The 72,089-nt window shown below is 45.0% G+C and overlaps 1 protein-coding gene and 2 non-coding genes across 3 annotated transcripts; 1 reads left to right on the forward strand and 2 right to left on the reverse strand.

Moving 5' to 3' along the window:
- Positions 1-14,999: 14,999 nt before the first annotated feature.
- TRNAR-ACG (transfer RNA arginine (anticodon ACG)) lies at positions 15,000-15,072 on the reverse strand. Its single transcript has one exon. It is a non-coding gene; the product is annotated as a tRNA-Arg (tRNA).
- A 222-nt stretch (positions 15,073-15,294) lies between these two features.
- LOC127297064 (ras-related protein RABH1b) lies at positions 15,295-18,022 on the reverse strand. Its single transcript, XM_051327315.2, has 6 exons — positions 17,628-18,022; positions 17,456-17,526; positions 16,611-16,699; positions 16,229-16,340; positions 16,037-16,127; positions 15,295-15,900 (listed from the first exon to the last, which is right to left on the reverse strand). The coding sequence occupies exons 1-6, from the start codon at positions 17,745-17,747 to the stop codon at positions 15,736-15,738; spliced, it is 648 nt and encodes a 215-aa protein (XP_051183275.1). The 5' UTR covers positions 17,748-18,022; the 3' UTR covers positions 15,295-15,735.
- On the forward strand, positions 15,451-15,522 carry TRNAD-GUC (transfer RNA aspartic acid (anticodon GUC)). The gene has a single exon. It is a non-coding gene; the product is annotated as a tRNA-Asp (tRNA).
- Positions 18,023-72,089: the final 54,067 nt, after the last annotated feature.

A 72,089-nucleotide genomic window follows, 5' to 3' on the forward strand; every position in this document is an offset into this window, starting at 1 on the left:
CGATCTTTGGCAAAAGACATATTTTCCATTAGTCCCACAATATTGTTCCCCTTGTGAAGACTTTGCAAAGTTCTCATGTTGACATGGGCCAAGCGGCGATGCCACAACCAACCCACATCCGCCTTTCCGAATAGGCACATCGCACTTGAAGTGGTGGTCCCCGAAAAGTCCACCACATACAAGTTATGTTCGCGATACCCAACGAAAGCGACTTTTAGAGTCTTGCTCCACAAGAGGACCACAACATCATTATCAATAAAGATGGCGAAACCCATCTTGCCAAGGGCGGAAACGGAAAGTAAGTTGTAACCAAGGGTTTTGACAAGCATGACATTCACAAGAGTAATGTTGTGTGCAACCACAACCTTGCCAAAACCCAATACCTCAGATGTAGAATTATCGCCAAAGGATACGGTGATATTGTTTATGGTAGGCCTCAACTCCTTGACGAGGTTCTTGCCGCCGGTCATATGACTTGTACATCCACTATCAAGTACCCATTATGAACCTCCGGCGGCATAGTCCTACATGAGATCAATTCTTGGATTTAGGTACCCATTTCGCAATGGGTCCTCTTTTGTTAGCAACAAGGGTCTTTGGGACCCAAATAGACCAAGCAACATAACCATCATATGGGCCAACATATTTAGCATAAACATCACCATAATAATCTTCAAATAAAACATAGTGAGGGTTAGCAATTCCCGCATCATCATCATTTATGGTTTTGCCCTTGGGGGCTTCACCATTAGTGATGGCTTTCTTCTTTTCTTGTGCAGGCTTGGCCTTTTGCTTGTTTGCCTTCTTTGCCTTGGCATTGTAACCAAGGCCCTCCTTCCCATTGTTTGATCTTTGCTTACTCAAGAGATCATCCAAGGAAAGTTTACTTTGGGGAGAGGAGGCCTTAGCAAGTTCATCCTTCAACCTAGCATTTTCCTCAATAATATTTGCATGATCACATGAAGGAGTAGAGGTGCTAGGTATGTCATATGAAGTGAGCCTAATTTGAAGTTGCTCATAAGACTCGGAGAGGAGAGAGTATTCACTCTTCAAAGCTTTGTGTGCCTTGTCTAGATCATCTAGATCTCTCACAAGTTTCTCATGATCAACACCAAATTTGGCCTTTTCCTTTGAAAGCACTTTAGGCTTAGCTCTAGCAAGATCTCTAGCTTTAGTGAGTTTGTTGATTTTATCTTGAGGATCTCCAAGATTATCTAACCTCTCTTCAAGAGAAGCTATGGTTTCTTGACTTTCCTCAAGAGCATTTCTAAGAGCATGTAGTTCAAGAGCGTCTTCTCTCTTTATTTGGCATTTTTTCTCAAGAGTACCATTTAGTTGGGCCATACGAACCATGAGATTTGAAACATGCTTTTTAGTATTACCTTGTAGGTTAAGCATGAAATCATCAAACTCAAGCATTTCTTGTTTCACTTTTAGATTAGCAAGATCAACTCCTAGATCATTTGAAATGTTAGGCGTACGTAGAGGGGTTAGGAGATGATACCTCGGAGGATTTAGCCATGAGGCAACTTTCTTCCTCCACATGAATGACCTCATTGGGGGATTCACTTGGTGATGAAGAGTTAGTGGAGAGGGAGGCAAGAGCTACCAATCCATTAGAGGTGGCATCTTCTTCATCATCAACATCATCATCTCCGGAGGTATATTCTTCTTGAGTTGATAGCACGATAGATGTGTCCAAGGAAGACCTTGCCATGAAGCAATGTGCATTCTTGATATGAGGACTTTCATTGGGGGATTCAAAGAGTGATGAAGAGGGAATGTTGGTGGTGACAATGGCGGCCACTTCCTTTGAGCTTTCTTCATATTCATCATCACTAGAGCTTTCCACTTCATTGGAAGAATATTCTTCCCTAGTCACTAGCACAACTTTTGAGGGCCTCTTGCCCTTCTTGGTCTTGTTGTTGTAGAACTTCTTCTTGGGGGCTTTTGAATATTTGCCCTTTGAATCTTTGCTCTTGTCCTTGGGAATGAGCCTTCCACCATGATTCTCCCTATTCTCATAGGGGCACTCGGCAATGAAATGACGCTTGTCATTACAATTGTAGCACGATCTTGTCCTTGGGCCCGAACTTGTGGGCCCTCTTGAGTTGTTTCTCTTGATGTTGTCTTCCTTGGCCTTGGATGGGTCAACCCAAAAAGAGTTAGCATGGAATGCCATGTGGTCATGGTAGTGGTGTTCCAAGTCTTCCGGATAGGACATACTCCAAGATGCCCTATAAGATTCTTGAGGAAACACTTCTTCAACGGAGTTGACCGCCAAGGCAAGGTTGGACCCTTTTGTCATCCCAAGAGCTCGATTGCGAGAATCATGAGAGTTTTCCTCAAGCACCTTGAGAGCTTGCATCTCGTGCATGACTTGTTGAGAAGTGAGAGAGGAATAGCATTCTCTCCCGACAAGAGTCTTGACATCAATGGGTACAAACGGCATCATGCATTCAATGTACTTCTCCTTGATCCAAGAGTCATTGATGTGGGTGGCACCAATAAGCCGGAAGGCATCGGCAACGGTGAGAAGTCTTCGATACATGACTTCATGATCTTCATCCGGTAGCCTCATGAAACCTTCGGCTTGATTCTTAAGAGCATTATACTTGTTCCTCCTCGTGCTCTCACTTCCAATGCAACTAGCGGCCAAACCATCCCAAGCTTCCTTGGCGGTGGTGTAGTTCCGAACACGATGCAAGTCCTTTGTCCCCACACTAGTTTGAATCATGTGCAAGGCGGTGTTGTTGAGTTGACTATCAACCGCTTCTCTTCTAGTCAACTTGTCGGGGTTGTATGGCTTGAAGCCTTCCAAGATGATTCTCCAAGGTTCATTGGAGGCACTGCAAACATGAGAGCGAAACTCAAATTGCCAAGTATCGAAATTATCAATGGAAAACTTAGGTGGGTCGCCCCGAATGTTCATATGAGGATGGGGAACCGGTATATCGGGAGATAGGAAAGGTGGAGCCACTCGATTGTAGCTCTCACCTCCACTAGTTGAGTTATCACCATCCACGGGTTTGGTAGATGAGGGTAATACCGAAGCACCTCCCTCTTCTAACACACTGATACGTCTCCGACGTATCGATAATTTCTTATGTTCCATGCCACATTATTAATGTTATCTACATGTTTTATGCACACTTTATGTCATATTCGTGCATTTTCTGGAACTAACCTATTAACAAGATGCCGAAGTGCCAGTTCCTGTTTTCTGCTGTTTTTGGTTTCAAAAATCCTAGTAACGAAATATTCTCGGAATCGGACGAAATCAACGCCCAAGTTCCTATTTTCATCGAAAGCATCCAGAACACCCGGGAAGGACCAGAGGGGGGGCACTGGGCCCCCAGATGATAGGGTGGCGCGGCCCACCCCCTGGCCGCGCCGCCCTATGGTGTCGTCGCCCCTTCGACCCTCCTGCGCCGCCTCTTCGCCTATATAAAGCCCCTGGATCGAAAACCCTGAGACGTTCGACGAAAACCACAGAAACCTTCCAGAGCCGCCGCCATCGCGAGGCCAAGATCTGGGGGACAGGAGTCTCTGTTCCGGCACGCTGCCGGAGCGGGGAAGTGCCCCCGGAAGGCTTCTCCATCGACACCGCTGCCATCTCCACCGCCATCTTCATCACCGCTGCTGCTCCCATGAGGAGGGAGTAGTTCTCCATCGAGGCTCGGGGCTGTACCGGTAGCTATGTGGTTCATCTCTCTCCTATGTACCTCAATACAATAATCTCATGAGCTGCTTTACATGATTGAGATTCATATGAGTTTGTATCACAATTTATCTATGTGCTACTCTAGCAAAGTTATTAAAGTAGTTCTATTCCTCCTGCACGTGTGTAAAGGTGACAGTGTGTGCACCGTGTTAGTACTTGGTTTATGCTATGATCATGATCTCTCGTAGATTGCGAAGTTAACTATTGCTATGATAGTATTGATGTGATCTATGCCTCCTACATATGCATGAAGGTGACAGTGTGCATGCTATGTTAGTACTTGGTTTAGTCTTTTGATCTATCTTACACTATAAGGTTACTTAAATATGAACATAATTGTGGAGCTTGTTAACTCCGGCATTGAGGGTTCGTGTAATCCTACGCAATGAGTTCATCATCCAACAAAAGTGTAGAGTATGCATTTATCTGTTCTGTTATGTGATCAATGTTGAGAGTGTCCACTAGTGAAAGTGTAATCCCTAGGCCTTGTTCCTAAATACTGCTGCGTTACTACTGCTTGTTTACTGTTTCACTGTGTTACTACTGCTGCAATACTACCACCATCAACTACACGCCAGCAAGCTATTTTCTGGCACCGTTGCTACTGCTCATATATATTCATACCACCTGTATTTCACTATCTCTTCGCCGAACTAGTGCACCTATTAGGTGTGTTGGGGACACAAGAGACTTCTTGCTTTGTGGTTGCAGGGTTGCATGAGAGGGATATCTTTGACCTCTTCCTCCCTGAGTTCGATAAACCTTGGGTGATCCACTTAAGGGAAAACTTGCTGCTGTTCTACAAACCTCTGCTCTTGGAGGCCCAACACTGTCTACAGGAAAAGGAGGGGGAAGTAGACATCACACACCCGTGTCCTTTACCTCTACTACGGGAGCCCTAGGAAGGACCGGAGTCAAAAGCTCGGAAATCATCTTTCTCATGCTTTCCATTTGAGCTTCCATGGAGGACCTCAACGAATTGATGTCATCCATGGAGACCATCTTAGCGGCCTCTTCCGTAGGCCCATCGTCCGGCATACTCTTAGGCGGTTAAGCCCGAAATAAGAGCCGAGGCTCTGATACCAATTGAAAGGATCGTATGCCGCACCTAGAGGGGGGGGGGGGTGAATAGGTGCTAACCAATTTTTAGTTCTTTTTCAATTTAGGCTTGACACAAAGGTAAATTCTCTAGATATGCAACTAAGTGAATTTACCTATATGACAAGATAAGCAACTAAGCAAGATATAGCTGCACAATATAAGAGATAGAATAGGATAGAGGTAACCGAGAGTGGAGCACGCGATGACACGGAGATGATTCCCGTAGTTCCCTTCCTTTGCAAGAAGGTACGTCTACGTTTGGAGGAGTGTGGTTGCTACGAAAGCCAAACCAACAGCCACGAAGGCTTCACTCAGATCTCCTGTGAGCAACGCCACGAAGGCCTACCCCACTTTCACTAAGGGATTTCCTCGAGGCGGAAACCGGGCCTTTACAAGGTTCTTGGGGCACACATCCACAACTGAATTGGAGGCTCCCAAATCTGTAACAATACAACAATCAACAACAACACATCAACACAAATCAACTAGGGAACCAAATAGGAACACTAGCATGAGATCCCTCAAAAAAATGAGGGGGAAATGAAAAACACTTCGGTGAGGATGTAGATCGGTGTCTTCTCCTTCGAATCTCCAAAGATCAAGAGCTTTGGTTGGGGGAGGAAGGAGATCTTGCAAATCTTGTGTTCTTGAGGTGGCTCTGATACGTCTCCGACGTATCGATAATTTCTTATGTTCCATGCCACATTATTGATGATATCTACATGTTTTATGCACACTTTATGTCATATTCGTGCATTTTCTGGAACTAACCTATTAACAAGATGCCGAAGTGCCAGTTCCTGTTTTCTGCTGTTCTTGGTTTCAGAAATCCTAGTAATGAAATATTCTCGGAATCGGACGAAATCAACGCCCATGTTCCTATTTTGCCCGGAAGCATCCAGAACACCCGAGAGCCGCCAGAGGGAAGCCCTGGGGGCCCCACACTACACCCTGGCGCGGCCAGAGGGGGGCCGCGCCGCCCTATGGTGTGGTGGCCCCAGGCCCCCTCCAAGGCTGCCCTTCCGCCTATTTAAAGCCTCCGTCGCGAAAACCCTATCACGTTGGACGAAACCCACAGAAACCTTCCAGAGCCGCCGCCATCGCGAAGCCAAGATCTGGGGGACAGGAGTCTCTGTTCCGGCACGCCGCCGGGACGGGGAAGTGCCCCCGGAAGGCTTCTCCATCGACACCGCTGCCATCTCCATCGCCATCTTCATCACCGCTGCTGCTCCCATGAGGAGGGAGTAGTTCTCCATCGAGGCTCGGGGCTGTACCGGTAGCTATGTGGTTAATCTCTCTCCTATGTACTTCAATACAATGATCTCATGAGCTGCTTTACATGATTGAGATTCATATGAGCTTTGTATCGCTACTAGTTGTGTGCTACTCATGTGATGTTATTAAAGTAGTCTATTCCTCCTGCATGGTGTAAAGGTGACTAGTGTGTGCACCATGTGGTTCTTGTCGTAGGCTATGATCATGATCTCTTGTAGATTGTGGAGTTAATTATCATTATGATAGTATTGATGTGATCTATTCCTCCTTCATAGTGTAATGTGGACAGTGCGTGCACTATGTTATTTCTTGGTTTATTTTGCAATGATCTATTATGCTCTAAGGTTATTTAAATATGAACATTATTGTGGAGCTTGTTAACTCCGGCATTGAGGGTTCATGTAATCCTACGCAATGTGTTCATCATCCAACAAAAGAGTGTATGTAGCACATATGAGAAAGAGTTATTTATTATGCGATCAATGTTGAGAGTGTCCACTAGTGAAAGTATGATCCCTAGGCCTTGTTCCTAAATACTGCTATCGCTGCTTGTTTACTGTTTTATCGCTACATTACCGTGCAATACTACCACCATCAACTACACGCCAGCAAGCTATTTTCTGGCACCGTTGCTACTGCCCATACTTATTCATACCACCTGTATTTCACTATCTCTTCGCCGAACTAGTGCACCTATTAGGTGTGTTGGGGACACAAGAGACTTCTTGCTTTGTGGTTGCAGGGTTGCATGAGAGGGATATCTTTGACCTCTTCCTCCCTGAGTTCGATAAACCTTGGGTGATCCACTTAAGGGAAAACTTGCTGCTGTCCTACAAACCTCTGCTCTTGGAGGCCCAACACTGTCTACAGGAAAAGGAGGGGGGTAGACATCAAGCTATTTTCTGGCGCCGTTGCCGGGGAGGAAAGGTAAAAGGTACTCACACTCCGGATCTCGGCTACTAAGCTATTTTCCGGCACCATTGTAAGTACTCGAAGCTATTTCCTTTAGATCCTGCAATTGCATCTTTTTGTTTCTTGTTTACACTAGTTTGGCATAATGGACAAGAATGAGCTTCTTATGCTATTTCCTGATTTAAAACATGGATTGTTTGATGCGAAAATTAAAAAACCTATGGAATCTTATTTGCATGCTGGTAGTAATATTAGTATGAACGCTTTGAACACCATTGTTGATAATGATATAGAAAGTTCTAAGCTTGGGGAAGCTGGTTTTCATGATCTTTTTAGTCCCCCAAGCATTGAGGAGAAAATTTTCTTTGATGACACTTTGCCTCCTATTTATGATGATTATAATGATAGTAGTCTTTTGTTGCCACCTGTTATGGCCACCTGTTATGGAGGATAAATTTGATTATGATTACAATATGCCTCCTATATTTGATAGCTACTTTGTTGAATTTGCTCCCACTACAACTAATAAAATTGATTATGCCTATGTGGAGAGTAATAATTTTATGCATAAGACTCATGATAAGAATGCTTTATGTGATAGTTATATTGTTGAGTTTGCTCATGATGCTACTGAAAGTTATTATGAGAGAGGAAAATATGGTTGTAGAAATTTTCATGTTACTAAAACACCTCTCTATGTGCTGAAATTTTTCAAGCTACACTTGTTTTATCTTCCTATGCTTGTTACTTTTCTCTTCATGAACTTGTTTATTTACAAGATTCCTATGCATAGGAAGCATGTTAGACTTAAATGTGTTTTTAATTTGCCTCTTGATGCTCTCTTTTGCTTCAAATACTATTTCTTGCGAGTGCATCATTAAAACTGCTGAGCCCATCTTAATGGCTATAAAGAAAGAACTTCTTGGGAGATAACCCATGTGTTATTTTGCTACAGTACTTTGTTTTATATTTGTGTCTTGGAAGTTGTTTACTACTGTAGCAACCTCTCCTTATCTTAGTTTTGCGTTTTGTTGTGCCAAGTGAAGCCTCTAATCGAAGGTTGATACTAGATTTGGATTTCTGCGCAGAAACAGATTTCTATCTGTCACAAATCTGGGCTGTTTTCTCTGTAGGTAACTCAGAAAAATTTGCCAATTTACGTGCGTGTTCCTCAGATATGTACGCAACTTTCATTAGTTTTGAGTTTTCTGATCTGAGCAACGGAAGTATTTATTAAAAATTCTTCTTTACGGACTGTTCTGTTTTGACAGATTCTGCCTTTTATTTCGCATTGCTTCTTTCGCTGTGTTGGGTGGATTTCTTTGTTCCATTACCTTCCAGTAGCTTTGAGCAATGTCCAGAAGTGTTAAGAATGATTGTGTCACCTCTGAACATGTGAGTTTTTGATTATGTACTAACCCCTCTAATGAAGTTTATGAGAAGTTTGGTGTGAAGGAAGTTTTCAAGGGTCAAGAGAGGTGGATGATATACTATGATCAAGAAGAGTGAAAGCTCTAAGCTTGGGGATGCCCCGGTGGTTCACCCCTGCATATATCAAGAAGACTCAAGCGTCTAAGCTTGGGGATGCCCAAGGCATCCCCTTCTTCATCGACAACATTATCAGGTTCCTTCTCTTGAAACTATATTTTTATTCGGTCACATCTTATGTGCTTTGCTTGGAGCGTCTGTATGTTTCTTATTTTTGTTTGTGTTTGAATAAATTGGATTACATCATGCTTGTGTGGGAGAGAGACATGCTCCGCTGTTGCATATGAACACATGTGTTCTTAGCTTTTAATATTCATGGCGAAGTTTCTTCTTCGTTAAATTGTTATATGGTTGGAATTGGAAAATGATACATGTAGTAATTGCTATAAATGTCTTGGGTAATGTGATACTTGGCAATTGTTGTGCTCATGTTTAAGCTCTTGCATCATATGCTTTGCACCCATTAATGAAGAAATACATAGAGCATGCTAAAATTTGGTTTGCATATTTGGTCTCTCTAAAGTCTAGATAATTTCTAGTATTGAGTTTGAACAACAAGGAAGACGGTGTAGAGTCTTATAATGTTTTCAATATGTCTTTTATGTGAGTTTTGCTGCACCGGTTCATCCTTGTGTTTGTTTCAAATAGCCTTGCTAGCCTAAACCTTGTATCGAGAGGGAATACTTCTCATGCATCCCAAATACTTGAGCCAACCACTATGCCATTTGTGTCCACCATACCTACCTACTACATGGTATTTTCCGCCATTCCAAAGTAAATTGCTTGAGTGCTACCTTTAAAATTCCATCATTCACCTTTGCAATATATAGCTCATGGGACAAATAGCTTAAAAACTATTGTGGTATTGAATATGTACTTATGCACTTTATCTCTTATTAAGTTGCTTGTTGTGCGATAACCATGTTCACTGGGGACGCCATCAACTACTCTTTGTTGAATTTCATGTGAGTTGCTATGCATGTTCGTCTTGTCTGAAGTAAGGGAGATCTACCACCTTATGGTTAAGCATGCATATCGTTAGAGAAGAACATTGGGCCGCTAACTAAAGCCATGATCCATGGTGGAAGTTTCAGTTCTGGACATATATCCTCAATCTCATATGAGAAAATTATTAATTGTTGTTACATGCTTATGCATAAAAGAAGAGTTCATTATCTGTTGTCTATGTTGTCCCGGTATGGATGTCTAAGTTGAGAATAATCAATAGCGAGAAATCCAATGCGAGCTTTCTCCTTAGACCTTTGTACAGGCGGCATAGAGGTACCCCTTTGTGACACTTGGTTAAAACATGTGCATTGTGATGATCCGGTAGTCCAAGCTAATTAGGACAAGGTGCGGGCACTATTAGTATACTATGCATGAGGCTTGCAACTTGTAAGATATAATTTACATGATACATATGCTTTATTACTACCGTTGACAAAATTGTTTCATGTTTTCAAAATCAAAGCTCTAGCACAAATATAGCAATCGATGCTTTTCCTCTATGGAGGACCATTCTTTTACTTTCATTGTTGAGTCAGTTCACCTATTTCTCTCCACCTCAAGAAGCAAACACTTGTGTGAACTGTGCATTGATTCCTACATACTTGCATATTGCACTTATTATATTACTCTATGTTGACAATATCCATGAGATATACATGTTATAAGTTGAAAGCAACCGCTGAAACTTAATCTTCCTTTGTGTTGCTTCAATACCTTTACTTTGAATTATTGCTTTATGAGTTAACTCTTATGCAAGACTTATTGATGCTTGTCTTGAAGTACTATTCATGAAAAGTCTTTGTTATATGATTCACTTGTTTACTCATGTCATATACATTGTTTTGATCGCGGCATTTACTACATATGCTTTACAAATAGTATGATCAAGGTTATGATGGCATGTCACTCCAGAAATTATCTTTGTTATCGTTTTACCTGCTCGGGACGAGCAGAACTAAGCTTGGGGATGCTGATACGTCTCCGACGTATCGATAATTTCTTATGTTCCATGCCACATTATTGATGATATCTACATGTTTTATGCACACTTTATGTCATATTCGTGCATTTTCTGGAACTAACCTATTAACAAGATGCCGAAGTGCCAGTTGCTGTTTTCTGCTGTTTTTGGTTTCAGAAATCCTAGTAACGAAATATTCTCGGAATCGGACGAAATCAACGCCCAGGTTCCTATTTTGCCCGGAAGCATCCAGAACACCCGAGAGCCGCCAGAGGGAAGCCCTGGGGGCCCCACACTACACCCTGGCGCGGCCAGAGGGGGGGCCGCGCCGCCCTATGGTGTGGTGGCCCCAGGCCCCCTCCAAGGCTGCCCTTCCACCTATTTAAAGCCTCCGTCGCGAAAACCCTATCACGTTGGACGAAACCCACAGAAACCTTCCAGAGCCGCCGCCATTGCGAAGCCAAGATCTGGGGGACAGGAGTCTCTGTTCCGGCACGCCGCCGGGACGGGGAAGTGCCCCCGGAAGGCTTCTCCATCGACACCGCTGCCATCTCCATCGCCATCTTCATCACCGCTGCTGCTCCCATGAGGAGGGAGTAGTTCTCCATCGAGGCTCGGGGCTGTACCGGTAGCTATGTGGTTAATCTCTCTCCTATGTACTTCAATACAATGATCTCATGAGCTGCTTTACATGATTGAGATTCATATGAGCTTTGTATCGCTACTAGTTGTGTGCTACTCATGTGATGTTATTAAAGTAGTCTATTCCTCCTGCATGGTGTAAAGGTGACTAGTGTGTGCACCATGTGGTTCTTGTCGTAGGCTATGATCATGATCTCTTGTAGATTGTGGAGTTAATTATCATTATGATAGTATTGATGTGATCTATTCCTCCTTCATAGTGTAATGTGGACAGTGCGTGCACTATGTTAGTTCTTGGTTTATTTTGCAATGATCTATTATGCTCTAAGGTTATTTAAATATGAACATTATTGTGGAGCTTGTTAACTCCGGCATTGAGGGTTCGTGTAATCCTACGCAATGTGTTCATCATCCAACAAAAGAGTGTATGTAGCACATATGAGAAAGAGTTATTTATTATGCGATCAATGTTGAGAGTGTCCACTAGTGAAAGTATGATCCCTAGGCCTTGTTCCTAAATACTGCTATCGCTGCTTGTTTACTGTTTTACTGCGTTACTACTGCTGCAATACTACCACCATCAACTACACGCCAGCAAGCTATTTTCTGGCACCGTTGCTATTGCCCATACTTATTCATACCACCTGTATTTCACTATCTCTTCGCCGAACTAGTGCACCTATTAGGTGTGTTGGGGACACAAGAGACTTCTTGCTTTGTGGTTGCAGGGTTGCATGAGAGGGATATCTTTGACCTCTTCCTCCCTGAGTTCGATAAACCTTGGGTGATCCACTTAAGGGAAAACTTGCAGCTGTCCTACAAACCTCTGCTCTTGGAGGCCCAACACTGTCTACAGGAAAAGGAGGGGGGGTAGACATCAGGCTCTAATGGAGGTGAAGCTTGGCAGATTTCTTGTGCAATGATTGAGCAAAGGAGGAAGGAAGAAGAAGAGGGGTATAAATACCCCTCCCAAAATCCAGCCGTTGAGCCTTCCGGGGGGCCGGATAATCCGGCCTAAGTAAGGGCCGGATAATCCGCCCCCCCCCCCCCCCCCGGATAATCCGGCCTCAAGCACAAAACCGCGACAATGTCCGGCCAAATGTCCGGCCTCACATCAGACTTGCTTTTCTTCAGGTCCTTAGCCATTTTTCGAGGGGCCGGATATTTCCGAAATGTCCGGCCCGGATAATCCGGCCTTGGGACAAAACCGGGACAATATCCGGGCAAATGTCCGGCCCCTAACCAGAAGCATACTGAGCCGCAGATCCTCAAGTCCTTAGCCGAAAAACTGGGGGCCGGATATTTTGGAAATATCCGGCCCGGATTATCCGGCCTCATGACCTTTTTGCTGCATCTTTTTGACAGAGCTGACCACATCCAATCACACATAAAAATGTATCTATATAATCCCTGAACCACTTAAACAACCATTAGTGTATCACATACATTGACATCAAACACACAAAACATAATATGAGAGATGTTCTTTCACTTGTCACTTGATCTTCTTCTTGCAACCTTAAAGTCAACGTATGGTTCAAACATTGTCTATGGACAAACCCTACAAATATAATAACTTAATATAAACATTAGTCCATATGGATTATCATTAATTACCAAAACCATACATGAGGCTCCATACACTTTCACACACGGATACAATTCAAGATCCTACACCAACCTTAACATAACTAGGTTGCACACAGTTGTACCATAAAAAAAGGGCAAAACACATGCATCAAGTGTAGCTCATATAACGCCTAGGATGCTCAAGGTCCAATCTGAATATTTAGTTATCATCCATGTGGGATAAAAATATTCCCCATCATATTCGCTTACCGTATAAGTACCTTGATAAATAGGTCTCAATTTTCCAGGGGGTGTAGAGACGTCACGAACGTAGCAAATGGGTACATCGACAGATGACCCACACAAGCGAAGATTTTTTATCATTAAAAACCATGTCATTCCTACTTAACCAAAAACAACAATACTACAACAAGTAGTCCCACCCTAATAAGGGCCCCTTCGATTTATAAGATTTTTGTAGGCTTTGGATTCTATAAGTAATTTTCCTACACAAGTTGTTTGATTTGTAGGAACATATCCTATTGAAATGTTGCAGCGCAAATCCTACAGAAAAAATATTAGTTTATATCTCATGTTTTTTCTACAATCAAACACATTTCATATTTCCATATGATTCAAGTATGCATGATATTTCAATCCTATGTTTTCCTATTTCTACACTTTTCCTATCATATGAATCAAATGAGCCCTAAAAACTCTAAATCCGTGACCAATTGCACGTAACTAGTTGCAAAAAATATTTGCAACACCATGTGCTGAATACAAATCAGAAGTATTTTCCATACCCTTGAAGAATCGAACAAAAAAATCGTCCCGTTGTGACAAATTGATCATTGCCAACCGCCCTAATAGAGCACTTCCTGCCATAAGCCTAGGACCAATTAAATCCAGTTTGAACGTCATATTTTGTGGAGCGGTATCCTAAACGGTGAGAATTGTATGTCTCTTGTGACGGACAATGTCATATAATACTATATATTGTTTATGGAGTGTGTTATTCTCTAGCCACTTGTTCTCCCAAAATTTATTTCTGGAGACATACTTAGTACTAAATGATATGCGCCGGAAGAAATGTTTTCTCGTCATTAGACATGACCAAAGATGTAGTCGCCGATTTCCGAAGAACATGTGACCGTGCCTTAGATTGACTCCTTTTTTTTTTTTTTGCTTTACATGTCAACATATCACACTACATCAATTTTGACAAATATGCGAAAGTTTAGACAGAAATAATCCAGTTTGAATTTTCAAAACCAGATCGAACCCATTTTGTCAAACGTTCTAGCGTAAGCTTAGGGGTGGTCCCCTCTAGAGTTGTGGCGATAGCCTTACACATGGTACCCGGGTAGGGTTAGGCTTGTACCGCCAAGGTGACCTAGACGAACGTTTGGCGTACCATAAAGGGTTAGATCGGACTTTTTTTTTTCAAAAAAAAAAATGTTTAGTTCATGCTAAAGTTTTGCAACGGGGTTAGATTTATCAAAATCGCGGCACATTTGGCTCTCCCTGTAGAAGTAAAATCCATTTGTACGTTGTGCGAGGTCAGGCTGAGCTGAGCACCCTTCTACTCCACCGGCGTTGTTGTGTACTCTGCATCGTGTACCTCCGCTGAGGTGGTCATGACATCTCTTGTTCATGTCTGGAACGCGCGAGCAGACAGGCGTACTACCGTTGATTCTGATTGACGTGATGCATGATCCATCATGTTCATGCATACGTGTGCCGGTGGCGAATGGCGACCCCGAATCGTTCAAGCAGGTCCTCTGCCGATCCATCGTCAACATGCTCGAACGACGTGCTGGGGTTGCCGCATCGTGGGTAGGACGGGATGGGACGGGGCCGACGATCGATGTCTGCAGAGCCGAGCTCTGTGCACAATCCTCGAGCACGCATGCGGCAGGGAAATGACCGGCGGGGTTCGTCACGCCGCCGCTGTCCGTGAAACACATCCCGCGCTCCATTGGCTGCCATTTTCTCCTCCCCGGTCATGTCATCTGGACAATTTCGCGACGCTGTCCGTCGTTGAAAGGTAATCAATCTATCACATCAGTGTTCCCCCCGCTCCGGTAAACCAGCGAGCTGGACAAGCTCTCGAGACCAATGCTCCATCGGTACGGCTACTCGTACTGTGGCGCAAGCAATGTCTCCTACTCTGGAACCTCTGAAGTGGACAGACCGCTGTGTTTTTTGGCAGTTCACAGCATGCTCGGCAGCTTCCCATTTTTGTAAAAAAAAGTACAGTAATAAGGAATTCAATCGAAAGATTAAAAAAAAAAAAAAGCAATTTCGGATAAAAATCGACTCCGCTGGGGATCGAACCCAGAATCTCTGGTTTCGTAGACCAGCGCCTTATCCATTGGGCCACGGAGTCGTTGTTGTATTTTGTCGGGCATTGGAACAATCGAACGTATATCTTGCCACCAAACGCTTTTAACATAAAAGTAATATTTTGCTGAACATGGATTAACCAAAGCATAAAGTGAGAAACTGGTTAATAAAAATAGCCATGTCAAGCTATCCATTTGATAATATTGTCCTTGGAATACATTGATGATGGGTGGTGTTTCTTTCTCTTCTGAAGGGACCGAAGGAGTACCAAGGTAACTGTAGAGTCTGAATTTCAATGCAGAAACATGGCACTAACGGAAGCATCCATGGCTGAAAGCACCCAAAGGTTAGCACCCTTGCATTTTGCAGAACCTCGTGACTCAAACGATTATACAACGTATCCAAAAGTAGCAACAACCAAGTCGTTGTAGTATAGTGGTAAGTATTCCCGCCTGTCACGCGGGTGACCCGGGTTCGATCCTCGGCAACGGCGAATTTTTTTTCTCATTCGTCACAAAATTTTGCATCTCTGTTTTGAAAATAAATAAATACAATGTTGTAGTAGTACCCTACATACCATGACATCTCCCCTGGAACCAAAAAAACCCCGCGAAAGTTATCCCCAAAATTACTCAGTACTAGTATATGCTGCTGCAATCCTGGATTCCTGGTCAAGTCAACCGCTTCCCTGAAGAACACGGAGGTCTCAGCAAGCACATCCGCCTGCTTTCTGCTCCTGCTGCCCCGCAGCCGCGCGAGAACCTGCTGGTCCGGAGGCAGGCCTGAGGTTGATGTCCACCATGTCTTCCTGCTTCGCCGACGACAGAGCTTCCATTCCGGGCAGGGACGTGGCGATTGTGCGGAACAGCGCCTGCAGGGTCCAGATTTTCCGCGGCAGCAGTGTTCAGTCAGATGTTCTGAACAGACAATTGACGATGCAGAATGTTTCTGCTTGTCCAGGTGATAGCACATTTATTTATTTCACAGAAGGAAAAAGAAGTTGGGACCTTGACGTTGAAGCCGGCCTTGGCGCTGGTCTCGATGAACATGACGCCGTGCTCCTTCGCCTTGGCTTCCCCTTCGTCTGTGGACACTTGCCTGGAGACATTCAGGTTAGCTCGTGCAGTTGTTTTTATTTCTAACTTGAATGAACTGACGCTATTGCTATTGCTATCACAAGTTCAGAGCAAATGACATACCTCTGGTCAACGAGGTCTGTTTTATTCCCCACGAGGATGATGAGCACGTCGCCACCTCTTTCCGTGTTTACATCATCGATCCACTTCGATGTATGCAGAAATGATTGCTTGTCTGCAAATCAAGGATGGATGAGTTCGTGGATGCACGAAGATGATACAGGCTGGTTTATTTTCTTAGTATTAGTACTCGTCAGATTAAGTTCTGTGGTTGAAGTTATCACTGAAACAAAATACCCTCAGCTGAAGTAGTGCAAACTCTGAACATTGTCTGTTTACTGTATTCTATTTCCTCTAAGTTGGGATATATATAATAAAAGTATTAGAGTACTAAGAGGCATAGTGAGTCAGTCATATATAAATTTTGTGATGAAAGGTAACTTACCAGTTACATCATAAACTATCACCGCTACAGAAGAGTCTCTAATGTAGCTTGGAATCAGACTCCTGAACCTCTCCTGTCCAGCTGTGTCCCTGCACACAATCAACTTTTCAAAATTCCAGCCCATTTTCTGGAAAACAATTGACTACATAGATTTGCCAGGAAAAGTACTTATGTATAACATAATTACTCTTATTTTTTTTACAAAACAGAATTTGAAAAGGTAGTGATCAGAAAAATATTCTGGAGATCATGCTAATGTTCAAAACAGTACTGACCTAGCTGATGTTTTGGCTCTTGGGTGTATATAAGAACTTTATTTTGAAATGCATCTTTGATATATTTTGAAATGTTCAAAAATTTCAAACAAAAAATTCTCAAGTACATTTTCACATGCTGCATGCACACAAAGTATTTTCATGAAAAATCGACTTGTTCTTTGAGCTGTGTAAAAAAGACAAAATTTGGAGCTAAAAGTAAAGCTTTTTGTGAGACATGTTTTGTCTTTTCATATCGACCACAGAAAATATCGGATTTTCGCAAAACTGTATGAACACACATAGGTCGTCGAGGTGTATACGCGATTTTTTTTGTTGGAATATTTAACATTTAAAAATATGTTTTCTTTAGGTGGAGGGATATGCACCTGCAAAAGAATTGAATTTCCGCTGATGTATTAATTGTAACACAGTGCATGGCATAACTCACGAAACTCAGAAAATAACTAGCTGGATATGTGCAACTGTGCACCAACTGAATTCCACGGGCAAGACAGGACTGCTCATCGATCGCACAAGAAAAGTTTGGCAAAAACAGGGGAGGCTGGCGCAAGGAAAGATTCGGGATACCATAGCTGCAGGCGAACGGTGCGGTCCTCGAGGTACATCGTCTTGGAGAGGAAATCGATCCCGATGGTCGCCTGCACCCATGCACCCACAGGCCAGCACCACAAGCAGATCGTCAGAAACTCAGAATTGGCCGAGCAAATTAAGCAGGGCAACCAAATCACAAACCAGTTACCTGGTATGTAGCGTCGAACTTGTCGTACATGAAGCGGGTGATGATGGCGGTCTTGCCCACCGACTGGTCGCCGAGGAAGACCAGCTTGTACTTGGCCAGCGCCGAGATCGACGGCGCCATGACGAGCTTCTGATCGGGTACGAGATCGAATTCGATCGACTTGGTGCTGCTGATCGAGTTGATGAGCTGGGAGTAGTTCTGTTTGGAGATCAAGGAAGGGGAAAAAGGAGGAGGAAGATTGCTTTGAACGGAGAAGGAGAGAGGCGACTTTTGGCGTTTCCAAAGCCTTGCTTGCTGTATAACGTGGAGTTGGTCCACAAACAATCGAGAAGAAGAAGAAGCTGTTCAACTTTCAACCCGGCCGGGCTGGGGAGGAGTCCCGTGCGTTGACGGGCCACCCATGCAAATACCACTACTGCTTGAAAGCTTCCTATTTTATTTTTTTCTTCGCGACCAAGTACCTTAGCAAGATTTTTCTTGTTCGGAACTCGTAAATCGATTCGACAGTGAATGCCAGTTGTGTTTTTCCTGCCATAATTCGAGTAAATTAGTAGTGCGTTGCAAAAGGAGCGACCTAACAAAACGTTAAAATCTGGAGTGGATCGCGAAAAAAAAAACTCTACAAAACGTTTCTAGTTTTGTTGGTTCATTCATTCATCCTTCATTCATTTACCACATGTTGTCACCAATTGCCGTCGTGGTAATGGACTTCTTCTTCTTCTTGACCAAAAAAATGACGCATGTCTTTTCTCTATTCTTAAACGGAAATTGCGCGTGACACGAGACTGCTGGTCCAAATGGCAAGCTTAACTTTACTGCCAATAGTTCTACGGAGTAGAACATTCGGTACGGGTTCACACTGAAAAATACGAGAGATCTGGTCTATTCACTTGTGATCCAACGATTGTCAGTCGGTCCACTATTTACAACATCCAGCCCAATGATAATTAGCATAGCAAGTGGATGAAAATATCGATGCAGTGATGCAAGCTAAATATACCCCATCCGTTCCAATGAATAAACTTTTCTAAAGTCACGTCAAGTAAAGTAAAAATATATCAACAAATATGATATTCTAAATATATCATATGAAAATATAATTAATGATGTATCTAATAATAATAATTTTGTATTTTTCATATTAATGAGTTTATGTAAAAACTTGGTTGAACTTTAATTGTTTTGATCTTTTGAAAAATAATATATAAGCCTTTATTCATTGGAACAGAGGTAGTAGGTATATTACGTAAACATGTTTATGATTTCTATGGAACTAGTAAGTTTGCACTGAATGCTCGTGCATTCCTATGGCCTCTTAAATTTTTAACAAGTATAAAATTTGCACTTTACATTATCTAGTCATGGGCCAGGAACATCTCTATGTCCATCGCGCCTCCCCCATGCATCACCTCTGCTATTTTCTATTCGAGCGTCACTACCACGAGCACCTAACAATGTTCTTCCTCCTCTCACAGTCTCACTTCACACCTCTCTCACCCCCATGCTTCGCCGACTCTATTATCACACCTATCAACAAACATGCTCCACAATCTCCAGATTGGATTTTTAGGCCACCGTCAACATTTATGATCAACTAATTGCTAGTCAATGAACACCAAAGATTAAAAGACGAGGACATGTTTCATGGGTCATGAGTGAAACTCTATTTTCCAGGTTTTCCATTATGAGCGTGGACGAGGTGGAATGTCTCGATCTGCGTGCTAATCCCTCTCTCTCCCCTGTGCTAACCTCTCTCTCTCCCGTGTCTCCCTCACTGCGGTGCTCTCTCCCAGGTCAACGCCGGCCAGGCACGCGGCGGCGGAGAAAGGCGGTGGCGGCCGGCCAGAGGCGAGTAGAGGTGGCCGCCGAGCGGAGCAAGGCGAGGCCGTGGCTGTAGGGATTCGTTGCATAGAAAACAAAAAATTTCCTACCGCGAGAACGCAATCCAAGCCAAGATGCAATCTAGAAGATGGGAGCAACGAGGGGATGAACGAAACTCACCCTTGAAGATTTCCAAAGCCTACAAGATGAGGCTCTTGTTGCTGCGGTAGACGATCACTTGCCGCTTTCAAAAGCGCGTAGAAGATCTTGACGGTGCCACAATCGGGCAGCACCTCCGTACTCGGTCACACGTTCGGTGTTGATGAAGATGACGTCCTTCTCCCCGTTCCAGCGGGCAGCGGAAGTAGTAGCTCCTCCTTGAATCCGGCAGCACGACGGCGTGGTGGCGATGGCGATGGAGATCTCCGGCGGAGTTTCGCTAAGCGTTGCGGGAGAGGTGGAGGAGTGGGGCGGCTAGGGTTTGGGGAGAGGGGGTGGCCGGCCTCCAAGGGGTGCGGCCAAGGTGGTGGCTTTGGTGTGGCCGGCCCCCTCCCCTTGGCCCCTCTTTATATAGGTGGAACCCCCAAGTGTTGGACTACAAGTCTTCGAATAAGACCCCAACCCAAAACCTTCCATGTGTAGGGAAACCTACCCAAGGTGGGATTCCCACCTCAAGTGGGACTCCCACCCTTCCATGAGGGGGGTGGTCGGCCACCCTTGGTGGAGTCCACCTGGGACTCCACCCCTCTAGGGTTGGCCGGCCATGGGAGGTGGAGTCCCTTCGGGACTCCGCCTTCCAAAGTGATTTCTTCCGGACTTTTCTAGAACCTTCTAGAACCTTCCATAAATGCACCGGATCATTTTCAAACTGATAAAATGACTTCCTATATATGAATCTTATTCTCCGGACCATTCCGGAACTCATCGTGATGTCTGGGATCCCATCCGAGACTTCGAACAATACTTCGAACTCCATTCCATATTCAAGTTCTACTAATACAACATCAAACCTTAAGTGTGTCACCCTACGATTCGTGAACTATGTAGACATGGTTGAGAACTCTCTCCGACCAATAACCAATAGCGAGATCTGGAGATCCATAATGGCTCCCACATATTCAACGATGACTTAGTGATCGAATGAACCATTCACATACGATACCAATTCCCTTTGTCACGCGATATTTTACTTGTCCGAGGTTTGATCATCGGTATCTCTCTATACCTTGTTCAACCTCGTCTCCTGACAAGTACTCTTTACTCGTACCGTGGTATGTAGTCTCTTATGAACTTATTCATATGCTTGCAAGCTAATTAGACGACATTCCACCGAGAGGGCCCAGAGTATATCTATCCGTCATCGGGATGGACAAATCCCACTGTTGATCCATATGCCTCAACTCATACTTTCTGGATACTTAATCCCACCTTTATAACCACCCATTTACGCAGTGGCGTTTGATGTAATCAAAGTACCTTTCTGGTATAAGTGATTTACATGATCTCATGGTCGAAAGGACTAGGTAACTATGTATCGAAAGCTTATAGCAAATAACTTAATGACGTGATCTTATGCTACGCTTAATTGGGTGTGTCCATTACATCATTCATATAATGATATAACCTTGTTATTAATAACATCCAATGTTCATGATTATGAAACTAATCATCTATTAATCAACAAGCTAGTTAAGAGGCTTTACTAGGGACTCATTGTTGTTTACATAACACACATGTATCAATGTTTCGGTTAATACAATTATAGCATGGTATATAAACATTTATCATAAACATAAAGATATATAATAACCACTTTTATTATTGCCTCTTGGGCATATCTCCAACAGTCTCCCACTTGCACTAGAGTCAATAATCTAGATTACATTGTAAGGTACCTAACACCCATGGCATTCTGGTGTTGGTCATGCTTTGTGACATAGGCATCCCAAATGGGCCTGCCGAAGATAGTACCCGGGGTTTACTGAAGGCCCAATACCCGAAGAATAAGAAGATTCGGGAGCTCAAGATATATTAAGGAAAGTTAGAGTTGTAATAGGAAGTGTTATTTGTAATTTGGCGGGATGAGTTAGAAACCGTCCCGGACTCTGTAACTTGTACAAAACGAAACCCTCGGCTCCGCCTCCTATATAAAGGGGGAGTCGAGGGACGAAGAGATCATCGAATCATTGTTACAAACCCTAGTTCTCATAATCGTCGAGTACTTTTCGGCTGAAACCTTCGAGATCTACTTGCCCTCTACTTCCAACTAAACCCTAGCCTACAATCCATAGGCATTGACAAGTTGATACCTTGTCAATTGGCGCCGTCTGTGGGAACTAGAGGCGTAAGGATCTGATCTCGATGGCACGTCCAAGATCTTCGATATCGTCAACCGCAAGCAACGCAATGGATCGAGGTAAACAGATCGCTGCTGATCCTGTCGATTTTGTTCCTCACCCACCCTCCCGTTTGGATGCATATGCGTATCTGGCGGAGCCCATGGAGATGACGTTCGGAAGGTTTCACTTTCGCGTCGAGAAGGAAGGATCGTATCGTGTCGAAATTCCGATTTCGACGGGATCGTCGGCGGTCGATTCTGATTTTTCAAGCTATACATCGTCAACCGAGTCAGGAGAAGAAGAAACTTCGTCGACACGTTACGTCAGCACCAGAGCAAGAGAGAAACTCGCCAAGATCTTCAACGACATGTCGTTTGAGTCATCTGCGGACTCATATATAAGCGATGGCTCAAGTAATGTCGACAGTTACGACTTCATCGACAAATCTATCACAGTGGGCAAGGTCTTCATCAATCTCAACGATGATGTCACCAAACCCAACATAGATCTGCGTACAAAGTATCATCAGATTTATGCCATTGAAGATCAAGAGGAAACATCTGAGGCTTTCGACGATCTGGGAAATCCATACGTCGATCCCTCCAATCTGCGACAAGGCCTGGGCAATAAATACGTCGGGCCGCAGCCGCGAGACAGAGTTCAGCTTTCGCAAGCAGCATGGGATAGAGCCGCGAGAGCTATGAACGGTTCAGAACCAATGGCCACCACAGCCACACCAGAGGAATTGCAAGCATATCAATATAGGCTCGCACGAGCTGCAAGAGAATTGGAAAAACAGACAGCTGAGTTAAACAGAAGAAAGGAGGCAGCTTCTGCTTCTAGCAGGAGAAGGGCAGATCTAAGTCGACAATCTAGAACTTCGGGTGATAGCCACAGGGAGGCGCGGAACAGAGCAAGATCAAGGTTGCAACATATACCCGAAGCAGAAAGAGAGCACTTGGTCCAAAACCTCGACATGTCCTTCATGTCGATAGATACAAGAGGAAACATCATCCCTAAGACACCAGAGGCTGGGTATATGGCGACACATGCTTTTATCCTCGCATCTAAACCACCTCCAGGTGATCCAAGGGAGACACTATACAATATGGCGGTAGCAGGAGTTGGAGCTATGGGGACAGCATTTGTATCAACGCCTCCCGAAGGAGCGGCGAGGCAAAATAGTCCACGACCTGCAGCAGCAACAGCGGCAGCACCTGAAGGACCAAGTGGAGCAAGAGACACAGCAGCACAAGCAAGGGTCGACAGAGCGCGGCAAAGCAGACGAGATCATCGGCAATCTCCGGAGCTTAATGACGAAGATATGTGCGGCTTGCCATGCTTCACGAGGAGAGTCCGAAAAACTCGAGTCCCCTCAGGATTCAAGTTACCCGACAACTTCAAGAAGTTCGACGGCCTTCAAGATCCAGAGGATTGGCTAGTTGATTATCTCGAGACAGTGAAGCTCACAGGAGGAACCAGGGCAACAGCTATGCAAAGCATCCAGGTGCATTTGAGTGGAGCCGCACGATCTTGGATAAAGAAACTCACTCCAGGATCTATCGACAGCTGGGAAAATTTCGAGGACGTGTTCGTCAAGAACTTCAGGTCCACGTGCAAAAAACCTGCGTCGTTAGAGGAGTTGAGAGCATGTCGACAAAAGCCAGATGAGCCAATGAGAAAGTACATCCAAAGGTGGAATATCATCAAAAACTCGGCAGAAAATATATCTGACGAGAGAGCAATAGATGCGTTTGTCGCAGGAATCAGGCGTGGAGATTTTGTCGAGGACTTAGGAAGGACCAATCCAAAGACAGTATCTGCGTTAATGGAGATAGCAAACAGATGGGCAGGTGGAGAAGACGCTGTCCACAACAAACGGCACAGGTCGCCAGAGGAGGACCGTGGTCGAAACTATCAACCGAGGCGACGATTTCCTCGGCAGTACCCGAACTATGACGCTCCAGGGCAAATTTCGGCGAGGTTTCGGGCAAACACGGGAGGAAACAACGAGAGATGATTATCGGAGAAGCGGTGAACGGTGAGGTGATAACGGGGATGATTCTCGCAACAACGAGGCAAAATAGCGGGCCTAGGTTCCCAAGGCCTTTCGTGTCCCCTGAAGAGATGATGAATGGGCCGTGTCAAATGCACTTTTTCCTCGACGACAACGGTAAAAGACGGTCGGGGCACCTGCGAGAAAGACTGTCGAAATTTTCAGTGCAATGCTAAGGTATGCAGAGAACGCTAATGCGCGGGCAACACGAGAGAAATCCCCGAGAACCCGTAAGCGAGATTCACTTGCCGCCTCCTCCCGCGATTACAGGACGACAATCGGCATCAGCTCGAGAATAGCGGCAGCACCTCCACCACCACCTTATGTTGATCCTAACTCCAACGGAGCGGTGTCGATGATTCGGAAGGGAAGGCCGTCCAATAGAGCTCGAAAGTAATCTCACGACAGGTGTTTATGGCAGAAAAAATGCCTCCACCAACAGTTGAGTATCTTAATTGGTCAGGACAAGATATTGGCTTCACCATAGCAGATCATCCGCAGCAAGTTCCTCGACCAGGGCAGTCAGCACTTATTCTGCTAGCAGTTATCGCAGGATTTGATGTCTCTCGAGTATTCATAGACGGCGGCAGCAGCCTAAACCTTATGTATGCAGATACATTGAGGAAGATGAACATATCCTTAGCAAACTTGAAGCCAACAGACACAAGGTTCCACGGCATCACACCGGAGAAACCAAGTTATCCATTGGGGAAGATCAATCTCGACGTTCAGTTTGGGACCCGAGAAAATTATAGAATCGAGAGGCTGGAATTTGAAGTCGTGGATTTTCCGTCGCAATACCACGCTCTGTTGGGACGACCAGCATATGCTAGATTTATGGCGGTGCCACACTATACATACCTGTTGTGGAGGTTGCCTGGACCAAAGGGACCAATCACAGTCAAAGGAAGCTTTGCCTTAGCCGATAAGTGTGATAAGGATTTTCATCGGCTATCAGAAACTTTCGGGATGCAAGCTGAGTATTTGGCGTCAAAAAGCATGACTGATTACGACGTACTGCCAGACGTTGGAAGGCCAAATAAAGAATCAACTTTTAATACCGAGAAAAATTCTAAGGAGGTGCAGATTCACCCGACAGACCCGAAAAAGACGACATCTATCACAAACGACATGGATATCGCATAGGAAAGCGCGCTCGTCGAGTTCCTCCGTGAGAACTGGAAAATCTTTGCATGGTGTCCAGCTGACATGCCAGGAGTACCCAGGGAACTTGCCGAGCACCACCTAAACTTGGATCCATTAGCGAGACCAATCAAACAACCTCTGCGGCGTTTTTCGGAACCAAACCGCAAAGCTATGCTATCAGAAGTAAATCGACTTAAGGAAGCTGGTTTTATCAAAGAGATATCTACAGAAGCCACATGGGTAGCTAACCCAGTGATGGTGCCGAAGAAACACACGACAGTCCTTCGCATGTGCGTCGACTTTACGTGTCTCAATAAACATTGTCCAAAGGATCACTTTCCCCTCCCGAGGATCGATCAAATTATCGACTCCACGGCTGGATGTGAACGTCTTTCCTTCCTGGACGCATATTCTGGTTATAACCAGATCAGATTGAAAGAAGAAGATGAGGCCAAAACAGCGTTCATAACACCTTACGGCGTATTTTGTTACAGAACAATGCCTTTCGGTTTAAAAAACGCGGGAGCAACATATCAGAGGATGATGCAGAAGTGTTTGGCGACACAGATCGGGAAAAACGTGCAAGTATACATCGACGATGTCGTCATAACGTCAAAAGAGGGGGCAACACTGATCGAGGATCTCAAGGAAACCTTCGACAACCTCAACAAATTCTGCCTCAAGCTGAACCCGACGAAGTGTTCCTTTGGCGTCCCAGCAGGAGAACTTCTGGGATTTCTAGTCTCAGCAAGAGGGATTGAAGCAAATCCTGACAAAATAAAAGCTATCATAACAATGAGGAACCCAACAAAGTTGAAAGAAATACAGCAGCTAACTGGGCGAGTCGCAGCTTTGAGCAGATTCGTCGCCAGGTTGGGAGAAAAAGCGTTACCATTTTACGCTCTAATAAAGCAAGGAGATAAATTTCAGTGGAACGAAGAGGCCGTGAGCCTTCGAGGATTTGAAGCGCACAATCTCGACACCACCAATTCTGGTGGCGCCGAAGGAAAAGGAACCTCTCTGCTGTATATTGCAGCCACGCCCCAAGTGGTGAGCACGGTGCTAGTTGTCGAAAGAGAAGAAGAAGGAAAACTCCACGGAGTACGAGAGGCGATATACTTCGTCAGCGAAGTTTTATCGCCATCAAAACAAAGGTACCCTCAGTACCAAAAGCTAGCATATGGAGTGCTCACAACAGCACGAAAATTGCGACACTATTTTTCGGCACATCCGATCATAGTGGTCAATGAAGCTCCCTTGTCAAATATACTAAACAATCCAGAAGCTACGGGTCGTGTCTCCCTTTGGGGAATAGAACTTTCCCCTCGGGACATCACGTATGAAAAAAGAAAAGCAATCAAGTCGCAAGTTCTGCCGCACTTCATCGCAGAGTGGATGGAGTTGCAAAACACAGGACCTCCAGACTTGTCGAGAACCTGGACCATGAACTTTGATGGGTCCAAAAGACTAGAAGGAGCTGGCGCAGGAGTAGTACTCATATCACCTGAAGGCGACAAGTTGAAGTACATCCTTCGGATGACGTTCCCTAACGCATCTAACAATGAAGCAGAATATGAAGCTCTCATACACGGGATGAAGATGGCGAAAGCTTGTGGTGCAACTCGATTAAAAATCTTTGGCGACTCACAATTGGTGGCTCAGCAAGTCATGAACCAATGTGACGCAGTCAATGATAGCATGATGGCATACAAGGAGGTGTACAACGAGCTCGAAAAGTTGTTTGATGGATGCGAAGTAAATCATATTAGCAGATTGAGCAACGACGAAGCTGACGTTCTTGCAAACATCGGGTCGCAATGCCTTGCAGTTCCGCCAGGTGTATTTTGGGAAGAGATAACAGAGAGATCTACAAAATCGACAAAATCAAAAAAGAAGGAGAAGAAACCCTCGGGGGCTACCAAGGAAGATCAAGAGGAAGAAGAAGATCAGGACCTGGTCATGGTGATACAGATACCATGGATGCAGACGTACATATCATACATCCTCAGGAAAGAAATACCCGAGGATCCAGTTGAGGCAAGGCGAGTAATTCGACGCTCCAAAGCTTTCACGGTGATCAAAGGAGAATTGTACAAGCGAAGTATTTCAGGCGTCCTGCAAAGGTGTGTCACACCCGAAGAAGGAAGAATAATTCTGAAGGATATACACGAAGGAATATGTGGCCACCACGCAAGTAGTCGAGCTATTGCAGCCAAGGTTTTTCGGGCAGGATTCTACTGGTTGACAGCAATCGAGGACGCCAAGGAAATAGTAAGAACTTGTGACGCGTGTCAAAGGTTTGCCGCAAAACCTCACTCTCCAGCAGCAGAATTAACACCAATACCATTGTCATGGCCCTTTGCCCAATGGGGACTCGATATGGTAGGCAAGTTACACAAATCCTGGCCAGGAGGAAAGGAGTACATGCTAGTAGCTGTCGACAAATTTACAAAGTGGATAGAAGCGAAGCCGATAAATTCACCAGACGGAGCATCTGCAGTAAAATTCATAAAAGGCCTCGTCTTCAGATTTGGAGTGCCCCACAGCATCGTCACAGACAATGGCAGTAACTTCACATCCCACGAGTTTAAAGATTATTGCAAAGAAGTGGGTATCAAGTTACACTTTGCGTCAGTTGCGCACCCGCAGACCAACGGCCAAGTCGAGAAAGCTAATGGAATCATCTGCAACGGCATTAAGAAACGCTTATTAGCGCCACTGGAGAAAGCTCGACACACCTGGCCAGAGGAGCTGCCCAGTGTATTATGGAGCATACGAACAACACCAAACACAGCAACACAGGAAACTCCGTTCTTCTTGGTTCATGGAGCAGAAGCAGTATTACCAATCGAGATAGAGCACGACTCTCCACGAGTCGTAGAATATGACGAAGAGGTGTCGAGAAAAGCACTAGAAGATGACGTCGATGCACTTGATGAAGCTAGAGATGAAGTACTGTCTCGGGTAACAAAATACCAACAGGACTTGAAGAATTATCACAGTCGACGTTTGCGGCCAAGATCCTTTCAGGTGGGAGACCTAGTTCTTCGGCTCACGCAAAAAAGTCATGAAAAACTCGAGTCACCATGGCTAGGCCCCTACATTGTCACGGAAGTAATCGGAGGAGGAGCATACAGGATAAAGGACAAGAAGACAGGGGTGGAGGAGCAAAACCCCTGGAACGTGGCGCAACTCAGGCGGTTCTATGCCTAGAGTTGAAATATAGTCCTTGTAAAACTTCAATGTACTGAAACGCCCGCGAGTTTTCAGACGCACTCTTTTCCTTTTTCGGGGCACCGAGTGGGACCGGGAAAGGTTTTTAATGAGGCGGGCTCGCGGTGCTGCAATATAATAAAGATAGTGTCAATATAACTTTTCTTTATCGACATGCTCAAAGTCTCTGACCCGACGAATTTCAATATAGTTCCTCGAAAAAGAAAAGCCTTGCCTTGGTATTAAAATACCTCGTGAGTCAATAAAAATACAAAATAGTACTCAACAAAGAAGCTCGGGGGCTGATATTCGCCATAAATACATATTAAATAAATGCCTTGGTTCAAAACCTCGCAATATACAAATACAGTAAATAGCCACCGAAACACTCGGGGGCTAGACAAATATAGAAATATGATGATTGTTTCACAATATAATCACAATCATGGGTTACAAAGAAGAGTTATCTACCAAAGAAAAATAATTAGTCATGATTCAATATGTCATCAAGGGTAATTCTGTTTTCTTCAGGAGCAGCGCCAAGAAAATCAACATAATGACCATCTGCAAAAAAGTCGGCATCCATCCGAAGAAGGTCTTCAATAATTTCTTCGGCTATAGGCGAAACCTTCGTGTTAATTCGGTCGACACCAACTCTTCGGCGCTTTACCTTCTCATGAACTTTCGTAACAACCTGGGTCAGGTCAAGATTTGAGTGGCAGATCTGAAGCATGATAAGAGCAAATCTGGCGCCAGCTACCAGTTGAGCTCTGACAAAATCATGGATCCGGTGGGCATCCTTGAATTTCTCCATTAACTCGGGAAGAGTTTTTGGTTGAACGTTCCGAGGAAACATGGAATTATAAACCATAGACAGGGTCCTGGTACAGAAGTCAAGGAAGTCGCGAGTTTGAGAGGTGCGATCCTGAAATCTGACAATCTGGCGGGTCCTCTCTGGAGTAGCCCAAAACAGAGAACCATGGTCAAGGGAAAGGTTAACAAGGAGGTTCGTCCTAGTATTTACCCTCTCTTCTTCGGCAACAGCATCAATAAAGGAACCTATTAAAACAACGAAGCAGAAAACTTTAAGAGATGTAGCATGAAGACGAAAGATATCGGAGGATGAAACAAGCATACCCGACATATCCGCACTGGCTTCATTCATTAACTCGAGCATGAAATTTTCTCGAGTAGTCGCCTTTTCAGCCTCGGAAGCAGCGATTTCCTTAGCAGCCACGGCCTCGCGAGCTTGCTGAAGTGCAATTTTTTCGGCTTCAGATGACTTACGGGACTTTTCCATCATCACAAGTGTTTGCTTCTTTGCATACTGAAGTTGCTGCCGAAGTTCATCCAATTCTTGCGGCAAGGAATCCTCGACAGGTGTAGTATCAGCAAGAATTTTCCTTGAGCGAGAAGAAGAAGGCGAAACATTGGAAGGAGCGGAAGATGGAGTATAGTTATCAAATACCAACTGAAAATTAATAAAATAAGACAACATCAATCAACAAGCAAGGATAGAGTTTTCATTAATCTTTCGGAATAATTACAAAGGCCTTACAGTGGAGCTAATGAAGTACGTGTCGCCAAATAACTACCTTGGCGACAAGGGCAAAAGAAACAGAGAAAGAAAAACAAAGAGGCATGCAACTAGACCTCCGGCCTTGATGAGCTAGGAGTCGAAGCTGGTTTGATCCCGAGATAGGCCAAGATTTTCTTCGTGTTGGGCTTGGCTGCCTTAATCAGCGACCTCCATCTTGATTGCTCTATTTGGTCGGTGTCGCCAACTTTCATCCAATCAACAGTTTGTTGGCTGTCAGCAACCAGGGCAACAGTGCTTTCGACAGCAATCTTCATATTTTCCTGACGCATCTTCAGTCCAAGGTCCTCTGATGAATTGAAGCTCTTGGCCAGGGCAAGGAAAGTCGGGGGCTCCTCTTTCTTCGGGAAGAAGTTGGGGAACAGCGTCGACAATCCTGCATTAGCATTTGCCACGCCTTCACGAATTTCGGACCCATGAAGCTCCAGATAAGAAAGTGCATCAAGGAGAGGGTCATTCACGGGATTCTCCAGATCAAAATCTTGGTTTGTTTGGTCTGCCGCAGGAAACAAAAACGTTGGTCAACAACAAGAAACAGCGGTTCTCATAAAAATAGAAGGGATCAATGGTATTACTATGAGTGCGTCGACTTTGTGATTTCAGGCGCTTGAGGATCCCTTGTTCACGAGCAGCTTGCGCAGCTTTATGCTCGTCCAAAGCAGATTCAGCATCCTCAAGTCTTTTCTGCAGTTCCTCGACACTAGCAGCTTTTGCTTTGGCTTCATCAGCCTCGGCTTTGGTTTCGCTAGCAACAAGCTCGGCCTTCTTGCGAGCCGCCTCACTTTGCTCCAGTTTTTGAGCAAGTGCGTCGGCACGTTTGTTGGCCTCTGCAAGTTTCTCTGTCGAGATATAAAAAAAGAGGGGAAGAAAGATCAAAAATCGCGACAAACAACAGGAGCGAAAAGTTAGAAAGAACGACAAGTATAAAAGTTGTTACCTTCGGTTCTGCTGGCATATTCACGGTACCCAATGAATTGGGATCCGATGCGAATAAGATCTTTGATCATGGGCTGTCAAACAAGAACAAAGCAAGAGAAACATCGGCATGAAAAAAGAGTGAAGGCGTGAAAAAGCAAAATAGAGGAAATATAGATATCGACAAACTTACATCATCCAAGAGCAAAGTAGAAGAACCGCCCAATTGAGGGGCAGGCTCAACAATCGTTTCAATCCTTGTCCTTTTTGGTGAAGGAGCAAGGGGGCTTGCAGGCGGAGTTGTGGTGACGACGTTTCGTTGAGGAGGCGAGGATTCTTCTCCTTCAACTAGCGTGTCTGAGGCAAGTACAGTATGTGACGTGCTTGTCCGAGGAGCCACGTCAACAGTTGGTACTTCTTCCTCGTCATCACTGTTGATCAAAAATCGACAGCATAAAAAGCAAGACAAGATAAGCATTTCGAGTACAGAAATAAGGAGAGATAAAGATGACTTACGAGCTGACGAGGGATTCAATATAAGGATCATAAGCTGCCTTCGGATGAGAAGGAACAACTTTTTCAGCCTTAGAAGTGCCTGAATCCTCGGCGTCATTCCTTTTCCTTTTGTTCCTTGGGGAAACAACAGGAGGAAGGGATTGCGTCGACTCGCTGGCTTCAGATTCAACTTCTTTTTCATGGGAAGCCGCAGATTTGTGAGAACCTGCGACTTCACTTTCAGGAAGAGAAGAACCTTGGTTGTCTTCGGCAACGATAGCTTGTTCTTCGACTTCTCCATCCTCAGGAAGAGGAGGAAGGGAAGCCATAGTAGGATGGTTCTGCAGGAAAATAGCGACAAAAGAAAAATTAGAGAGATATCAATATAATGAGATGCAGGGAAAGTTCGGAACAAGGCAAAAATTCGAGAAGACAAAATACCTCAAGGAGAGGATTGGCGGAGCTGTATGGTTCCACGCGGCAAGAGGAGGGAATAGGATCCTTCTTGTTCAAGCGGGAAATTCTTCGAATCAGCTTCTCCAAGTCCTTTGCAGAAAGATCATTGGAGAGCCTATTGGCGTCATTTTCACCAGCATAAGTCCAAAGGGGATTTTTGCGAGCCTGAAGAGGCTGCACTCTAATCCTAAGAAAGTAGGCAGTGATTTGAGCACCAGACAGCTCTTTGCCTCGAGTATTTTGAAGCTGATGAATACGAGACATAAGTGCTTCTGTCGCCTTTTTCTCTTCTTCGGACGCTTCAGCATCCCAGGAGCGGCGGCGCTGAATTTTGGCACTTCCGTCGAAAGGGACTATGTTGTGCTCAATAGAATTGGCACTTTCTTCGTGTATGTAGAGCCACCTTTTGCGCCACCCTTGGACAGAATCAGGAAATTTGACGTCGAAGTAATCAACGTTAGTTCGGACACAGATAACAACGCCGCCTATGTTATAGGTGGCATTGTGGGAGCCATTGCGGCGGAGGCAGAAAATGCGTTTCCACAGAGCCCAGTTAGGAGGGATTCCAAGGAAGCATTCGCACAGCGTGATAAAAATGGAAATATGAAGGATGGAATTGGGGGTCAACTGGTGCAGTTGAATCCCATAAACAAAAAGAAGGCCGCGGAGGAAGTCGTGAATTGGGGCAGAAAGGCCGCGGATGAGGTGATCAACGAAACTAACCCGGTACTCCATTGGAGGGTTTGGGTAGCTTTCTTCGCTGGGAAAGCGGATGGCGTCCTCTTTCTTCATCAGGCCAAGCCTCTTCAGCATGTTGACGTCTTGGTTGGAGATTTTAGATCTCTCCCACTCAAGATCTTCAGCGGCCATCTTGGACTCTGGAGTACTGTGGCGAGTGAGTCGCGTGCGCGGTGGCATCAACGGCACTGGAACAGCAACGTTCGTGCGTGCGGAAGATCAAAGAGAGTTGGGCGTAGTGGAAGTTTTTGCAAAGAGGAACAGATGTGCGGCGCAAGCGAAGGAGTGAACGGAGGTTGAAGAAAGGTTTATATAGGAATCGGGCGAAGCAATGCACCGTTGGATGAAGAAATCGTGTGGTGAAAAAAGATCTTGTAGATAAAGGGTAAAAAGGTATTTTTACTGAGATGGAATAGAACAGGCGTTACAGTACGTGCGCCAGGAAAAGCGGAGGACGTGTGTCCCCCACTTGCACGACGTGTCAACGTGGTGGAAACAATGGACCCACAAGGCAGAAAAATCACGACTATTAACAGAGATGAAGTAAATTTGACTAAGGGAAGCATGCCGACAAGAAAAATAAAAGCAGATTGGCGACAGGAGAAGTCATTGAATACTTCGGGAGCCTTTGATCAAATACAAGTTTTTGCCCAAATGCTCGGGGGCTACTTCGACAAAAGTAAAATTTCGAGTATGGCAATATAGAAATTGTGGGAGCCTACAACCAAGCACAAGTCCTTGGCTGTAGCCTCGGGGGCTACTCCCATCGGGAGCGCTGTTCGCGCACCCGAGAGATGAAAAGAAGATCATATCGAGAAATAATGACAATATAGCGACAAGGTGGACTAAAATGTTGAGCCTACAACCAAGCACAAGTCCTTGGCTGTAGCCTCGGGGGCTACTCCCATCGGGAACGCTGTTCGCGTGCCCGATGAAATTAAAAAAGAAAGATAGAAAAGCAAAAGAGTATATTTCGAGTTATAATTAACTCTACATATACTCCCATCGGGAGAGCAATATAAGTCATATTTGACTCGATAAAATGTGCCATTCCAACAGCTGGAAAAGCAATCGACAATATATTCTCAGAACGCCAAAGTTGCGATCAATTTCTGAATGCCGCAAATTTGCGAAGGTAAGACCCCAGATCCGTTCTGCTGGGCGTGGCATCGCCAAAGACTGCGCTCTGTTACTTTTATCCGTATCAACAGATACGAAGAAAAATCCTAACGGACGCGTTAGGTACTCGATAAATTTGACTGGGACTCGACAGAATGGTAAGACCTTAAGCGGCACATGTCGAAGTTTGCACCAGTATCCCGAGATCATGTCCAGGGACGTGATCTTGAAGTAGGTTTTTGCGGATTGCCACTAGAGCAGTTAACTAGTACCTGATCCGTCAGATGAACTAGCCCCAACTACCATTATCCCTGTACAATATAGAATTTTATGTGAAGAAATATAAAAAAGTTAAAGCTCTCGAATAAAAATAAACAGTGGAGATTTTCCCTGATTCTACGATTCAAGCAAAATATCGGGGCCATCGACATAGGCATCCCAAATGGGCCTGCCGAAGATAGTACCCGGGGTTTACTGAAGGCCCAATACCCGAAGAATAAGAAGATTCGGGAGCTCAAGATATATTAAGGAAAGTTAGAGTTGTAATAGGAAGTGTTATTTGTAATTTGGCGGGATGAGTTAGAAACCGTCCCGGACTCTGTAACTTGTACAAAACGAAACCCTCGGCTCCGCCTCCTATATAAAGGGGGAGTCGAGGGACGAAGAGATCATCGAATCATTGTTACAAACCCTAGTTCTCATAATCGTCGAGTACTTTTCGGCTGAAACCTTCGAGATCTACTTGCCCTCTACTTCCAACTAAACCCTAGCCTACAATCCATAGGCATTGACAAGTTGATACCTTGTCACTTTGCCCTAGGGAGAGCTTTAGTCAACGGATCTGCTACATTCAGATCAGTGTGTACTTTGCAAATCTTTACTTCTCCATCTTCGATGTACTCACGAATCGAATGATAACGCAGCTTGATATGCTTCAGCCTCTTGTGTGACCTTGGTTCTTGTGCATTGGCGATGGCACCCATGTTGTCACAGTAGATGACTAGTGGGTCCAATGCACTAGGAACCACACCGAGCTCTACAATGAACCTCTTCATCCATACCGCTTCTGATGAAGCCTCTGAAGCCGCTATGTATTCCGATTCTGTTGAAGACTTCGCCACCGTGCACTGTTTCGAGCTTGCCCAGCTTACTGCAGCACCATTCAATATAAACACGTACCCAGACTGTGACTTAGAGTCATCAGGATCAGTGTTCCAACTTGCATCGGTGTAACTTGTTACAACGAGCTCTTGGTCACCTCCATAACAAAGAAACATATCCTTAGTTCTTTTCAAGTACTTCAGGATATTCTTGACCGCTGTCCAGTGTTCCATTCCTGGATCACTTTGATATCTGCTAGTCAAACTAACAACATGTGCTATATCCGGTCTAGTACATAGCATGGCATACATAATAGAGCATACTGCTGAGGCATAGGGGATCTGACTCATCCTTTCTCTTTCTTCTGCCGTAGCCGGACCTTGAGTCTTACTCAAGACTTTGCCTGGTAACATAGGTAAGAATCCTTTCTTACTTTCGTCCATTCTAAACTTCTTTAGAATCTTGTCCAGGTATGTACTTTGTGATAGCCCTATTAGACGTCTTGATCTATCTCTATAAATCTTGATGCCTAATATATACGATGCTTCACCAAGGTCTTTCATTGAAAAACTATTATTCAAATAACCTTTTACACTGCTTAATAGTTCTATATCATTCCCAATCAATAATATGTCATCTACATATAATATCAGGAATGCTACAGAGCTCCCACTCACTTTCTTGTAAATACAGGCCTCTCCATGACACTGTATAAACCCGAAGTCTTTGATCACCTTATCAAAGCGTCGGTTCCAACTTCTCGATGCTTGCTTCAGTCCATAAATTGAACGCTGAAGTTTGCATACTTTGTCAGCATTTTTAGGATAGACAAAACCTTTGGGTTGTACCATATACAACTCTTCCTCAATGTCTCCATTAAGGAACGCCGTTTTGACATCCATCTGCCAAATCTCATAATCGAAAAATGCAGCTATTGCTAACAAAATCCTCACAGATTTTAGCTTCGCTACAGGTGAGAAAGTCTCATCGTAGTCAACACCTTGAATTTGTCAGAAACCCTTTGCGACAAGTCGAGCTTTATAGACAGTAATATTACCATCAGCATCTGTTTTTCTCTTGAAGATCCATTTATTCTCGATAGCCTTGCGGCTATCAGGTAAGTCTACCAAAGTCCATACTTTGTTATCATACATGGATCCCATTTCGGATTTCATGGCTTCTTGCCATTTGTTGGAATCTGGGCTCATCATCGCTTCTTCATACGTCGCAGGGTCTTCATCATTGTTGTCCACAATCATGACATTTAGATAAGGATCATACCAATCAGGAGTGGCACGTTCCCTTGTCGATCTGCGAGGTTCAGTAGCTATCTCGTTTGAAGTTTCATGATCATTATCATTAGCTTCCTCTGTTGCCAGTGTAGACGGTACAGGAACATCTTCCGGTACTGCCCTACTCTGATCAATGAGTGAAGATTCATCAATCTCATCGAGTTCTACTTTTCTTCCAGTCATTTCTTTAGTGAGAAATTCTTTCTCAAGAAAGGTTCCGTTCTTAGCAACAAAGAACTTGCCTTCGGATCTGTGATAGAAAGTGTACCCTATAGTTTCCTTAGGGTTTCCTATGAAGACGCATTTCTCCGCTTTGGGTTCTAGCTTGTCCGGTTGTAACTTTTTTACATAGGCTTCGCAACCCCAAACTTTAAGGAACGATAGCTTAGGTTTCTTATTAAACCATAATTCATACGGTGTCGTTTCAACGGATTTTGATGGTGCTCTATTTAAAGTGAATGCGGCTGTCTCTAATGCATAACTCCAAAATGATAACGGTAAATCAGTAAGAGACATCATAGAACGAACCATATCTAAGAGAGTTCGATTACGACGTTCGGACACACCGTTTCGTTGTGGTGTTCCCGGCGGTGTCAATTGTGAAAGTATTCCGCATTTCTTTAAATGCATGCTAAACTCATAACTCAGATATTCACCTCCACGATCAGATCGTAGAAATTTAATCTTCTTGTTACGTTGATTTTCTACTTCACTTTGGAAATCCTTAAACTTCTCGAAAGTTTCGGATTTATGTTTCATGAAATAGATATACCCATATCTACTCAAATCATCTATGAAGGTTAGAACATAACGATAACCACCGTGCGAGGCTACACTCATTGGTCCGCACATATCGGTATGTATGATTTCCAATAAATCTGTAGCTCGCTCCATAATACCAGAGAATGGAGTCTTAGTCATTTTTCCCATTATACATGCTTCGCATCTATCAAGTGACTCAAAGTCAAGTGATTCAAGTAATCCATCGGTATGGAGTTTCTTCATGCGTTTCACTCCAATATGACCAAGACGACAGTGTCACATATAAGTAGAATTATCATTCAATTTAATTCGCTTAGCATCAATGTTATGAATATGTGTATCACTACTATCTAGATCTAACAGAAATAAACCATTCTTTTCAGGTGCTCGACCATAAAAGATATTATTCATAAAAATAGAACAACCATTATTCTCAGACTTGAATGAATAACCGTCTTGCATTAAACAAGATCCAGATATAATGTTCATGCTCAACGCGGGTACAAAATAACAATTATTGAGGTTTAAAACTAATCCCGAAGGTAGATGTAGAGGAAGTGTGCCGACAGCGATCACATCGACTTTGGATCCATTTCCAACGCGCATCGTCACTTCATCCTTCAATAGTCTTCGTTTATTCTTTAGTTCCTGTTTCGAGTTACAAATATGAGCAACCGAACCAGTATCAAATACCCAGGTACTAGTACGAGAACCAGTAAGATAAACATCTATAACATGTATATCAGATATACCTTCTTTCTTCTTCTTGACAAGGCCGCTCTTCAGATCCGCCAAATACTTGGAGCAATTACGCTTCCAGTGTCCCTTCTCCTTGCAGTAATAGCACTCAGCATCAGGCTTAGGGCCAGTCTTAGGTTTCACAGGAGGCGTGGCAGCTTTCTTGCCACCCTTCTTGAATTTTCCCTTAGACTTGCCCTGTTTCTTGAAACTGGTGGTCTTGTTGACCATCAACACTTGGTGCTCTTTCTTGATCTCAATCTCAGCATATTTCAGCATGGAGAAGAGTTCAGGTAACTCTTTGTTCATGTTCTGCATATTGTAGTTCATCACAAAGTTCTTGTAACTAGGTGGCAGTGATTGAAGGACACGATTAATCCCCAGTCGGTTAGGAATCACTATTCCCAAGTCACTGAGTTTCTTCGCATGCCCGGTCATGGCGAGCATGTGCTCACTAACGGAGCTGCCTTCTTCCATCATGCAACTGAAGAAGTGTTTCGATGCTTCATAGCATTCCACGGCCGCATGAGTTTCAAAGATAGTTTTCAACTCATTTACAAACTCATGAGGATCGTGGTGCTCAAAACGTTTTTGAAGATCGGCTTCCAGACTGCATAGGATGGCACACTGAACTTGAGAGTACCGATTTTTCCGAGTTGCGTAAACATTGTTTACTTCATCGGTTTCAGTTTCTGCAGGAGGGTCACCTAGCGGTGCATCAAGCACATATTGCAGGTTTCCACCATTGAGGAAGATCCTCACATGACGGAACCAGTCGGTGAAGTTGCTACCGTTGCTCTTAAGATTTTCTTTCTCTAGGAACTGGTTAAATTTGATAGGGGACGCCATATCTACAACATATATTTGCAATAGTTTAGACTAAGTTTATGACAAATTGAGTTCAAATTTTAATTCAACAAAATTAAAAACTAGGTGAACTCCCACTCAAAACAATATCCCTCGAATTGTCTTAGTGATCACATGAACCAAATCCACCACACAAAGTCCGATCATCACGAGACAAGATGTAACTTCAATGGCAAACACTCAAAGTGTTCATCATATCAATCATATGATTCATGCTCTACCTTTCGGTATCACGTGTTCCGAGACCATGTCTGTACATGCTAGGCTCGTCAAGGCCACCTTAGTATCCGCATGTGCAAAACTGGCTTGCACCCGTTGTATGCACTTGTTGAGTCTATCACACCCGATCATCACGAGATGCTTCGAAACGACAAGTCTTGGCAACGGTGCTACTAAGGATGAACACTTTATTATCTTGATATTTTAGTGAGAGGGATCATCTTATAATGCTACCGTCGCGATCTAAGCAAAATAAGATGCATAAAAGGATTAACATCACATGCAGTTCATATGTGATATGATATGGCCCCTTTGTCTTTGCGCCTTTGATCTTCATCTCCAAAGCACAGACATGATCTCCATCATCAACGGGCATGATCTCCATCATCGTCGGCATAGCGTCAAGGTCAATGGCGCCGTTTTCATGATTGTTCTCCCATGTAGCAACTATTACAACTTCTTTGAAATACTACTCAACATGAAATTTAAAGACAACCATAAGGCTCCTGCCGGTTGCCACAATACAATAATGATCATCTCATACATATTCATCATCACATTATGGCCATATCACATCACCAAACCCTGCAAAAACAAGTTAGACGTTCTCTAATTTGGTTTGCATATTTTACGTGGTTTAGGGTTTTCAAGTGAGATCTAATCTACCTACGAACATGAACCACAACGGTGATACTAGTGTTGTCAATAGAAGAGTAAATTGAATCTTCACTATAGTAGGAGAGACAGACACCCGCAAAGCCACTTATGCAATATAAGTTGCATGTCGAGCGTGGAGCAAATATCATGAACGCGGTCATGTAAAGTTAGCCCGAGCCGCTTCATCCCACTATGCCACAAAGATGCAAAGTACTCAAACTAAAGACAACATAAGCATCAACGCCCACAAAACCATTGTGTTCTACTCGTGCAACCATCTATGCATAGACACGGCTCTGATACCACTGTAGGGATTCGTTGCATAGAAAACAAAAAATTTCCTACCGCGAGAACGCAATCCAAGCTAAGATGCAATCTAGAAGATGGGAGCAACGAGGGGATGAACGAAACTCACCCTTGAAGATTTCCAAAGCCTACAAGATGAGGCTCTTGTTGCTGCGGTAGACGATCACTTGCCGCTTTCAAAAGCGCGTAGAAGATCTTGACGGTGCCACAATCGGGCAGCACCTCCGTACTCGGTCACACGTTCGGTGTTGATGAAGACGACGTCCTTCTCCCCATTTCAGCGGGCAGCGGACGTAGTAGCTCCTCCTTGAATCCGGCAGCATGACGGCGTGGTGGCGGTGGCGATGGAGATCTCCGGCGGAGCTTCGCTAAGCGTTGCGGGAGAGGTGGAGGAGTGGGGCGGCTAGGGTTTGGGGAGAGGGGGTGGCCGGCCTCCAAGGGGTGCGGCCAAGGTGGTGGCTTTGGTGTGGCCGGCCCCCTCCCCTTGGCCCCTCTTTATATAGGTGGAACCCCCAAGTGTTGGACTACAAGTCTTCGAATAAGACCCCAACCCAAAACCTTCCATGTGTAGGGAAACCTACCCAAGGTGGGATTCCCACCTCAAGTGGGACTCCCACCCTTCCATGAGGGGGGTGGCCGGCCACCCTTGGTGGAGTCCACCTGGGACTCCACCCCTCTAGGGTTGGCCGGCCATGGGAGGTGGAGTCCCTTCGGGACTCCGCCTTCCAAAGTGATTTCTTCCGGACTTTTCTAGAACCTTCTAGAACCTTCCATAAATGCACCGGATCATTTTCAAACTTATAAAATGACTTCCTATATATGAATCTTATTCTTCGGACCATTCCGGAACTCCTCGTGATGTCTGGGATCCCATCCGAGACTTCGAACAATACTTCGAACTCCATTCCATATTCAAGTTCTACTAATACAACATCAAACCTTAAGTGTGTCACCCTACGGTTCGCGAACTATGTAGACATGGTTGAGAACTCTCTCCGACCAATAACCAATAGCGGGATCTGGAGATCCATAATGGCTCCCACATATTCAACGATGACTTAGTGATCGAATGAACCATTCACATACGATACCAATTCCCTTTGTCACGCGATATTTTACTTGTCCGAGGTTTGATCATCGGTATCTCTCTATACCTTGTTCAACCTCGTCTCCTGACAAGTACTCTTTACTCGTACCGTGGTATGTAGTCTCTTATGAACTTATTCATATGCTTGCAAGCTAATTAGACGACTGATACGTCTCCGACGTATCGATAATTTCTTATGTTCCATGCCACATTATTGATGTTATCTACATGTTTTATGCACACTTTATGTCATATTCGTGCATTTTATGGAACTAACCTATTAACAAGATGCCGAAGTGCCAGTTGCTGTTTTCTGCTGTTTTTGGTTTCAGAAATCCTAGTAACGAAATATTCTCGAAATTGGACAAAATCAACGCCCAGGGTCCTATTTTGCCACGAAGCTTCCAGAAGACCGAAGAGGAGACGAAGTGGGGCCACGAGGTGGCGACACCATAGGGCGGCGCGGCCCAAGCCCTGGCCGTGCCGACCTGTGGTGTGGGCCCCTCGTGCCGCCTCCTGACCTGCCCTTCCGCCTACTTAAAGCCTCCGTCGCGAAACCCCCAGTACCGAGAGCCACGATACGGAAAACCTTCCAGAGACGCCGCTGCCGCCAATCCCATCTCGGGGGGGATTCAGGAGATCGCCTCCGGCACCCTGCCGGAGAGGGGAATCATCTCCCGGAGGACTCTACGCCGCCATGGTCGCCTCCGGAGTGATGTGTGAGTAGTCTACCCCTGGACTATGGGTCCATAGCAGTAGCTACATGGTTGTCTTCTCCCCATTGTGCTTTATTGTCGGATCTTGTGAGCTGCCTAACATGATCAAGATCATCTATCTGTAATTCTATATGTTGCGTTTGTTGGGATCCGATGAATAGAGAATACTTGTTATGTTGATTATCAAAGTTATGTCTATGTGTTGTTTATGATCTTGCATGCTCTCCGTTACTAGTAGATGCTCTGGCCAAGTAGATGCTTGTAACTCCAAGAGGGAGTATTTATGCTCGATAGTGGGTTCATGTCTCCGTGAATCTGGGGAAGTGACAGAAATCTCTAAGATTATGGATGTGCTGTTGCCACTAGGGATAAAACATTGGTGCTATGTTCAAGGATGTAGTCACTGATTACATTACGCGCAATACTTAATGCAATTGTCTGTTGTTAGCAACTTAATACTGGAGGGGGTTCGGATGATAACCTGAAGGTGGACTTTTTAGGCATAGATGCATGCTGGATAGCGGTCTATGTACTTTGTCGTAATGCCCAATTAAATCTCACTATACTCATCATAATATGTATGTGCATGGTCATGCCCTCTTTATTTGTCAATTGCCCAACTGTAATTTGTTCACCCAACATGTTGTTTATCTTATGGGAGAGACACCTCTAGTGAACTGTGGACCCCGGTCTAATTCTCTATACTGAAATACAATCTACTGCAATACTTGTTCTACTGTTTTCTGCAAACAATCATCTTCCACACAATACGGTTAATCCTTTGTTACAGCAAGCCGGTGAGATTGACAACCTCACTGTTTCGTTGGGGCAAAGTACTTTGGTTGTGTTGTGCAGGTTCCACGTTGGCGCCGGAATCCCTGGTGTTGCGCCGCACTACATCCCGCCGCCATCAACCTTCAACGTGCTTCTTGACTCCTACTGGTTCGATTAAACCTTGGTTTCTTACTGAGGGAAACTTGCCGCTGTGCGCATCACACCTTCCTCTTGGGGTTCCCAACGGACGTGTCAACCACACGCATCAAGCAAATTTCTGGCGCCGTTGCCGGGAAATCAAGACACGCTGCAAGGGGAGTCTCCACTTCCCAATCTCTTTACTTTGTTTTTGTCTTGCTTAGTTTTATTTACTACTTTGTTTGCTGCACTAAATCAAAATACAAAAAAATTAGTTGCTAGTTTTACTTTATTTGCTATCTTGTTTGCTATATCAAAAACACAAAAAAATTAGTTACTTGCATTTACTTTATCTAGTTTGCTTTATTTACTGTTGCTAAAATGGCCACCCCTGAAAATACTAAGTTGTGTGACTTCACAACCACAAATAATAATGATTTCTTATGCACACCTATTGCTCCACCTGCTACTACAGCAGAATTCTTTGAAATTAAACTGCTTTCTTGAATCTTGTTATGCGAGAGCAATTTTCCAGTGTTAGTTCGATGATGCTGCTGCCCATCTTAATAATTTTGTTGAACTATGTGAAATGCAAAAATATAAAGATGTAGATGGTGACATTATAAAATTAAAATTGTTCCCTTTCTCATTAAGAGGAAGAGCTAAAGATTGGTTGCTATCTCTGCCTAAGAATAGTATTGATTCCTGGACTAAATGCAAGGATGCTTTTATTGGTAGATATTATCCCCCTGCTAAAATTATATCTTTGAGGAGTAGCATAATGAATTTTAAACAATTAGATACTGAGCATGTTGCACAAGCATGGGAAAGAATGAAATCTCTGGTTAAAAATTGCCCAACCCATGGACTGACTACTTGGATGATCATCCAAACCTTCTATGCAGGACTAAATTTTTCTTCGCGGAATTTATTGGATTCAGCTGCTGGAGGTACCTTTATGTCCATCAGTCTTGGTGAAGCAACAAAGCTTCTTGATAATATGATGATCAACTACTCTGAATGGCACACGGAAAGAGCTCCACAAGGTAAGAAGGTAAATTCTGTCAAAGAAACCTCTTCCTTGAGTGATAAGATTGATGTTATTATGTCTATGCTTATGAATGGTAGGCCTAATGTTAATTCTAATAATGTTCCGTTAGCGTCATTGGTTGCTCAAAAAGAATATGTTGATGTGAATTTCATTAAAAATAACAATTACAATGATTCTAGGCCATATCCTGCTAATGGTAACTCTTATGGTAGATATGTTTCACCTAATGAGGAAAAGATGCTAGAAATTGAAAGATCCACCAAAGGCTTTATGCAATCACAATATGAGAAAAATAAATTGTTTACTAAAACTATGAATGAGCAATCTACCTTGTTGAAGAATATAGGGAATCAACTTGAAAATCTGAATAGGGAGATCTCGGGGTTGCAAACTAAACTTGCTAATACTGAAAACCGAATCTCATACATGTCTGCATCACAATCTTCTTTAATTAATAAAATGGCTGCTAAACCTGAGGATTTAGATAATAAAATTGTTACTACAGCAAATGCCATCCAAGTTAGAATTAATGAGAATATAAGATTGATGGCTGAACTACGTGCTAGGTGGGATAGAGAAGAAAATGAAAAACTAGCTAAAGAGAAGAATGTAGCTAAAGTTTGGACTATTACCACCACTAGTAATGCTAATGCTACACATGTTGCTGCACCTCCTACTATTAATAATAAAAGAATTGGTGTTAGCAAAGTTTCCACTTCTAATGCAAAGCGCGAGAAACTGCCCGAAATTGCTAAAACTGCTGAAACTGCCTGTGATAAAACTGCTGAAATTTTTTCCAACATTGGGGATGATGATCCCATTGATTTAGATTATAATGGTTTGAATTTTGATGATTGCCACATCTCTGAAGTTATAAAGTTCTTGCAAAAACTTGCTAAAAGTCCTAATGCTAGTGCTATAAATTTGGCTTTCACGCAACATATTACAAATGCTCTCATAAAAGCTAGAGAAGAGAAACTAGAGCGCGAAGCCTCTATTCCTAGAAAGCTAGAGGATGGTTGGGAGCCCATCATTAAGATGAAGGTTAAAGATTTTGATTGTAATGCTTTATGTGATCTTGGTGCAAGTATTTACATTTATGCCTAAGAAAATTTATAATATGCTTGACTTGCCACCGCTGAAAAATTGTTATTTGGATGTTAATCTTGCTGATCATTCTACAAAGAAATCTTTGGGGAAAGTTGATAATGTACGCATTACCGTTAACAATAACCTTGTCCCCGTTGATTTTGTTGTTTTGGATATTGAATGCAATGCATCTTGTCCCATTATATTGGGAAGACCTTTTCTTCGAACCGTTGGTGCTACTATTGATATGAAGGAAGGTAATATTAAATATCAATTTCCTCTCAAGAAAGGTATGGAACACTTTCCTAGAAAGAGAATGAATTTACCTTTTGATTCTATTATTAGAACAAATTATGATGTTGACACTTCGTCTCTCGATAATACTTGATACACACTTTCTGCGCCTAGCTGAAAGGCGTTAAAGAAAAGCGCTTATGGGAGACAACCCATGTTTTTACCTACAGTACTTTGTTTTTATTTTGTGTCTTGGAAGTTGTTTACTACTGTAGCAACCTCTCCTTATCTTAGTTTAGTGTTTTGTTGTGCCAAGTAAAGTCGTTGATAGAAAAGTTCATACTAGATTTGGATTACTGCGCAGAAACAGATTTCTTTGCTGTCACGAATCTGGGCTGTTTTCTCTGTAGGTAACTCATAAAATTATGCCAATTTACGTGAGTAATCCTCAGATATGTACACAACTTTCATTCAATTTGAGCATTTTCATTTGAGCAAGTCTGGTGCCTCGATAAAATTCGTCAATACGAACTGTTCTGTTTTGACAGATTCTGCCTTTTATTTCGCATTGCCTCTTTTGCTATGTTGGATGAATTTCTTTGATCCATGAATGTCCAGTAGCTTTATGCAATGTCCAGAAGTGTTAAGAATGATTGTGTCACCTCTGAACATGTTAATTTTTATTGTCCACTAATCCTCTAATGAGTTGTTCTAAGTTTGGTGTGGAGGAAGTTTTCAAGGATCAAGAGAGGAGTATGATGCAACATGATCAAGGAGAGTGAAAGCTCTAAGCTTGGGGATGCCCCGGTGGTTCACCCCTGCATATTCTAAGAAGACTCAAGCGTCTAAGCTTGGGGATGCCCAAGGCATCCCCTTCTTCATCGACAACATTATCAGGTTCCTCCCCTCAAACTATATTTTTATTCCATCACATCTTATGTGCTTTGCTTGGAGCGTCGGTTTGTTTTTGTTTTTGTTTTGTTTGAATAAAATGGATCCTAGCATTCACTTTGTGGGAGAGAGATACGCTCCGCTGTAGCATATGGACAAGTATGTCCTTAGTTTCTACTCATAGTATTCATGGCGAAGTTTCTTCTTCGTTAAATTGTTATATGGTTGGAATTGGAAAATGATACATGTAGTAATTGCTATAAATGTCTTGGGTAATGTGATACTTGGCAATTGTTGTGCTCATGTTTAAGATCTTGCATCATATGCTTTGCACCCATTAATGAAGAAATACATAGAGCATGCTAAAATTTGGTTTGCATATTTGGTTTCTCTAAGGTCTAGATAATTTCTAGTATTGAGTTTGAACAACAAGGAAGACGGTGTAGAATCTTATAATGTTTACAATATGTCTTTTATGTGAGTTTTGCTGCACCGGTTCATCCTTGTGTTTGTTTCAAATAAGCCTTGCTAGCCTAAACCTTGTATCGAGAGGGAACACCTCTCATGCATCCAAAATACTTGAGCCAACCACTATGCCATTTGTGTCCACCATACCTACCTACTACATGGTATTTTCTGCCATTCCAAAGTAAATTGCTTGAGTGCTACCTTTAAAATTCCATCATTCACCTTTGCAATATATAGCTCATGGGACAAATAGCTTAAAAACTATTGTGGTATTGAATATGTACTTATGCACTTTATCTCTTGTTAAGTTGCTTGTTGTGCGATAACCATGTTCACTGGGGACGCCATCAACTACTCTTTGTTGAATTTCATGTGAGTTGCTATGCATGTTCGTCTTGTCTGAAGTAAGAGAGATCTACCACCTTATGGTTAAGCATGCATATTGTTAGAGAAGAACATTGGGCCGCTAACTAAAGCCATGATCCATGGTGGAAGTTTCAGTTTTGGACAACATCCTCAATCTCATATGAGAAAATTATTAATTGTTGCCACATGCTTATGCATTAAAGAGGAGTCCATTATCTGTTGTCTATGTTGTCCCGGTATGGATGTCTAAGTTGAGAATAATCAATAGCGAGAAATCCAATGCGAGCTTTCTCCTTAGACCTTTGTACAGGCGGCATAGAGGTACCCCTTTGTGACACTTGGTTAAAACATGTGCATTGTGATGATCCGGTAGTCCAAGCTAATTAGGACAAGGTGCGGGCACTATTAGTATACTATGCATGAGGCTTGCAACTTGTAAGATATAATTTACATGATACATATGCTTTATTACTACCGTTGACAAAATTGTTTCATGTTTTCAAAATCAAAGCTCTAGCACAAATATAGCAATCGATGCTTTTCCTCTATGGAGGACCATTCTTTTACTTTCATTGTTGAGTCAGTTCACCTATTTCTCTCCACCTCAAGAAGCAAACACTTGTGTGAACTGTGCATTGATTCCTACATACTTGCATATTGCACTTATTATATTACTCTATGTTGACAATATCCATGAGATATACATGTTATAAGTTGAAAGCAACCGCTGAAACTTAATCTTCCTTAGTGTTGCTTCAATGCTTTTACTTTGAATTATTGCTTTATGAGTTAACTCTTATGCAAGACTTATTGATGCTTGTCTTGAAGTTCTATTCATGAAAAGTCTTTGCTTTATGATTCACTTGTTTACTCATGTCATATACATTATTTTGATCGCTGCATTCACTACATATGCTTTACAAATAGTATGATCAAGGTTATGATGGCATGTCACTCCGTAAATTATACGTGTTATCGTTTTACTGCTCGGGACGAGCAGAACTAAGCTTGGGGATGCTGATACGTCTCCGACGTATCGATAATTTCTTATGTTCCATGCCACATTATTGATGTTATCTACATGTTTTATGCACACTTTATGTCATATTCGTGCATTTTCTGGAACTAACCTATTAACAAGATGCCGAAGTGCCGATTCTTTGTTTTCTGCTGTTTTTGGTTTTAGAAATCCTAGTAACGAAATATTCTCGGAATTGGACGAAATCAACGCCCAGGGTCCTATTTTGCCACGAAGCTTCCAGAAGACCGAAGAGGAGACGAAGTGGGGCCACGAGGTGGCGACACCATAGGGCGGCGCGGCCCAAGCCCTGGCCGCGCCGACCTGTGGTGTGGGCCCCTCGTGCCGCCTCCTGACCTGCCCTTCCGCCTACTTAAAGCCTCCGTCGCGAAACCCCCGGTGCACGAGAGCCACGATACGGAAAACCTTCCAGAGATGCCGCCGCCGCCAATCCCATCTCGGGGGATTCAGGAGATCGCCTCCGGCACCCTGCCGGAGAGGGGAATCATCTCCCGGAGGACTCTACGCCGCCATGGTCGCCTCCGGAGTGATGTGTGAGTAGTCTACCCCTGGACTATGGGTCCATAGCAGTAGCTAGATGGTTGTCTTCTCCCCATTGTGCTTCATTGTCGGATCTTGTGAGCTGCCTAACATGATCAAGATCATCTATCTGTAATTCTATATGTTGCGTTTGTTGGGATCCGATGAATAGAGAATACTTGTTATGTTGAGTATCAAAGTTATGTCTATGTGTTGTTTATGATCTTGCATGCTCTCCGTTACTAGTAGATGCTCTGGCCAAGTAGATGCTTGTAACTCCAAGAGGGAGTATTTATGCTCGATAGTGGGTTCATGTCTCCGTGAATCTGGGGAAGTGACAGAAATCTCTAAGATTATGGATGTGCTGTTGCCACTAGGGATAAAACATTGGTGCTATGTTCAAGGATGTAGTCACTGATTACATTACGCGCAGTACTTAATGCAATTGTCTGTTGTTAGCAACTTAATACTGGAGGGGGTTCGGATGATAACCTGAAGGTGGACTTTTTAGGCATAGATGCATGCTGGATAGCGGTCTATGTACTTTGTCGTAATGCCCAATTAAATCTCAGTATACTCATCATAATATGTATGTGCATGGTCATGCCCTCTTTATTTGTCAATTGCCCAACTGTAATTTGTTCACCCAACATGCTGTTTATCTTATGGGAGAGACACCTCTAGTGAACTGTGGACCCCGGTCCAATTCTCTATACTGAAATACAATCTACTGCAATACTTGTTCTACTGTTTTCTGCAAACAATCATCTTCCACACAATACGGTTAATCCTTTGTTACAGCAAGCCGGTGAGATTGACAACCTCACTGTTTCGTTGGGGCAAAGTACTTTGGTTGTGTTGTGCAGGTTCCACGTTGGCGCCGGAATCCCTGGTGTTGCGCCGCACTACATCCCGCCGCCATCAACCTTCAACGTGCTTCTTGACTCCTACTGGTTCGATTAAACCTTGGTTTCTTACTGAGGGAAACTTGCCGCTGTGCGCATCACACCTTCCTCTTGGGGTTCCCAACGGACGTGTCAACCACACGCATCAACGACATTCCACCGAGAGGGCCCAGAGTATATCTATCCATCATCGGGATGGACAAATCCCACTGTTGATTCATATGCCTGTTATCACCAGATTTTGGCCAAATCAGGAGGTGGGCCGTAAGAGAGATGGGCTTGGAAGATTACACGTGGAAGATCTCTGAAGCGGCCTTGCACAGAGAATTTGGGCTAGATTGCCCGTGTATCTTTAATTATAGTAGATTGCATCATAGATTAAAAGTTAGAGTTTGTCTCGTACACGGTGGGGATGTTCCCACGTTAGAAAGTCCCTTGGACTATAAATATGTACCTAGGGTTTATGGAATAAACAACAACTCACGTTCAACCAAACAAACCAATCTCGGCGCATCGCCAACTCCTTCGTCTCGAGGGTTTCTATCCGGTAAGCGACATGCTGCCTAGATCGCATCTTGCGATCTAGGCAGCACAAGCTCCACGTTGTTCATGCGTTGCTCGTACTGAAGCCTTGTTGATGGCGAGCAACGTAGTTATCATAGATGTGTTAGGGTTAGCATAGTTCTTCGCGTAACATGCTAGCGTAGTGCAACCCTCGCATGTCTAGCCGCCCTCACACCCATCTCAGGTGTGGGGGCGGCACCCCGCTTGATCATTATTTAGTAGATCTGATCCGTTATGATTGCTCCTTGCTCTGCAAGGATTAGTTTAATATCTGCAATAGTTAGGCCTTACGAAGGGGTGGAGGATCCAGCGGCACGTAGGGTGTCGTTCGCAAGTGTAACATCCCAAGTTTCAATAAAATGAACCAAAGAGAGAATTCAAGAATCCAAAATTTGGAGCCAACAAAAACTTTTTCTCATCATATAGGACTATGCATATTAGCTCACCTTATCAAGTTTAATTGAGTGTGCTTTTGCCATAATGCTTGTTTGTGTGTTACTCTCATCCTAAAACCTTAGCAATGATCACTTGATCACCCTTAGCCAAATAAAATTGAAATTTTAAAAGGATTTCCAAAAATCCATTTCACTCTCACATAAGGCCTATGCCATTTTTGCAAATACTTAACCTAACCCACTTTGGCTTGCACCATTGGTTGTAAATGGTTACTAAACACTTTTAAATACTTTTGGAAGTGAAGAAACCCAACTCAAACCAAAATCAAATTCAAATTCCAAGTCACATGCAATATGGTCACTTGTGCCATTTTTAGTCTGATGCTCACTTTGAGCCCCTGGTTTTCTTCTTTCCACTTCTAAACTTTGTCAACTCTTCACACCTCATCCAAGACAACATCAAGCACTACAACTTTGCCCAAAACCTCCACCCCAAATTCATCACCCTTTTCAAATGGGAAGCAAGCAAAGTTGGAACTTTCTCACATATACAAGATCATATGCAAAATGTGATTTTGCATATCAATTCCATTTTGACCACCACCACCACCAAAATGCTCCATCTAATATATGATTTCAACCCACCAAAAAGAATTTCAAAATTCAAAAATATTTTTCTTGCGGGCATTCTGTCGAACACCTTGCTGGCAGGGTAAAAATTGGAGCCCATACTTCATTTTTCTACTTGGACTTGGTCCAACCTGGCTCTCTCTGCACCCTGGAGCCTCCCTCTCACCTCACCACATCAACTCCACAACTTGCACTGGACATGGTTTGAATTAAACAACCCAAACCATGCCATGCCGTGGCATGGCATGCCACCTCATGCCATCTCTTCACCTGGTCACCTCGGGCCTGCACCACCTTGTCCACTGGCTTCCCCTCACTCTCCTGGACACGCCCGTACCCTCCCATGGTCAACACGACGCATGCACACGCCGGAACCAGCGCGCCCAGTGACGCCCAGGCAACGCCCATGCCACGCCAGAGCGCGCATGGTGCCAGCCCTGGACGCGCCAGAGCGCGCTGCGCCTCGTCGCCTCAGCCCGTCCCTCGTCACCAGCGCCTGCAGGATGAATCACCTCCGCTCCAGGACACCGCCAGACACCACCACGAGCCTCCCCATGCCCTGTCGCCGTCGAGGAGGACGACGACGTCCGCCACAGTACCCACGGACGCGTGACGCGCGCCACTATTCTTGACCACCGAAAACTGTTCTGAGCGCACCGTGACACTCCCTGAGTCCGCCTGCGCGATACCGTACCCTCGCCCACGCCGTTGATCGATGGGAGAACGCCATTGCCGTCGTCACCGTGACCACCCGCCGCTGCTCGAAGCCACTATAAAAGGAGCACTCCGCGCCCCAAATTGAGCACGCCACTCACCTTCCCTCATCTCACAGCCTCTCCTCGACCTCACACCATGCTCGATTAGCCACCACACCGCCGCAATTGCTAGCTCGCCGCCGCTTACCGTAGCCGAAGCTCGCTGGAGAAGGAGGCCGCCCCAGGACGCGCCGCTGCTTCCATCGGCTTCACCATCGTCGACAACGCCACGGCGCACCACTCCGACGACCGCCGGAGCTCCGACGACCCCTCCGACCCCCTGCTGCTGCCGCGCTCGCCACTGCTTCTCGCCGTCGACGACGACAACCCCTGGCCGTTAGATCATCGCCTGATCCAACGCCTCTCCTTCCCCGTACCGGTTCGGTGAGTAAATCACACTGACAAGTGGGACCCGCCGTCAGACGGCCTGCTCGCACTGGACGCGAAGTGGGCCGGCCCAACTCTTTTTCTCTCTGCGGCCCAAATTCTTTTCCCGCGCGAAGCCCACCGTTTGAATTCAAAGTTGGAAATTAGATGAAACATACAATCTGATGCAAACTTTGAAATTCAATAGGGACAAATCTACTCGGCCAAATTTTACAAACTTTATATTTTTGGAAACCTTATGAAATTATCTACACAATGCCACTGGATAGAACCCTAGATCTTTTGTAGAATTAAAATGACAAAATAAACAAGGCAGGGACTTTTCTGCCTTGTAATAATTCTTAAAAATCAACCATACATGCTTTTCAGTTAATTCCACCTCCAATAATTCACATTTCACTTATACTATTTGTTTCTACAAAAATATGCCATGCTTACTTTGAATGATCATGGTTTAGTTGATTTAAATGCCTTTATGGCTATTTTCTAGTCAAAGATATTGTCCAAAACTATTAAGAAATCTTATGTGGGAGTTTCCCTCATTTAAATCTTGTCACCACAAATTCCAAATGAAGTGGAGACTCTGGTTATTTAGGTCCCATAGGAATTGTTGGTGATATTAAATCCTTGTTATGCTAGAATTAAATGGTATGATGTGCTCACCTCATTTAAATCTTTTTCTCCAAATGATAAGTGTGAAGAGGTTGACTTGGGTCAACCTAGGTCACATATTATGCATGAGAGAAATTAAATCTTAATAAGATAATGAGAGGAAATTATTTCTCTAAATATTTCAAAGTAACATTTAAGTTTAGTATGAGAGGAAATTATTTTTCTTAAATAATAAGAAAAACACATCCACCAACTTAATAGTCTTATGTGATGCTAGTTTTAAGTGTGTGAACCATGTTTGTGCATAGTTTAGTAGATTAGTTTGGTGTGATGATTGTGTACTCCGTATTCGTATTTTAGACGCTAGTACCGAGGAGTACCAGGAGGAGGAGGAGGTCTACTTCCAGGAAGAAGAAGACCACTTTGACCAGTTTCCCAACCAAGGCAAGATAATACTCTTGCAAAGTGCAAAGCTCACCATGAGCAAGGCATTAACCCAGTTACTTTATGCTTATGATCCTATTTCCCAGTTTTTACTTTACAAGCTTTATTTACTTTTGTTTTATCAAAGTACTTGTTGATTTATGATGTACTAGATTAGTATGGAGTTAGTACAAGAGTATCAAACTTAGCCTAGAAGCAAAGCAAATACTTAGCACCCCTCACACATAGTGGCTAGTGCTAAATTTAAAATGACTACTCTAGATGGGAACATGTGTTGATGAAATGATGATGGTGAAAACCTTGGAATGATTAGTCATTTCCATTGAAAGATTTTTGAAGGTGAATATGACACTGAAGTTGACTTGGTGACTTTGGCTAAAAACTGATGATTGATTGGATGCGATACCATTTCCAATTTTTGAGTACCCCCACAATACCTGATTATGGGTAGGGCTTAGCTGGAAATTTATGTGTCTTAGTATAGGTTCCCTCTGAACACACATCATAGGGGTTATGCTTGAGGCTGCCTCCGTTGTTGAGAAATGATGTGAATTGAAGGTGAATTGTACGGCCAAGCCCTGTGCAGTTCCCGGGTTAACAGTTGGTTTTCACCGGGAGGCCAAGCTCATGGGGAGAGGTGCCTATACTAGGGTGTGTAAGTGAAAGGTTAACGGTTGATGATCCGCGTACTGAGTTACGATTATTCAGGGTTTTACCCCTGACGGATGTAATCAAATGTTGTGGCACAAGTGTGCGACCTCTGCAGAGTGTAGAACTATTCGAATAGCCGCGTCCGCGGATATGGACAATTGGAAAGGCCATTCTGTTTCCGTCATCAGAATTTATATCTTTGTGACTGATGATTTTTGAACGTGAACTTGAACGGTGATTTTGAATCACAACTGAGTTGTGGGAATGACAATAATGTTCCCACTAGAGTTAGTTAGCACATGAGGAGTTGTTTACAAAAGTGTTTATGAAATAAAATTGGCTTTATGCAAATAAACTTAGAGCTTAGAACACTCTCAATAGTAATGTTAGTACTTACTTTAGTATTAGATTGCGAGTACTTAAAGTACTCACGGCTTGTCCCTGGCTATTCAAATGGCCAGACTATGAAGCCGAGCAGCAGTACGAGGATGACGATCAGCAGGACGTCTACCACAACTAGGAGCTTCTAACGTCAAGCGTTGGCCTGTGGACTAGAGAGTCCTTGTATCTTACGCTTCCGCTATGAACTTGTGTTTGTTCGTTGATCATTAGATCAACTATTCGTGTAATATGGATCAGGTGATTCCAAGTTGTAAGACTGTATGGTTTGTAATGAATGATGACTGTGATACTTAACTATTATGCCTCGCAACAACAATTTCCTGGGATTGCGATGTATGACATAATAGGCATCCGGACTTTAAAAATCCGGGTGTTGACAAGTTGGTATCAGAGCCATTGTTTGACCTTAGGAGACCCTAGTTAGAAATGGACGTTCTGGAAAAATTGAGTTTCAAAAAGAAATGAAGTATTTCTGAAAATGTTAATCTTTGTCTTCTCCTTGAGCTCTTTGGAAAAAACAAAAAAATCATGCTCTTCCTTAGAAATATAACTAAAATTTTGCCACACTTGTTCACTTCTCTAACTTAATCCTTTACTTCACTTTCAGATGGAGCCCGTGAACACGAAGTTTTACCAGCTTGGGAATGGGGGAAGCTTGATCTTCGAGCACGACCTCAACGCTCTGTCCGACCACCTTGGTCGCCCGCACCCAGAGTTCCATGGATCGCAGATCGCGAACCAGCCAGGAGGCGAGCTGCAGTGGATCATCACCGCTGACTTGAGGGGCAAGATGGAGCCTCCCACTTCTGAGAGGATCCTCTTCTCCTTCATGGAGAGCAACTGGCTGGACGGACTTGCTCGCGCCCTTCAGGAGGGACTCGCACGCCTGTGCGGGATGAGCGGGGAGGCACTCAAGCACCCTCGCTTCTCTCACCTCGCGAGGCGTAACTCGGCTGGAGAGCCCATGGACATGTCATCCCACCCGGAGCTGAAGCACCATGTGGAGCATCTCGACTTCATGCTGTACCACACGCAGCAGGATCTCGACCACTTCCGTGAGTACGCCAACCAGACTCACGCCCGCATCATCGAGCAAGGCGACTGCATCAAGATGCTCGCCAAGGACCGCAGGACTCTCCGCCAGCAGCGCGCGAAGAAGGATGCCACTATCACCCGCCTCCGCGCGAGGATAGCCGCACTCGAGGCCACTGTCAAGGCCCAGGAGGAGCAGATGAAGAAGATGGAGGAAGATGGAGAAGACCTTCAGGGAGGAAGCAACTACCTGAGTGACGACAACGACTTCGAGGAAGATGAGAACACCGAGGGGGAAGACTACGACTTCCTGGACGACGAAGATGATGACCACACCCCCATCGATGTTGATGAGGATGAGGAGTAGTTCACTTATGCACTATCGTAGGTGTGAGTTGTATCCCGCCCCATGTATCGTAGCTTGGAGAAGAAGGGTTCTTAAAACCCTTAGTGTGCTAGCTTGTAATGTGTGTCGTTTGCTATGAATGAATGTATGTTTGTGTCATCATGAAAAGACTTCAAGTTTTAAGCTTTTGAACTCAAACACCAAACAAGCCATAGAAAATTTCCCTCTTATCTCATGATCCATCTCAATACTCAGATGGCCCCTCCAACTCGCAACACGAATCAAGACGCTATGATGCAGATGTTGCAAGTTATGCTGGAAGATAGAGAAGCAGAAAGAGCTGAAAGGCAAGCCAACATTGCAGCACTCCAACAGCTTGTCAACAACAACCAAGGCCACCATGATCATCCAGGATCCAAGCTCAAGAACTTCCAGAATACCAACCCGCCAGTTTTCAGCAAGACTGAGGAACCACTTGATGCAGATGATTGGCTCCAAACTATGGAGAACAATCTAGAAGTAGCTGGAGTGGAAGAGAATGAGAAAGTGCTGTTTGCCACGCACTACTTAGCAGGACCAGCAAGAGCTTGGTGGACCAGCACCCGTGCCATGAACGCGGGACAGTTCATGACTTGGACTGATTTCAAGCTCAAGTTCAGCAAGTACCATGTGCCCCCGGGTCTGATAAAGAAGATGAGAGATGAGTTCCGTGAACTGAAGCAAGGCCGGATGTCCGTGGTGGAATACCGCGACAAGTTTCTCACACTGTCAAGGTATGCCCCGGATGAGACCGACACTACTGAGAAGAGGAAGGAAAGGTTCCTGAACGGACTGCATGATGAGATGCAGACTGTGTTGATCAACATCCCCTTTGCCGACCTCGAAGCCCTCGTTGACTCCGCCATCCAGATGGAAGGCAAACTGCACCAAGCCAGCGAGAACCGCAAGCGCCGCATGATGAATCAGAGTGGGCCCAGCAATGCCCCAAGGTATCGCCCCAACTCAGGCGGAGGTTTCAGGACCAACAAGCCCAATGCACAGATGTCACGTCCGGTTTACCAGAACCGGAGTGGAGGAAACCCCAGGCCAGGAGCCCCCAACAACAACAACAGCAACAACAACTCCAACACCGCACCAAGGACCGGGAGCAATGCAATCCCCGTCGTGAACAAGCAGGACAAGACCACCATCACTTGCTATGAGTGTGGTGTAGTGGGGCATTACTCCAATGAGTGTCCCAAGAGGCTCGCCAAGCTCGCAGGCAACCCCGCACCACCAGCTCAGCAGCAACGCCGTGTCTCCACCGGCAAGAAGTTCGCCCCCAACAACCCGAACAACCGCGGAGGTCGCCTCTACCACATGAATGCTGAGGAAGCCCAGGAAGCACCTGACGTGGTGCTGGGTATGTTCTCTGTTAACTCAATACCAGCAAGAGTGTTGTTTGATTCTGGAGCATCGCATTCGTTCGTTACAGAAGATTTTGTGTGCACTAGTAAGATTCAACCAATCAGCTTGAAACATGTCATGGTAGTTCAAATACCTGGATCAACCACTAAAGCTAGAAAATTCTGCAAAGATGTACCCATCAAAATCCATGAAATAGACTTTTATGCAAACTTGATTGTTCTGGGAACAAAAGGATTGGAAGTAGTCCTGGGTATGGACTGGATGGCGAAACATCGTGGATTGATAGACTGCGCCAAGAAGGCCATCACCATGACAAGTAGCACCGGAATAATAATAGAACACTTATCTGAAAAACTACCCAGAAAATTTACCTGCAACCAAAGTGTAGCCAAGCCAACTCTGGATCAAATCAGGGTCGTCTGTAGATACCCTGATGTGTTTCCAGATGATCTACCCGGTATGCCCCCAGATCGGGATATCGAGTTCATCATCGAGTTAATCCCTGGAACAGGACCTATAGCCCAGAGAGCCTATAGCATGAACCCCGCAGAGTTAATGGAACTGAAGAAGCAACTGGATGATATGCTGTACAAAGGTTTGATTCGACCAAGTGCATCACCTTGGAGATCACCAGTTTTGTTTGTGGATAAAAAGGACGGTGCCACTCGTTTGGTTACGGATTATCGTAAGCTTAACGATGTCACCATCAAGAACAAATATCCCCTGCCAAAGATAGAAGATCTGTTTGACCAGCTAACCGGTGCCCAAGTTTTCTCAAAGATTGATCTGAGGACAGGTTACCATCAACTGAAGATCCGAGCAACAGATATTCCAAAGACTGCTTTTACCACCAGATATGGACTGTATGAGTACAATGTCATGTCCTTTGGACTGACCAATGCCCCCGCTTACTTCATGAATCTCATGAATAAGATCTTTATGGAATTCCTGGATAAGTTTGTCGTTGTCTTCATCGACGACATCCTTATCTACTCCAAATCAGAAGAAGAACATGAGCAACATTTGGAAGTGGTTCTAGAAACCCTTAGGCAACATCAGTTGTACGCCAAGTTTAGCAAATGTGAGTTTTGGTTAAGAGAAGTGGGATTCCTGGGACACATCTTGTCTGCAGGAGGAATTGCGGTAGATCCCGCAAAAATCAAAACCGTTGAGGAATGGAAAGCCCCAACCACCCAGACTGAAGTCCGAGCATTTCTAGGATTGGCGGGATATTACCGCAGATTCGTTGAAGGATTTTCAAGCATCGCAAGACCAATGACTCAACTGCTGAAGAAGGACCGGAAATTTGACTGGAATGACAAATGTGAAGAAAGCTTTCAGCTACTCAAGCTGAGATTAACCACAGCCCCAATACTAATCATGCCCGATGTCACCAAGCCATTTGATGTCTTTTGTGATGCATCCAAGACTGGACTTGGATGTGTGCTGATGCAAGAAGGCAAAGTGATATCTTACCTATCAAGGCAACTGAAGCAACATGAACAGAACTATCCAACTCATGACTTGGAGTTAGCAGCCGTAGTGTTAGCCCTGAAGGTTTGGCGTCATTACCTCATGGGTAATCGATGCGAGATATATTCCGATCACAAGAGCCTGAAGTACATTTTCACCCAGAAGGAGCTGAACATGAGACAGCGCAGATGGATAGAATTAATCAAGGATTACGACATGGAAATTCACTACCACCCCGGCAAGGCCAATGTGGTAGCGGATGCCTTGAGCAAACTGCCGTGTCAGTTAAACTCCATGATCGCAATAGAGCAACCAAGCCTGTACCAAGAGTTTGAACAATTCAGACTAGAGCTAGTGAGCGAAGGATTCCTCGCCAGCATTGAACTCCAACCCAATTTGATGAGCCAGATAAAGGAAGCCCAGAAGGGAAATGCCAGCATTGACGGAATAAAGAGTCAGATAGCTGCAGGAAAGGCACCAGGATTCACTGTAGAGGAAGAAGGAGTTCTTTGGTACAACGAACGCCTGTGTGTACCGTCAGACTCAGAGTTGAAACAAGTCATTCTAAAAGAAGCTCATGATACCCTTTATTCAATCCACCCCGGAGGTACCAAGATGTACCAAGACCTGAAGGAACAATTCTGGTGGCACGGAATGAAGCGAGAGATAGGAAGCTACATAGCCAAGTGTGATATCTGTCAGCGAGTCAAAGCAGAACATCAACGACCCGCAGGACTGTTGCAACCCTTACAGATTCCTGAGTGGAAATGGGATTCTGTCAGTATGGACTTTATCACAGGATTGCCCAAATCTAGCCGAGGAAATGACTCCATTTGGGTAGTCATCGATAGGTTAACCAAGGTTGCACATTTCATCCCTGTCAAGACCACATACCAAGGCCCAAAGCTTGCAGAGTTATACATCTCCAGAATAGTCAGCCTGCACGGAACCCCGAAGTCAATTGTGTCAGATAGAGGATCACAATTCACCTCAAGATTACAGCGAGAAAGTGCATGAAGGACTAGGAACCCGTCTGAATTTCAGCACGACATACCACCCACTGCATCGACGGGACCGAGAGAGTCAACCAGATACTGGAAGATATGTTGAGAGCCTGTGTGCTAGAGTACGGATCCAAATGGGAAGATTGCCTACCCTACGCAGAATTCTCCTACAACAATAGCTATCAAGCCAGCTTACAGATGGCCCCCTTTGAAGCCCTGTACGGAAGGAAATGCCGTACCCCTCTGAACTGGTCGGAAGTCGGAGATAGTCAAGTCTTCGGCCCCGACGTTCTCCGCGAAGCCGAAGAGAAGGTGCACAAGATCCGCGAGTACCTCAAGACCGCTCAGTCAGGACAGAAGAGCTACGCCGACAAGAGACGCCGAGAGATGACCTTCGAGATCGGAGATTTTGTGTATCTCAAAGTCTCACCCCTCAAAGGAATGCAAAGATTCCAACTCAAAGGAAAGCTCGCCCCCAGATATGTCGGACCATTCAAGATTCTAGATCGCCGAGGAGAAGTCTCATATCAGTTGGAACTACCGGAAGAGATGTCCGCCGTACACAATGTGTTTCACATCTCACTGCTTCGGAAGTGTCTAGAAGTACCTGAGAAGACCGAAGTATTCAAGAACATCGACCACAGAGCCATTGATATCAACAGGGACCTAACCTACCGCGAAGTGCCGATTCGCATCCTTGAAGAAGCATTCAGGACCACCCGCACCAGAAGTATCAAGTTCCTAAAAATACAATGGAGTAACCACACCGAAGACGAAGCGACTTGGGAACGCGAGGAAGATATGAAGAAGGAATACCCAGATCTCTTTAGTACCTAGTTTTCTCTAGATCTCGGGACGAGATCTTTTGTAAGGGGGAAGGGTTTGTAACATCCCAAGTTTCAATAAAATGAACCAAAGAGAGAATTCAAGAATCCAAAATTTGGAGCCAACAAAAACTTTTTCTCATCATATAGGACTATGCATATTAGCTCACCTTATCAAGTTTAATTGAGTGTGCTTTTGCCATAATGCTTGTTTGTGTGTTACTCTCATCCTAAAACCTTAGCAATGATCACTTGATCACCCTTAGCCAAATAAAATTGAAATTTTAAAAGGATTTCCAAAAATCCATTTCACTCTCACATAAGGCCTATGCCATTTTTGCAAATACTTAACCTAACCCACTTTGGCTTGCACCATTGGTTGTAAATGGTTACTAAACACTTTTAAATACTTTTGGAAGTGAAGAAACCCAACTCAAACCAAAATCAAATTCAAATTCCAAGTCACATGCAATATGGTCACTTGTGCCATTTTTAGTCTGATGCTCACTTTGAGCCCCTGGTTTTCTTCTTTCCACTTCTAAACTTTGTCAACTCTTCACACCTCATCCAAGACAACATCAAGCACTACAACTTTGCCCAAAACCTCCACCCCAAATTCATCACCCTTTTCAAATGGGAAGCAAGCAAAGTTGGAACTTTCTCACATATACAAGATCATATGCAAAATGTGATTTTGCATATCAATTCCATTTTGACCACCACCACCACCAAAATGCTCCATCTAATATATGATTTCAACCCACCAAAAAGAATTTCAAAATTCAAAAATATTTTTCTTGCGGGCATTCTGTCGAACACCTTGCTGGCAGGGTAAAAATTGGAGCCCATACTTCATTTTTCTACTTGGACTTGGTCCAACCTGGCTCTCTCTGCACCCTGGAGCCTCCCTCTCACCTCACCACATAAACTCCACAACTTGCACTGGACATGGTTTGAATTAAACAACCCAAACCATGCCATGCCGTGGCATGGCATGCCACCTCATGCCATCTCTTCACCTGGTCACCTCGGGCCTGCACCACCTTGTCCACTGGCTTCCCCTCACTCTCCTGGACACGCCCGTACCCTCCCATGGTCAACACGACGCATGCACACGCCAGAACCAGCGCGCCCAGTGACGCCCAGGCAACGCCCATGCCACGCCAGAGCGCGCATGGCGCCAGCCCTGGACGCGCCAGAGCGCGCTGCGCCTCGTCGCCTCAGCCCGTCCCTCGTCACCAGCGCCTGCAGGATGAATCACCTCCGCTCCAGGACACCGCCAGACACCACCACGAGCCTCCCCGTGCCCTGTCGCCGTCGAGGAGGACGACGACGTCCGCCACAGTACCCACGGACGCGTGACGCGCGCCACTATTCTTGACCACCGAAAACTGTTCTGAGCGCACCGTGACGCTCCCTGAGTCCGCCTGCGCGATACCGTACCCTCGCCCACGCCGTTGATCGACGGGAGAACGCCATTGCCGTCGTCACCGTGACCACCCGCCGCTGCTCGAAGCCACTATAAAAGGAGCACTCCGCGCCCCAAATTGAGCACGCCACTCACCTTCCCTCATCTCACAGCCTCTCCTCGACCTCACACCATGCTCGATTAGCCACCACACCGCCGCAATTGCTAGCTCGCCGCCGCTTACCCTAGCCGAAGCTCGCTGGAGAAGGAGGCCGCCCCAGGACGCGCCGCTGCTTCCATCGGCTTCACCATCATCGACAACGCCGCGGCGCACCACTCCGACGACCGCCGGAGCTCCGACGACCCCTCCGACCCCCTGCTGCCGCCGCGCTCGCCACTGCTTCTCGCCGTCGACGACGACAACCCCTGGCCATTAGATCATCGCCTGATCCAACGCCTCTCCTTCCCCGTACCGGTTCGGTGAGTAAATCACACTGACAAGTGGGACCCGCCGTCAGACGGCCTGCTCGCGCTGGACGCGAAGTGGGCCGGCCCAACTCTTTTTCTCTCTGCGGCCCAAATTCTTTTCCCGCGCGAAGCCCACCGTTTGAATTCAAAGTTGGAAATTAGATGAAACATACAATCTGATGCAAACTTTGAAATTCAATAGGGACAAATCTACTCGGCCAAATTTTACAAACTTTATATTTTTGGAAACCTTATGAAATTATCTACACAATGCCACTGGATAGAACCCTAGATCTTTTGTAGAATTAAAATGACAAAATAAACAAGGCAGGGACTTTTCTGCCTTGTAATAATTCTTAAAAATCAACCATACATGCTTTTCAGTTAATTCCACCTCCAATAATTCACATTTCACTTATACTATTTGTTTCTACAAAAATATGCCATGCTTACTTTGAATGATCATGGTTTAGTTGATTTAAATGCCTTTATGGCTATTTTCTAGTCAAAGATATTGTCCAAAACTATTAAGAAATCTTATGTGGGAGTTTCCCTCATTTAAATCTTGTCACCACAAATTCCAAATGAAGTGGAGACTCTGGTTATTTAGGTCCCATAGGAATTGTTGGTGATATTAAATCCTTGTTATGCTAGAATTAAATGGTATGAGGTGCTCACCTCATTTAAATCTTTTTCTCCAAATGATAAGTGTGAAGAGGTTGACTTGGGTCAACCTAGGTCACATATTATGCATGAGAGAAATTAAATCTTAATAAGATAATGAGAGGAAATTATTTCTCTAAATATTTCAAAGTAACATTTAAGTTTAGTATGAGAGGAAATTATTTTTCTTAAATAATAAGAAAAACACATCCACCAACTTAATAGTCTTATGTGATGCTAGTTTTAAGTGTGTGAACCATGTTTGTGCATAGTTTAGTAGATTAGTTTGGTGTGATGATTGTGTACTCCGTATTCGTATTTTAGACGCTAGTACCGAGGAGTACCAGAGGAGGAGGAGGTCTACTTCCAGAAGAAGAAGACCACTTTGACCAGCTTTCCCAACCAAGGCAAGATAATACTCTTGCAAAGTGCAAAGCTCACCATGAGCAAGGCATTAACCCGATTACTTTATGCTTATGATCCTATTTCCCAGTTTTTACTTTACAAGCTTTATTTACTTTTGTTTTATCAAAGTACTTGTTGATTTATGATGTACTAGATTAGTATGGAGTTAGTACAAGAGTATCAAACTTAGCCTAGAAGCAAAACAAATACTTAGCACCCCTCACACATAGTGGCTAGTGCTAAATTTAAAATGACTACTCTAGATGGGAACATGTGTTGATGAAATGATGATGGTGAAAACCTTGGAATGATTAGTCATTTCCATTGAAAGATTTTTGAAGGTGAATATGACACTGAAGTTGACTTGGTGACTTTGGCTAAAAACTGATGATTGATTGGATGCGATACCATTTCCAATTTTTGAGTACCCCCACAATACCTGATTATGGGTAGGGCTTAGCTGGAAATTTATGTGTCTTAGTATAGGTTCCCTCTGAACACACATCATAGGGGTTATGCTTGAGGCTGCCTCCGTTGTTGAGAAATGATGTGAATTGAAGGTGAATTGTACGGCCAAGCCTGTGCGATTCCGGGTTAACGGTTGGTTTTCACCAGGAGGCCAAGCTCATGGGGAGAGGTGCCTATACTAGGGTGTGTAAGTGAAAGGTTAACGGTTGATGATCCGCGTCGAGTTACGATTATTCAGGGTTTTACTCGACGGATGTAATCAAATGTTGTGGCACAAGTGTGCGACCTCTGCAGAGTGTAGAACTATTCGAATAGCCGCGTCCGCGGATATGGACAATTGGAAAGGCCATTCTGTTTCCGTCATCAGAATTTATATCTTTGTGACTGATGATTTTTGAACGTGAACTTGAACGGTGATTTTGAATCACAACTGAGTTGTGGGAATGACACTAATGTTCCCACTAGAGTTAGTTAGCACATGAGGAGTTGTTTACAAAAGTGTTTATGAAATAAAATTGGCTTTATGCAAATAAACTTAGAGCTTAGAACACTCTCAATAGTAATGTTAGTACTTACTTTAGTATTAGATTGCGAGTACTTAAAGTACTCACGGCTTGTCCCTGGCTATTCAAATGGCCAGACTATGAAGCCGAGCAGCAGTACGAGGATGACGATCAGCAGGACGTCTACCACAACTAGGAGCTTCTAACGTCAAGCGTTGGCCTGTGGACTAGAGAGTCCTTGTATCTTACGCTTCCGCTATGAACTTGTGTTTGTTCGTTGATCATTAGATCAACTATTCGTGTAATATGGATCAGGTGATTCCAAGTTGTAAGACTGTATGGTTTGTAATGAATGATGACTGTGATACTTAACTATTATGCCTCACAACAACAATTTCCTGGGATTGCGATGTATGACATAATAGGCATCCGGACTTTAAAAATCCGGGTGTTGACAGCAAGTCCTAAACAGGATGTTCCGGGGATCAACTTCATGTTGGTTTTTAGGCCTTGTTTAGGATCGGCTTACGATCACCGTGCGTGGCCGCGAGGCCCAACCTGGAGTAGGATGATCCGATTATGCGGTGAAAACCCTAAATCGTCGTAGATCTCATTAGCTTTATCTTGATCAAGCAGGACCACCATATATTCGTGCACCCCGTACGAATCATGGGTGGATCGGCTCCTTGAGCCGATTCACAGGATAACCTGAGAGCCGATCGAGGCTCGTATTTAATGTTTACGTGTATGCCATGCAGGAAATTAAGCGAGGCATCTCCATCACCTTCCTGACCAGGTATAGGTCAGGTGGCACGCCCTTGCACTTCGCATCGGACGTGTGACCAGAAGAGCTTTGCGGGCCGTCGCTCGGAGGGGTCTCAGCCAGCCGCAGCTCTAGGCTCTTCCCGGCTCTACCGTGTTGACAGTCGCTGCCCGCCGGTGGGTTTTGGCAGTCAACACATTCTGGCACGCCCGGTGGGACAATCGTCTACATCAACCACATCGCCATCTACATCTGAGATGGCGGACGGCACGCCAGTCACCTACGAGGAGCTGCCCGACGAGCTCAAGAAGAGGTATGACGAGATCAAAGTCACCCTCGAAGCCGACCTCATCGGCTCTTTTCAGAGAACCCGTTCCCATGGCATCAGATGGAAGGGGTTCTCACCGGAAGGTGCACTCGATGGGATAGACCTCTCTGCCCCGTCGGAGGAACGCACCAGGGGCCTACGGCAGGAGATCAACTACTTGGTGGCTCATTCGCTACACCGCCACTCTGAGAACCTGGTCAACACGTTGGAGCGTGTCGCTCTTCGTGTGATCCAGGAGATCATGAGGCACCAGTACTCGCTGTTAGGACCAGCTCTCGGGACGCATCAAGGAGAGTTGCCACTCCAGTCCCGTCCACCGCTGCCATATGCGTTGGCAGCACCAGAAGTGCCGGCTACACCGGCATTCATCGTCTACAAGATTGGTGGTGACCCTAGTGACTACCAGTTCTTGCCCGAGGCGCCTAAGGAGATCCCTCACGGATACGCGTGCACGTATGTGCCAGATTGTGGCAACTGGGCACTCACGAACCAGGCCACAACATCAGGGACTCCGGCGAAAACAGGAGGAACGTCAGCGACAGAGCTTGAGAAGCAGACGTGGCTAGCTAAGTACGCCACCCCGACGAACCTCCAGAGCTCAGCTCCTGCAGTTGGCTCAGAGCTGGAAAAGCAAACATGGCTGGCTAAGTACGCCACCCCGGCGAATCTTCGTAGTTCAACTCCTGCAGCCCGACCACGACGGATCAGATCAGTACCATCTTGAGAGACCAGTTCGGCATGGTGCCGAAGAGAAGGGCAATCGGCTATTCCAAGCCGTACCCCGACGAGTACGAGATGATCCCGCTGCCACCTAAATATCGGCTCCCTGATTTCTCCAAATTCAGTGGATCAGATGGCTCCAGCTCCATCGAACACGTCGGCCGATATTTGGCACAACTAGGACCGGCTTCAGTGTCGGATCAGCTACGCGTGAGGCTCTTCTCACAGTCCCTCACGGGATCGGCTTTCGGATGGTATACCTCATTGCCACCAGACTCCATCCGGACTTGGAAGCAGTTGGAAGAGCAGTTCCATATGCAATACCATTCAGAAGCTTCCGAGTCGGCATTGCCGATCTAGCACAACTACGTCGAAGCGCGGAGAAACCGTGACAGAATACATCCAGTGCTTCGGGAATCTTAGGAACCGATGTTATTCGGTTCGTATAAGCTGAAAAGGAAGCGATCGAGTTGGCGTAGCAGGCCTTGCAACACAGCTCAAGGACATGGCCTCCCAAGCAGATTATCCCTCGCCGGCGCACATGGTTCGAAGCTGTCGCGCATATGAACACCGCCACCCCGACCAGTACCAAGACAAGTTCAAACATGCGTAGTCCCGGTCGATGCAGAGGGAAGACGAAGTTCTGCGGGAGACCAAGAGGTAGCAGTGGCTGAATGGACTCGGGGAGGAACCCCCGTGTCCTGCAAATGGGTAAAGCCACCAGGCCCACCCAGGGGATTTGATTTTGACGTGACCAAGACTGAGCAAATCTTCGACCTCCTGCTCAAGGAGAAGCAGTTGACGATTCCTGAAGGTCTCAAATTCCCCACGGCGCAAGAGCTGAACGGAAAGCCATACTGCAAATGGCACAACTCGCTCTCCCATGCCACCAACGACTGCAGGGTGTGGCGTCAGCACATCCAAGCGGCGATAGAGAAGGGGCGTCTAATTTTCAACCAGTACGCCATGAAGGTCGATACCCAGCCCTTCCCTGCCGTTAACATGGTAGAGTTCACCTGCCCTGAAGGTTGCCAGCCAGGATCCTCGTTCAGCATCAACATGGTAGGACCTGGGAATCACTCTGGCAAAGATGGAGATGAGGGCAGCTACTCTCATAGCAAGGACACAGAGGAGGCCGCTCCACGCGATCGGCTCCATCATGATGGCAGGCGCTACGTCATAGAGGGAGAGGTGAAGAACATAAGATATCAGCGACCTCTCTCTGATCACCTCCTCAACAAGTATGTAAGGCAGTATGACCAACGCCGACAGTCCAGCTATGATGATGAGAGGGATCGTCTGGCTAGAGAAGCCAGAAGACATCGTCGGCAGGATCGCGATGAGGAGGAGCACGAGCGCCGTGCCACGGAAAAATCAAGGGAGCAAGATGACAACGCCAGGCATTGGGACTGCCCCTTCTTCAGACACTGCTGGGATTCAGGAATGAGCCGATTGCCCACAATCGGCAATTGCCCAGAATGCAACCAGAAGAAGAAGGAGGCAGCCAACGTGTCTGTGTTCAAGCGCCTAGGGCCTCTCCCGCCACAAAGTAAACGCGCTGAGTCACCTCGTTGGGCAGATCTCGAGGATTCGGAAGATGAGGGAGAAGAAGAAGAAGACAGGTGCCACCGGCCAAGGTGGTGCCCTGACGGACTCAGCCGTTCCCAAAAGCGCAGGGTTCAGCGGTTGCGCGGCCTGGAGGAAGCCGAAAGGTTGTACTTGCATACGCTAAGGAAGGCACGACCTGATCTGGCTGCGAAAGTTCAGCGGACCCTGGATGAAGAGGGTCGTCCACGGAAAATGGAGTGCCGCCCCAAGCAAAGGAAAGCCGATGATGAAACATCGGCTGGCACGAACATGGTGCTCGTCCTTCCGACAGAGCTTAGTGCTCCACGACTCTACGATGCACTCAAGGTGGACGACAGCAAGCGCATAAAGTCAGAAGTTGGGTTGGTTTTATCCAGCCTGACCGAGTAAGCAGAATTAAACCAATGAGCAAATCGGGCGAGGCTGATCCTTGTGATCGGCCCCAAGAATTATGAAGGAACATTACAGAACCTTCAGTCAGCGCTCCAATAGATATGGAGGCCGATTCCAGCAATCGGCCAAAATTATCCTCACCACATGTTCTGCTTGTGTTCGTCCTAGTTCCTACCGGAGCCGACGTACGAATTACAGAGCCGATATCTGCCGTTCCCTGACAGATTCGGCTCGGGGGGGGCATATAGTCAGATGAACATGTGCAGATAAACATGTGTAAACATGCGTGCAGTGAAACATTGGGGGCCGATTAAGAAAAATCGGCCAAATAAAAAAAAATTTGCGCAAGAAGCACAGCCGATGCAGCCGACATCGACTTAAGAGTAGAAAGCTGATGCATGACCATCGACTCCAGTTATAAGCAGAGGGTCAATGAAGCGGGAAGTGAGCCACGAAGAGAGATTCTAATGGAAGAGCTCCTCAATGGAGTGGTTTGATGACTCAGATCTTCTCTTCAAGGACCTCTGGATTCTTTTTGCGAGCATTCGAGTTCGCAGTATCAGCTGGGGCAGGTTTGAGGGATCATGACCCTGATCAATACCAAGCGCAGCATGGATGTACAGATCAGGTTAAGGATGGGTTGCATCGGATCCACCAAAGGAAAGGAGCCGATCTGACTTGCAAGGCGCGAAAAGTGGACTGGAGAAGCTCGGGGGGCAGCTCGCCCTGAAGGTTCTCTGCTTTGGGGAGCCGATTTTGTTGGAATCGGCTAACTCTGCATAGGCGGCACATTTGGCTGATCCATTACCGTTCTCGCCTCGACTGAGACTCGGGGGGCAGCTGGCCTGGTAAATGCTCTGTTTTTGAAAGCCGATTGGAGTCGCATCGACTGGCCCTGCATTGTGATCTCCTCTGAAATAGTAAGGTGTTGCAAAAGAAGACTACTAAAGCTATGGAGAGGAATCGGGATAGGAGGCTGTCGGCTTTTACAGGTTTGGACCGCCCAGTCGCTGCAAGAGAAGGAAAGGGACTGGATTCTCAAAATAGCCGATGAGTAGTTCATCGGCTAAGGGGTTGCGAAAATTATGGTCAGATATCAAATCGCAGTTTGAAATTGAGAAGTGCTTGGCCGACGGACTAATCAGCATGTGAGTCCGACTTCACGAGCGTCCAAAAGAAAAGAAATCCGATACGTTGCTATCGGTCTTGGCATGACAGGCGGAAGGAATGAAATTGGAGTAATTGAAGGATGAATTGAAAGAACAATTTCATTAATTCAAAGGAGCGGCTTTACAAGAAAGAGCCGATGGCTCTCAAAAGAGGGATCTGGTGCCTAGTGCACTGCTACTACTAGTCCTATTCTACTAGTCGTCGCTGTCCTCGTCATCACCGCCGTCGATGTCGTCGGCGCTGCTCCCAGGGAGCTCCTCGTCGCTGCTGCCCCAGCCTTTGGCCGGAGCCTCGTCCTCCTCGTCATCATCATCATCCTCGCTGTCCGCCCAGGAGCGGAAGCGCTTGGTCGGCGGATACCCGATGGAGGAGGAGGATTCATCCTCCTCCTCCTCTTCCTCCCCGTCATCATCTTCGTCCTCGCTGTCCGCCCACATACGGGAGCGTTTCTTCGGCGGGAGCTTGGCAGAGGGGTAGGCCTTGGCCTTTGCTACTTCTCCTTCTTTCTTCTCATTGTCGGAGGAGAGGGGGTTCACCTCGGAGTGAAGTTTGTCCTCGTTCTTCCTCTTCGGCAAGGATTGGAGGGGGAGGCCTGAGAGGGAAGAGGAAGAGGAAGACATTGCTACAGGGGGAGAGGGTTTTTTGGGTGCCGATGGCTGGAACAGAGGAAGGGGATAAAGAGTGAATCAGTCGGCACGGTTAAATAATGAGAAGCCTGGTGGGAATTAGTGCCATTACAGTTTCCGAGGAAGTGATGCCAGAGCTATCGAATTTTACAGAGAAGCTGAGAAGACAGGGCATAATGATGATGGACGCTGCAAACGGCTCTGCTCTGCCACGACATGACCCTTCAGAGGAAAAACAGAGTGGTTTTGGAATTATCATTGCCAAAACCAGGGGGCATGTGTTATCACCAGATTTTGGCCAAATCAGGAGGTGGGCCGTAAGAGAGATGGGCTTGGAAGATTACACGTGGAAGATCTCTGAAGCGGCCTTGCACGGAGAATTTGGGCTAGATTGCCCGTGTATCTTTAATTATAGTAGATTGCATCATAGATTAAAAGTTAGAGTTTGTCTCGTACACGGTGGGGATGTTCCCACGTTAGAAAGTCCCTTGGACTATAAATATGTACCTAGGGTTTATGGAATAAACAACAACTCACGTTCAACCAAACAAACCAATCTCGGCGCATCGCCAACTCCTTCGTCTCGAGGGTTTCTATCCGGTAAGCGACATGCTGCCTAGATCGCATCTTGCGATCTAGGCAGCACAAGCTCCACGTTGTTCATGCGTTGCTCGTACTGAAGCCTTGTTGATGGCGAGCAACGTAGTTATCATAGATGTGTTAGGGTTAGCATAGTTCTTCGCGTAACATGCTAGCGTAGTGCAACCCTCGCATGTCTAGCCGCCCTCACACCCATCTCAGGTGTGGGGGCGGCACCCCGCTTGATCATTATTTAGTAGATCTGATCCGTTACGATTGCTCCTTGCTCTGCAAGGATTAGTTTAATATCTGCAATAGTTAGGCCTTACGAAGGGGTGGAGGATCCAGCGGCACGTAGGGTGTCGTTCGCAAGTCCTAAACAGGATGTTCCGGGGATCAACTTCATGTTGGTTTTTAGGCCTTGTTTAGGATCGGCTTACGATCACCGTGCGTGGCCGCGAGGCCCAACCTGGAGTAGGATGATCCGATTATGTGGTGAAAACCCTAAATCGTCGTAGATCTCATTAGCTTTATCTTGATCAAGCAGGACCACCATATATTCGTGCACCCCGTACGAATCATGGGTGGATCGGCTCCTTGAGCCGATTCACAGGATAACCTGAGAGCCGATCGAGGCTCGTATTTAATGTTTACGTGTATGCCATGCAGGAAATTAAGCGAGGCATCTCCATCACCTTCCTGACCAGGTATAGGTCAGGTGGCACGCCCTTGCACTTCGCATCGGACGTGTGACCAGAAGAGCTTTGCGGGCCGTCGCTCGGAGGGGTCTCAGCCAGCCGCAGCTCTAGGCTCTTCCCGGCTCTACCGTGTTGACAGTCGCTGCCCGCCGGTGGGTTTTGGCAGTCAACAATGCCTCAACTCATACTTTTCGGATACTTAATCCCACCTTTATAACCACCCATTTACGCAGTGGCGTTTGATGTAATCAAAGTACCTTTCTGGTATAAGTGATTTACATGATCTCATGGTCGAAAGGACTAGGTAACTATGTATCGAAAGCTTATAGCAAATAACTTAATGACGTGATCTTATGCTACGCTTAATTGGGTGTGTCCATTACATCATTCATATAATGATATAACCTTGTTATTAATAACATCCAATGTTCATGATTATGAAACTAATCATCTATTAATCAACAAGCTAGTTAAGAGGCTTTACTAGGGACTCATTGTTGTTTACATAACACACATGTATCAATGTTTCGGTTAATACAATTATAGCATGGTATATAAACATTTATCATAAACATAAAGATATATAATAACCACTTTTATTATTGCCTCTTGGGCATATCTCCAACAGTGGCGGACGTCCGGAGGCGAGGCAGTGGCTCGCTTGAGCAAGGCGGTGGCGTCCGCCGAGCGGAGCAACGCGGGGCCGTGGCGGCCGGAGGCGAGGCGGCAGCCGGCCGGAGCAACGCGAGACGGAGCACGCCGCCCTCGCCGCCCCAATCTCGAGCACGGCGCGGCGTCCGGAGGCGGGCCACCTCGAGCACGGCCGGCGGCGCGACGGCCGGAGGCGGGCCACCTCGAGCACGGCCGGAGGCGCGACGGCCGGAGGCAGGCCATCTCGAGCACGGACGCGGCTGTCGGGCGTGATTTAGGATTTTTTAGATTAATTTAGGCAGTGATTAATTAAATTAGGCACTAATTCGATTCGATTTCATTTCACATTTTTTGGGATGAACCGAACAGGGGAATGGATTGGAATGGGACTCGATCCAAAAACGAACAGACCCTTACAGATCCTGAGCACGGAGTGGAGCATGGGAGGCCCTACTCATCACTTCGGTGCATAAGCGAAGCGAGCTCCGCCCGCGAGCAGGTCCTGTTAGGCCGGCCTAGGTTCAATCCTCTGTCATCCTCCATTTTTCAAACAAGACCAGATCCTGGAATACGATAAGAGTTTTGCAAAAATGTTTTGATTTCAAATTTGTTTTAAAAATATAAAAAATTCTTAAAGTTGAAAATTGCTATTTAAAAAATGTTCAGATTAAAAAATGACCAGATTTTTTAAAAAATCAAATTTGAAAATTGCTCAAAATAAAAATTGTTCAAAGTTGGTAATTGTTCATTTAAAAAAAAATGAAATTTGCAAAATTTTCAAAGTAAAAAATTGTTCAAAGCTATCAATTTATAATTTTCTTTACTTTTATGCTAGTTGTACTACTATTGATAATTATTAATAGATCGGTGGATTTCTCGCAAAAAAATATTCTCAAAACAAAAACTAACAAAAAAAATGAAGAACCAGCGAAGAACCGTGAAAAACAGAGCGAACCAGAAAAAACGAAAAACCAGAACACATCTCGATACAG

This window comes from Lolium perenne, chromosome 4, assembly GCF_019359855.2.
Source record: "Lolium perenne isolate Kyuss_39 chromosome 4, Kyuss_2.0, whole genome shotgun sequence".
In the NCBI taxonomy this organism is placed as follows: Eukaryota; Viridiplantae; Streptophyta; class Magnoliopsida; order Poales; family Poaceae; genus Lolium; species Lolium perenne.

What these genes read in the sequence shown, in the direction of transcription:
- LOC127297064 (XM_051327315.2), bottom strand. Translation starts at nt 17,747, where the DNA reads ATGGCGCCGTCGATCTCGGCGCTGGCCAAGTACAAGCTGGTCTTCCTC. An exon ending in AGTTCGACGCTACATACCAG is followed by an intron (nt 17,527 to 17,627) that starts GTAACTGGTTTG and finishes GCATGGGTGCAG; the next exon opens with GCGACCATCGGGATCGATTT. An exon ending in ACCGTTCGCCTGCAGCTATG is followed by an intron (nt 16,700 to 17,455) that starts GTATCCCGAATC and finishes GATTGTGTGCAG; the next exon opens with GGACACAGCTGGACAGGAGA.